At 39.5% G+C, this 72,089-nt stretch overlaps 1 protein-coding gene and 1 non-coding gene across 5 annotated transcripts; one reads left to right on the top strand and one right to left on the bottom strand.

Annotated features, from left to right (window-relative positions):
- Positions 1–36,049: 36,049 nt before the first annotated feature.
- LOC130085006 (U1 spliceosomal RNA) lies at positions 36,050–36,214 on the bottom strand. Its single transcript, XR_008807092.1, has one exon. It is a non-coding gene; the product is annotated as a U1 spliceosomal RNA (small nuclear RNA).
- A 9,093-nt stretch (positions 36,215–45,307) lies between these two features.
- LOC130084996 (serine/threonine-protein kinase 19-like) lies at positions 45,308–52,600 on the top strand. Of its 4 annotated transcripts, none has more exons than XM_056250550.1 (6): positions 45,314–45,420; positions 46,526–46,671; positions 48,004–48,239; positions 52,059–52,156; positions 52,232–52,379; positions 52,464–52,594. In XM_056250550.1, the coding sequence occupies exons 1-6, from the start codon at positions 45,333–45,335 to the stop codon at positions 52,516–52,518; spliced, it is 771 nt and encodes a 256-aa protein (XP_056106525.1). In that variant the 5' UTR covers positions 45,314–45,332; the 3' UTR covers positions 52,519–52,594. The 4 variants fall into 4 exon arrangements, with proteins under 4 accessions (XP_056106523.1, XP_056106522.1, XP_056106525.1 ...); XM_056250549.1 differs by having other exon boundaries at positions 46,523–46,671; XM_056250548.1 differs by having other exon boundaries at positions 45,308–45,420; positions 52,059–52,379; positions 52,464–52,600.
- Positions 52,601–72,089: the final 19,489 nt, after the last annotated feature.

Below are 72,089 nucleotides of genomic sequence, written 5' to 3'. Positions count from 1 at the left end.
ACGATTCACTCGCAACCGGTTGAAAATCGATAAAAATGTGTGACGATTCAAGTCGGTTGAAATGTTAAACGAATCGCGATACACATTTTAAACAGCAGGGCGCGTTTACTGTATAGCCTACGGTGAAGTTGTGTGAACCTCGCTCGCAGCCCTCGCTTTACAGGCACAATAACAGCGAGCACACACTGGCGTGAAGCTAGCGAGTGTTTTCACTTCATTCATGAAGTGAGCAAACCGAGCGTTTTCATAGGAATTAACTGAAAACGCTCGGTTTGGTCCGCTCGCGCCGCACCAGTGTGTGCGCGCGCCGTCAAACAGTACATGGCGACGGCAAGCGTAGATGTTGACGTTGACTCGTTCAAATCGGAGGTGTGTGGCGGCATTTTGACTTTCCGTAGACTAATAATAATCACCACCGTGAGAAGCACCAGTCACCTCCGTTATCATGTAAAAGTCATTAATACTACAATTGCGAGATCCACGGAGATCACAAGGTGCATCAGTGTTTCCGTGGCGACAGGTGTTGTATTTATTTTACTATCCCTTTCTCTAAATGTTTTTTTTTTTACTCGTACTAGTGTAATGATACAAATTATAACAAAATTAGAATCTTGCCTTTATTACAATGTAAAAAACCCTGTCAATCTGGTACTAATTTTACAGTCTTTTACATAGTGTGCGAATTACCAGTGTAGCCCTTAATTTTTTTTATGTAGTTTTATTATTTGACAAATATATTTTAAATTAAAAAGAAATGTGCAGCATTTTGTCGGAGAAATAATAAAAGGGACACTTTTGTACACTTTTAAATCTCATTTGTTACAAAAATCGTGAGAAAATCGAATCGTGAATCCAGTATCGTGAATCGTATCGCATCGTGAGATGAGTGAATCGTTACATCCCTAATACACATCCTTCAGGACTCCCAGGGGAACACTGGTTGGCTATCTACATAAATGAGGATGGTGTAGGATGTTTTTTCGACAGCTTCGGTAATAAACCAGATTATCATGGTTTTCCGCCGATTATCAAAAACTTTTTAAAGCTCAACTCTAGTCAAGTACTACATTCAACTGTGCAAGTCCAAGATTTTTCATCAGATACATGTGGACAACATTGTGTGTTCTTTCTCTACCACATGGCAAAGGGATTTGATTATGATTATGTGATGAAATTGTATACCAACGATTTTATTAAAAATGACAAAAAGGTGTCAGCATTTGTGAGAAAACTAAAACAAGCACCATGTAGTGAAAATGTTTTCAAATGTGTTCAGTGTGTACAAATGGGTGAAATGTTCATGTCTCATGCTTAATATTTTAATAAAAACAACTAAAGAACGGAATTTTATTTCTTTATCCCCACTTTTATTACACATACATCACATCATAAGTTCTCAAAAAAAAAAAAGAGAGAAATTGAGAACACAATACATACAAAACTGTTAGTTTAAAAACTTAACCACCGACTCGGGTCTTTCTGTTTCTTACTCCTCTTAGATGATCCTGTTATAGACGTGGTCGATTTGGTTTTGAAAGAGTTAATTGCATGTCTGACATTGTGGTTTGGTACCACAGAGTATGGCAAATTTAAACTAGCAAAAGCCTCCAGAAATTCACGCCACCCGCCAGGTCTCCGCTCGTCAACAATCTTTTGTGGAGCCGTGACGCTTTTAACTAAGTCAAGCATGTGTGAACCAGGGATTGTTCTGCCTTTAAACACAAACTCTCCCGACTCAGTCCATGAAGTAACATCTTTAGTTTTAGACATTTTATCTAAAATGTAACGAACATTTTTCACACTCCTCTGTGGAATATTTTTTAAAATCTCATCTGCAAAATCACCTAAATCGTCATGGGCATGCGCATGGCCTGGTGCGGGTGGGTCTTCTTTTTCAACATTACTAGGCTGTGGTAGCCTTAATGTTAATGTACCGGATTCTCTATCCCCTTGTCTAGTGAGTGTTAAAAACCGCTGCAAAACACCTGTGTACATCTTAGCTTTTTCATGGTGATCCAGATCAGACCTGTGCAAAATATTTCTTATAGTCATGTCCAGGTCATTCTCCACAACCTGTTGTATAGACTCACGGGTGTTAGAGGATTTCAGCTTATCCAACTGGTGTTGCGGTACTAAAAACATCTTCTCGGCATACTCCATCACCAAACTTATTTAGATGTAACCAAACTGGTTATAAACGGGATTGCCGCACTTAGCAAAGGTAGTAGAAATCCTCCTTGTTGGTTGATTAACCGTCTTTTACGTCTAACTCCAACCTTTTTATCTGCAACAATTTTGATCTCATTTCTTCTTCTCTTCAGTTTCTGATATTGCTGTGGTGTTAGCGGAATATTACCGTGGACTAAGTTAAGAGCTACTTCACACAATGTCACAATGAGTTCGTCTGCAGCCGCCTCTAAAATAACGCGTCTTTGTTTAGGCGTGGCTTTTAATAACAATTTTAAAAGAGGTAGGTTTCTTAAAAGTCTTGCAGACATTTTCAAATCTCTCTGTCAATGTTTTCTTTTCTGAATGTACACAACTGGATGTTGTGACAGAATATCTGTTCTGAGACGGTACTGTTCTGGTGTTTTCGCTTTAAAGTCAATCAATAGATACCCGAAAGGGGTGCTGGTAGCATTTTCATAACACTCCATAAAGTATTTTGTGTTCCTGGGGTACATCTGCCGCGCTAAGACATTAATTTGGGTATTGTCTCTAGGGTTTTTAAACAATACCAAATAATTAGTGTTCAAACTGATAGTCCTACTGGATTTACCTTGAAAAAATAAGTTTTGTACGATATATATTGCACTCAAGCTTCTATGGTGCACATAGTTGGTAAACAAACGTTCAACTTCTGAATTGCTGCTAGCATCTTTCATAACATCATCCAATATCACAAAATTGGTCTTGTTGGTGGGAAACAAGCGATCATCATTCAGAGTCTGCGGTATACCTTCAATAAATTTAATATCATACAGTTTCAACAATTCATCATACATAGGTTGCCAGCAGTCATAAATGTACACAATGTTTTCAATTTTTTTAGAAATTACACTTTTAGCATTTTCCAACAACTTTTTTACAAAAAATGTTTTTCCTGAGCTAGAAGGACCGCTTAACACACATGAAAAAGGATGTTGTAATCTAAAATCAAAACCATCCGGGTCTACCACACCCCGGTGCCCAAAAACGTTGTCAGTAGCCATATGGTAGCGTAGTTAGGTCGGGTAGCAGTACACGCTTGTTGTATACAACTTTAAATTTTTTCACAACTGACTTGTTGTGCAATGTGAACTGCTTTTTGTTCCTCACTATACTGTCGGTGTACGCGAGAATGTAATTACTGTCACCCCGCCCCCTCACATATTGATCGACAAGCCCAATTAATGTGTCTAACCTAATGGTCTCGGAGTTTACAGCATTCAGTGTGATGCCTTTGGCCTTCATACAGACCTTACCCTTAGCAGTTCTGTACCCGTAACTTTTCGGACCACTTGCCGAGAATTCCACTATATGGTCTCCATCCCCAACTTCATCAGTAAGGTCACCAAGATATGGCCCCAGTGGGGGCTCATATTCACCCTCTTTAGACGTGAACACAACACTATCTGTGTCGCAATAAAGCAGTCTATCACCCAACCTGTCCATAAGATCATAAAGTTCTAACCGCGCGTGGGCCGTTGTAAAAGCCCCGAGAAAGACGTTAATGTCACGAGTCTGGGTCCCTTTCCCATTAGCGTAAGCCCACTGAACGATTGCAACAGTGTCTGACACAAATGAGAAATGCTTGAGGTCATACTCAGTGCCAAAAATGTATCGGGCAAACTGTTCAGGGTCTGTTAGTATTTCGGTTGTCGGTAACTCCTCGCGCATACTAAACCTCCCCCTCAAAGAGTTAAGCAGTAGCTTCATGATGGATCTACGTGCGGCATTAAACTCAATCTTGTCCAGATTCAGCTTAACCCCTTCTTTCTCAAAGTAATCTCTAACATACGATTCTTTGTCGGCGTCGGTCACAACGTCTTTTGGAAAGCCTGAACTTTCCTGTTTGAACTGTAAAAATGTTTTAACATAATCACAAAACAATGTTTCAGAGCGTTGGGGAAAATGCCAGACCTCATCGATTTTTGTCACTACATAACCCTTCTCAACGGCTTTTAACAGTTCAATGCTAACCCAGCACCCATGAATTGATCTTTCCTCATTAGTATGCACACACGGGTGTGTCTGGTTCTGCTGTTCAGCACACGTGCGGCAAAGCGGGAACATTAACTTACCCCCGGTCCTATAAGGCAGTACGGGGTGAAGCAACTTCCGTGGCGGAAGGACTGTTGCCTTGACGAGTCCGTAATAATCTTCAAGTTTTTGAAAATCCTTGTGTATTATTTCCGGATGCCCAATTGGGTAACATTTTCGAGCCTGACAGTAGGGATATAGTGATGTAAAGTCAACATACCTAATCCGCTCGCCCTCCGCAACTTTGTGATACAGTTTTAATGCGTTCGTTCGGCCGCCGAATAGAGCTTCACGGGGTTTCAATCTTTCAGTGTGTTTGTAAGTGGACATGAAATCCATAACTGCAACATCACTCTGTTTAGCGCGCATCCATGCACATTCCCAAATCACCTCGACCTGAAGACCGTACGCACGCTCCAAAATTTCAATCTTGTCGTCGCATTGTCTTCTCAAAACGCCATAAGGCACTTTTGATAAAGGGTTTAGGTCGTTGGGGTTATAACATCGTTCACAACCATGAAAGAAACACCCGAGAAATTCGAATGCTTTTTTCACGTAGCCATCGTCGTAGAAACCATCCACATAGTATTTCCCAAATGACGCCTCACCGGTGTTTAAAGCATGTTGAATTTCTATGCCCCGTGATTTTCGGATGAATTCGAGCCATTCAATTGAAATGTTCGAATATGTTTTGTTCTGGTTGGTGTACGCATTGATACGTGTCAGAGCTATTGTGTCTTTTGGGATGTAGTGTGTTTTATATGTGGCCATACATGTTGCTGCCAAAGTGGTGTAATTAAATGGATCAAGGCCTGTACACAAAATGAATTCGTCGCGGTACTTCATGCATGCCTCCCTCAGCAAAACGACATCGTTTTTACCATAAAGCGCGAGTTCTTTTTTAAAATCGAACACTTTGTCAGATATGGTATTGTACCAATCATCAAACGCAGCCCTGTCTTGGTTCGACATTGTTGCATACCCGTAAAATTTCTTGTCAGGGTACGGGCCTATGTAGTTGTCATTTTCAACGCGGTTAAAGTGGTGCGGAAAATACCCCTTCTCTGCATTAGTCAGATTAAACGCAACGGGTGTCTTGGCCAGACGCATGGGTATGAAGGAATATGTATCAATAAAACGTTGCTTGAAAGCTGTGTCATACATTAAGATTAGCCTGCAACCTTGCATTGTGATCTTAGGAGCAATCCCCATCTTAGTAAAGAATTCCAAAATTATGAAATTGTCAAATCCTGCTGCATTGTGGGATAGCCATGTGTAATTAAGGTAACGTGGTTGTCTGAATTTTTTAACGAGACAATCCACACAATCGGTCCCTTCAGCCACGAATTCCTCGCCATTAAACGTGATAGCACATACAAAATTGGCAACGTGTTTACCATTTTCATAACGGGTCTCAAAATCGTAGAAAATGTAACGATCGTTCGGCATCTCCGGCTTAACTGGTTGGATAAAACACTGATGCATACCATCGGTGACCAAACTCTCACCACAGTGCACACAACGATCTGCAGGGCATTTATGGGGTTTGGGTTTAGTACCGCTGACATGGTAACGTCTATTACATTTACCGCAATATTTAGTCACGTCGCACTGCGCGTATTGCATACCCCGAGGTGGTTTTTTATGCATCTCGAAACAATAGTTAGACTTACAGTAGCGCAGGCAGTCGCCGCAATGTTTTGGCTTTTTGGGGTGTTTATGACATTCCGGGTCATTACAGACATCGCAGATGTACCGACATCTGTGATCTCTCCTACAGGTGAATCCTCGGTGGCAGAACTCACACACGTATGGGGTGCCAATAAATGCACGTAGATTTTTAATCATGAAATAATGATTGTCATGCAGGTACAAAAATACTGTTTTAGGATGCGGATCGTCTGTGTTTGTATACTTCTCCAAAACACCCGTATCAGACCGATAGAAGACAACTATTTTAATGCTCAGCATCTGTTCAAAACGTCTGATGTCATTAAACGCTATCTTGTATTGATCACCATAGCCAGCTGACTTCTGTATTGAAGATGCTACAGACTCAAGCTCTACGTGTGGTTTCTGTGGATTTAGGAAATGTGCCAGACAGATTGCAAAACAAAGATTGTTTGAAATGTTCGTGGGACAGAACAGATTAAGTCTGTTTTTGGTAATCACTTCATTGTGGGCAAGATCACGGATCTTTCGATAAACACCGCCGTGTTTACTTCTCGCTATCGACAGTCTTAAATTCAATCTCTCATCAAACTGTACGTCAGAGTTGCTCTGCATTATTTTTTCAAGGTCGTTTATAAATAGATCTACACTATAACCATTGCTACCCGTCAAAAGTGTACTAACATCCGATGTCAAACTCGATCTTCTCAACGTGATGCTGATTAAACATCCGTCTCCGCCTAACAGTTTGGAAAACTCCACAATTTCAGAAAGTGTGTCATGTAAAAACACTGTGTAGGCTGCTAAATCTGTCGAAGATATCTCTCGCAAATTTATAACCCTGTGGACTTCCAGACCATTGAACCGTGCTCGTGGCAGTACCGTGTACCCACTAACATCACCACCTACTGTTACAAGTGATTCTATATCTCTATCTGTGAGACCCATATTGGGCGCTTCAGGGTTGAGTGTGCGATGTGTCTGTGTACCTGGGCCCTCGCCTGACTGGTGAAAAGACACAAGATGATCAAATGCAGAATTTGGTTCTGGACGAGGTTCTAACACCTCTCCTGCTTGTTGGGTATTTATAACATGTTCAAAATCATTATTTGGGTCAGGATCCTCATCGGACATTGATCTCACGATGTTTAATAATTCTACCAACGTATTAGTTGAAGACTCAGACCTATTCATATCCTCCACAGTCTGTATTAAATAGAGCAATGTTTCTGTGTTACTGCACTGTTCGAGGGGCACCACGCTACCATCGTTTCGTCTAAACCTAGCTACCGGACCCTGATCAAAACCATCAGGCTCCCGACAACGTTTAGGCATTTTTAAACCAGATCTTTTTTATTTTATTTATTTAAATCACATGTAGCAACACGTTAAAAACTATGGATAATAAACCCTGTGTCCATACAGTAAAAAAAGATAGAATGAAAAACTGACAAATGTTGAAGAAAAAAAAAAAGAAAAAAAGAAAAAAAACATAGTATGCAAAATATATATATGTATAAAATGTTGTCAACTCACCCAAGTTTCTTTTTAAGCATGAGCACCAGTTGCTTTAACAATTCTGTAGTCAGGCATTGTTCTCTGGCTACTTTTTGAACAGTACCACTATGCAACCGTTGCGCTGCTATGCATTGTTTAAGCCAAATTCCCTGTTGTTGTTGTGTTGACTCATAAGCATCTAAACGTCTCTCAATGGCATTAAGGCGTTTGTCAAAACGTACCTCGAAGGCATTCAATGCGGTCTTGACAGAGTCCTGTATCAGTCCGGCTATGTGCTGATTGTCTATAAAGGGTTGTGATTCCTGTTTGTAAGCCTCCTGATTTGAAGGCAGCTGTTCCGGGTCGGATTCTTCCACGACCACGACCCGTTCGCTGGTTGGAACAGACTGCAGTGTTTCTTTAGGATCGTTTGTAAATACACAGCCGTCCCACGATTCTATCAGACCCTCACTCCAGCTCTGAACATCATTTAAATCGGGAACTACGACCACCTCTGTTAAGAAGTAGAAAAGGGTGCAAACAAAAAAAAGTTAGTACAAATGTGTGTTAATATTATAATGATAACAGTAATATTAATATTAACTATATTTTCTAAGACTAAAAATAAAATAAAAATCAGTCTGGTACTAATGTAGCATTAAAAAACAATACGTAGTGTCAAATTCTCTCTCTCTCTCTATCTATATATATATATATATATACTAAACTAGCGTATTGGCACATTATACATCCACAAACACATTCGACCTCTCACTATCACATTCAAATAAACAATATTTATCTTTCTGATTTAGTGTGAACAGAAAACAATCCATCAGCTTTTGTTCATTACTTACTTTTATCAGCTGATCGTCTTGGCTTTTTTGGGGCAGATGTCTGTGGTACGTCTCTCGATGACCCATCAGCAGAAGCTTTTGCGTCCACATGGGACACCACTGCAGCTTTACGTTTCAACTTATTTTTTGGTTTCGCCACTATGCCCTTCAAACTAGCATTATCCGGATCATTCACACATTCAGACACCCCGACATTGCTCACAACGTTTGATAAACCATCTGTAAATACATGTGTTAAAGTTTTAAAACAAAATCAACAAACCATAGCAGCATAACATTGTTTGATAAAGCCAAATTACAATGCACTTACCCAAGGGAATAACTCCAACGTTAGCAGACTCGCTGCCTCGCGGTGGTCCATGTACTATGGCCTCGATAGTTACGCGTTTCGGCCCTGGTAAAAACAAAAAAAACCCAGAGAAGATAAGATATTTTACACACAGCCACAACACTGTTTAAACACGGGTGTAACAACATTTAACAATACCTGGCACAAGTGCTTCCGTGATCGCTCGTGAAGAGGCAACGGCGTTGTGCGTAGCAGCAGCTGTGTTAGGTCTAGCCACGCCTCCTGGCGAAAACAAAACAAAACATCATCCGTCACACACACGCACACAAACACACACACACACACACAACGTATGCAACATTTAAACATAATTATACGTACCACTCGCTTGATTCAGGAAGTTAAGCTCATCTACTAGATCGAAGAGACTCAAACTGTCACCATCTGAAGTGTGCAGATAAAGCCTTAAGTAAGCAATAGAACAGCGACGCTCGTAAACAAAAATAATCATCCTTAACAATGTTACTAAATAATAAAAAATACTTACTGTTAAGACCGGATTCCATCTTCTTGCACTCACGTATCCAACAACACAATATGGCTTGGAAAATAGTTTGAGAACGAGGATAAAACTGCAGAGGAGCGTGACACGAAACACAGCGCGCAGTGACTGTGCTCGCGTTCAACACACATTTATACACGCAGCTTTTGGCGAAGTGTGAAAACGGGCCTCCCCAGCAGACAGAATACACAACGACATAACACCTATCTCGCGCAGGTAGACGGCCAATAAACCCGGAAGGCCAAGGGCCACACACCTTTCTTTTACACTTCTGGCCAGGATGTCAACGCAGGAGGATGTCACATGGCGTCGCGCAGCCTAGACACGCAGACGCCACCGGCTGCCCCATCATAAATCAGAGACAGGGGAACCTCAGAACCATAAATCAAAGTCATAAAACACCTTTTTTGACACATGGTTTATGTTAATACTACTCGCCTAGCATAGTGAACCATTTACATGATTCGGTTCTGGCTGAGTTATTGCCTGTGCAGCAGGGCAGATGGGTGACTGTCAGGGATCGCTCTAGTCGCGGATCAAAAAACTACTCTTCCGTTCCGATTACCATAACAAATCGATTTGCTCCACTCAGTAAAACATCCACTGAGAATTCTGTTGATTGTGCCCTGGTAATTGGCGATTCTATTACACGGAACGTGAAAATAGAGACACCAGCCACAACAGTCACATGTTTGCCGGGAGCCAGAGCGCCTGACATCAAAGCAAATTTAAAAGTGCTGGCTAATGCTAATTGTAAATTCTCTAAGATTGTTATTCACGTCGACACTAATGATGTTCGACTTCGCCAGTCGGAGATCACCAAAATTTATATTAAAGAGGTGTTTGAACTCGCAAGTATGATGTCAGGCACTGTAATTTGCTCTGGCCCTCTTCCTGTTCGCAGGAGTGATGAGATAGTTAGTAGATTTACTCTCACTGAATCGCTGGCTGTCTGAGTGGTGTCCGCAAAATAATATAGAATTCATAGACATTTGGAAAAGTTTTTGGGCCACCTGACCTGTTGAAAAGAGATGGTATTCATCCCTCCTGGGCTGGTGCTGCTCTTCTCTCTAGTAATATGGCACATAGTCTTAGAGCTAAAACATGACAATCTGGGGCTCAGGTCAGGAAGCAGACAGACTGGCTAAACCGACTGTCTGCCAGCGGCCTTGCGTCACCAATGTCAGATAAATCCCATCACATAGAGACTCTTTCACGATATCATCATATAGAGACTGTGTCTGCTCCCTGAATTTGGAAATCCAAAAAACTGCCAAACCTTTCTAAGGTTAAAAAAGTAATTGATGTTCAACAAATAAAAAACAGATATAATACAGATGAGCAAACGATAAAGCTTGGGTTGTTGAATATTCGATCCCTTAATTCAAAAGCGCTCATAGTTACTGATACGATTACAGACTATAACCTAGATGTGCTGTGTTTGACAGAAACCTGGCTAAAACCAAACGATTACATTACTTTAAATGAGTGCTGTTATAAACATGAACCTCGTATGAAAGGCAAAGGGGGAGGTGTTGCTGTAATTTATAGTTATATTTTTAAAAACAACAAAGAAATCTAGTTTTAAATATACTTTTTTTTTGAAGTGTTGGTGCTTAATGTAAAAATATATAGTGTAAACAATAAATCACGTTTGAGAATTCGGCTGGCTACTGTATACAGGCCACCAGGGCAGCATAAAGATTTTATCAAATAATTTGCTGACTTCCTATCAGAATTAGTATTGGCTGCAGATAAAGTCCTAATTGTTGGTGATTTTAATATACATGTAGATAATGAAAAATATGCATTGGGATTGGCATTTAAAGACATTGTAAACTCAATTGGAGTTAGACAACACGTGTCAGGATACTCATTGTCGTAATCATACTCTAGATCTAATATTATCACATGGAATAGATGTTGATGCCGTTGAAATTCTGCAGCAGAGCGATAACATCTCAGATCATTATCTAGTCTCATGTAAATTACATTTAGCCAAGGCTGCCCACATAGCAACATTGTGTCGGCCCAGAGCCGGCCCAAGTCTGGCACTTGTGGAATGCGGATCTGGCCCACATACAGCGTGGAATGACGGCCCTTGGGTGGCCCACTCCTGTTTGCCAGATCTGGGCCACAAGCAGGCCATAGCAATGCCACATGTCAGCCAAGAGCAAAGAAATAAACCAGAACTGGACCTTATCTGAGCCACAAAATCTGTGTGTATTAAACATGACCTGGGCTGCATTTCCCATAAACATCTTAAGTCTAACTTGATCGTAGAACCATTGGAATAAATGGTCTGTATGATCAAAATAGGCTTACGATGCATTCGGGAAATGCAGCCCAGCTCAGTTTCTCTTGCCACAACAAATGTGCTTTATAAACACAGAGTTGGAGCAGCTAGAGAAAAACTAATATTAAAAAGTAACGGGTCAAGAGCCTAACTAAACCTGGTTAAAACCAAACGATTATATTATTTTAAATGAGTCAACCCCACAAGATTACAGTTATAAACATGAACCTCGTCTGAAAGGCAAAGGGGGAGGTGTTGCTGTAATTTATAGTAATATTTTCAAAACCACTAAGAAATCTAGTTTTAAATATACTTCTTTTGAAGTGTTGGTTCTTAATGTAAAAATATATAATGTAAACGATAAATCACATTTGAGAATTATGCTAGCTACTGTATACATGCCACCAGGGCACCATAAAGATTTTATCAAAGAATTTGCGGACTTTCTATCAGAATTAGTATTGGCTGCAGATAAAGTACTAATTGTTGGTGATTTTAATATACTTGACGTCACAGCTCAGCTGTGTTTTAAAAATATGATCTTGACAGAAATGGCTATAGCTTACTGCAGGGCAATTACAGTAATAATTTTTAATGATAATTACATTTTCACTCAGACATCTAACCCTTATTTAATATATCTAAAAAAAAAAAAAAAAAACCTGACATACACACTTTAATCGATAAGACATCTCTTCGTTTACTGCTACAAGCTGATAACGGTCAGATAAGTATGATTTGAACCATGCTAATGCAATTCCATTAATGCCAACATAATTCTCAAGTCTACACAGCAAAATTCCCAGTGTTAAATTAACACTCTCGGTGTTCATATAGGTCCAACTACAGGGTGTTAAAAATGAACACTGAAGTAGTGTTGAAGTTAATGAGATAATTAAGTGATTAATTAACTGATGATTGGCCATTAGTGGTGACACCCGATGTTAATAAGCAGAATCATTGAAGGAAAGAGAAACAACAAGAACGAAAAAAAGAGAAACACAAGAACTACTGACTTCGAGCCTTTTCACATCATTGCACTTATTATTACCAGTGTGAATTTATTTCTGTCATACAAAAGTTATTGAGATTCAACAGAAGTTTAGACGGCAATGTTTTATGGAATTTTTCATTTCAAGCCACCATTATGGTGGTCAGTGTTTGCTTTAGTTGGGTTCTTGACCCTTTTCATTTTTTATTGTTAGTTTTTCTCTGGCTGCTCCAACATTGTGTTTATAAAGCACATTTGATATTGCACGAGAGAACATGCCAACAGTATGTTGTGATGATGACATTATCATCACGTAGTGACCTGATTCACTGATGTCATTCAGAGTCTAGATCTTTGACTATATGATTGATGTTGTGTTTTAGTATGGGTGATTGGATTGTAGCCCTGAGATTCTGCAGTTTGAGACCCAACAGCAATAATAACAATTTTGAAACTTTTTTGTGCACTGGAGCTCTTGTGTTTAGACACACAAACATCAAGAATCAGCATATGAATCACAACAATGGTGACAATAAACAAACTAGTGACACACAGATCAACTCTGAACATCACAAAACAAGCTATTAAAGTCATAACAAAACAATAGCAAAATAAAAACAAACAGGAAAAACAATGAAAATTACAGGACAATTCAGCTGCATAATTTATTCATACTGCAATGCATGATGGGAGCCATGGATGCATTTCGATTGGTGGCTCCCAGCATGCACTGCAACATGAATATTTTATGTGATTGTCACCATTGTTGAGATTCATATGTAGATTCTTGATATCTATGTGGTATTTTAAAACCTTCAGATTATTAAAGCACTGCTGGAATTAGTTACTTTAATGAATATGAATAGAAGCTTTGTATAATCAGTTTATAATGCTGGTTGAGTGAATCAGGACACTACAGGATGGTAATCTCATCATTTAAACATAAACATCATGACCTGGGCTGTGTTTCCCAAAAGCATTTTAAACCTAACTTGATCGTAGAATAATTGCAACAAAATGTCTGTACAATCAAATTAGGCTTACGATGCTTTCGGAAACACAGCCCATGTCATGGTTTCTCCTGCAATAACACATGTGCTTTATAAACACAGAGTTGGAGCAACTAGAGAAAAACTAATGTTAAAAAGCAAAGGGTCAAGAGCCCAACTAAAGCAAACACTGATCGCCATAATGGTGACATGAAATGAAACATTCCATAAAACATTACCATCTAAACTTCTGTTCAATATAAATAAGAATGTGTGTAGATTTATGACAGAAATACACTGGTAATAATAAGTACAATAATGTGTAATGGCTCGAAGTCAGTAGTTCTTGTTGTTTCTCTTTCCTTCAATGATTCTTCTTATTAACATTAGCTGTCACCACTAATGGCCAATCATCACTTAATTATCTCATTAACTTCAACACTGCTTCAGTGTTCATTTTTAACACCCTGTAGTTGGACCTATATGAACACCGAGAGTGTTAATTTAACACTGGGAATTTTGCTGTGTATGTAAAAGAATATTGTGGTCAATGGTATCAAATGTTTGTCAGTGTTTGGTTTAGTTAGGCTTTTGACCCTTGACTTTCAATATGCTCTTTCAGCAAATGCAATCATGTTTTCAAAGAAAATTAATACATGCACTGACAAATGTTGTCATCTGTATACAAAAAAAAGAGCAAATTAAAACCTTTTCAGTTTTTAGTACAATGTTGCCGTGTAAACATAGCCATCTTCATTCTACTCTTCTGTTCTTATTTTAATTATAGGTTTCCTCTAATGAAATGAGTTAGCTTAACTTGTTGGGTTTTATATATATATATATATATATATATATATATATATATATATATATATATATATATATATATATATATATAATAATTTAATTCTTTTTATTTATTTGTGAATTATCTCAATGATATTAAATTTACAATAATAAAATCTCCAAACAGCTATCTCTCATCCTGTAGCAATATGTTTTGTACACAGTCTTTGTTATGTTACCTATGAGTCATGCAGTGATGGGGTGTGGTGGTACAGGGAAGATAAATAGGATTTTGCCCTTGAGCAAAACATTTGCATTGCTTCAGGGAGATCAACACTGTAATACATTCATGATTCTGTCACGATAATGGCATTTTGTGAATGTTATACAAACAAATTCCTCTAGCCCTGTTCGTGCGGTGATACATAGGCTTCTAAATAACTGAAGATAAGTTCCAACCACAAGGCAAAATAGCAAAATATTTGTTGTTCACAGCAAGTACAGCACTGTAAAAAATTGCTGTAAATAAACAGCCAAATTTTACAGTAACATGCTGTTTTCCATTAAAACAGTAATATACCGTAGAAAAAATGCATTCGGGGTGATATTTGTCGTTTTCGAGAAAGTAGCCTACAGTAATATACTGTCAATTAACAGCGCTCAAAGTCGACACTCAGAGGCTGTGTTCCAAATCAAACCCTCATTCACTATTCCCTACATTAGTTCACTAATATAGTCCACTTGACTGAGTGAATAATTAATAAGTTAATTACCGTAAGTTAATTGAGACCCTGATGAACACCTGGTGTTAACAATCAGAATCACTAAAGGAGAGAGGAACAAGAAGAACAGAAAAAAAGATGAAATCAAGATAAAAGACATTAAATCTTAGCAAAAGATCTCAGCAGAAAAGGATTAAACAACTCCACAAACAGCTTTACCAGCTTCACTTATTACTAACCAGACTGACTTTATTTCTGTCAGACGTCTACAGAAGTTCTTATTAAAAGGTGACAGAGGTTTAGATGTCATTTTATTTTCATTTGATGTCACCATAATGGTGATCAGTGATTGCTTTAGTTGAGGTCTTGACCCTTGACTTTTGAACATTAGTTTATTTTCGGCTGGTGTAGCTGAGATGTTTAAAATACATTAGCTATGGCGCAAAGCTGAAGAAAACAGGATGACAGTGGCTGTTTGTTAATAGTCAAAATCGTCACATAATGTCCTGATTTACTGATCTAATTTATTGCGTAACATTGTTAAATGGTTTATGTTTTGTATTTTTGATTTTGATATCATTGTGATTTTACAGATTGAAATTTATCAGGGATTTAACGTCCCAAAATATCAGCCAGGATCAGCCAGACACACACAGGCATCAAGAATCGGCGTATGAATCTCAACAATGGTGACAAACATAAGTTGTATGCTGCAATGCATGTTGGGTACCAAAAAAAAGCCATGACTCCCAGCATGCATTGCAACATGAATAAATTATGCAGCTGAATTGTCTGGTTATTTGCTTTAATTTTTACTTTTATTTTTGCTGTTGGTTTTGTGTTGACTTTTAGTTGCGTATTTTGTGATGTTCAGATTTTATGTTATCTTTTTTGTTGATTGTCACCATTGTTGAGATTCATTGGCTGATACCATTGTTGAGATTCATTGGCTGATTCTTTATGTTTGTGTGTGTCAAAGAATAGCCATAGTTCAAAATTTTGTGAATGTTGAGTTTAAATATCCTTTATAGCTGATTACGCAGCACTGCTTGTTCTTTTGCTGTAGATTCACCGTCCAGTAAAATAGTCTACATGTTATTGATAAGGGATAGACACAGGCTGAGATCGAAATATTATTTAATGACTGCATAATCATCAACACCTGATCTAATTTTTGTTGGCTTTGTTTTTGCCACAACAAATGTGTCTTAAAAACACACAGTTAGAGCAGGCATTGAAAAGTTAATGTTAAAGTCAATGGTCAAGAGCCCAACTAAAGCAAACACTGATCTTCAAATGAAACAAAAAATCTAAACCTCTGTTAATTCTCAATAGGAATTTATGTAGACGTATGAAAAAATAAAGTCAGTCTGGTTAGTAATAAATGAAGCTGGTAATGCTGTTTGTGGAGTTGTTTAATCCTCTGCTGAGATCTTCAGAGATTTAATGTATTCTGTGGCTGAAGCCAGTTGTAGTTCTTGTGTTTCGCTTTTTTATCTTCTTGTTGTTTCTCTGTCCTTCAGTGATTCTGCTTGTTAACATCAGGTGTGCCTCACTAATGCTCAATCATCAGTTGATTAATCACTGAATTATATCATTAACTTCAACACTGCTTCAGTATTACTCCAACACTCTGTAGTGTGGACTTTGCAGTGGGGTTGAAAGGGTTAAATGTGTCAAATAAAAAACAAAACAGAGTGAAACGTATTTTAACAGTAATCAACTGTAAATTAAATTTATGGCATAAAACTGTAGAAAAACAGCAATATACTGGCAACCCAGCTGCCAGTAGATTACTGTAAAATCAAGGAAAAACAGTAAATTACTGTAAAATGTAACAGTCAGATGTATTAAACAAAATAAGTTAATTTCACTGAAATATTAGTGAAAGTTCATAGAAAAAAGTAATGTGAAGTCAATAACTGATAAGGAGAGTAAATATTAAACTGAAGTATTTTATGTGTTTTACACAGGATGATATAGGAGAGATCTGTTTGTTTAATTAATGAGTTTTGTGGGTCACCATTGTGCTGGAGAGTAGAGCCTGTGCTTCACTCAAAGATGAGCAGAGCAACACTGATGTTATGCTGCCTGTAGCTTTATCTAAAAGCAGTAACTGTGTAGTTGCTGATGCAGTGACAATCTTCTTGTTAAGTACTTTAACACATACATTTATGCTATTGTTCGCTATACGAACTGCAAAGACTTCAGTTAAAAACATGTTTTTAATTAATTCACTATTACACATTAGGTGTTTGCAGTTTTATATAAAGAGATATTCATTTTCAGTGAACTCTAATGAAGAAATTTTATGGTACTGTAAGAATCGAAAGGAGAAGGTTAAATAAAGTTAGATGGTACGCGAGATATCGCGAGCGTAAGGGAAAGAAGAAAGGTGAAAAGAGGAGTCGTCGAGAGAGAGGAAGTGAGGAGATGAGTGGGTTGAAGAAATGGTCAATGTAATCGGTGGAACGATGTTTAAGAGAAATGTTGAAATAAACACTGAGTTCTGAGCACAGAAGTTTTAGTCTGCCTCTTCTATCAAGCGACCGCGACAGAAGCAGAAAATAGTCAAGAATCCACGCATAATACTCGGTAAGCACGGATTTCTCAAGACAGAGTATTACACTGGTGGCAGCGCTGGTTGGCTATTTTTTTATCTTTCTGTTTTCGGTATGGACATTTGAACTGCTTGACTCTGAACAACGTGGAATAGCCACATCAACCTGCAGGCACGTTAATATTGCCGATAATATTTTACGTGCTATATTTTTGCAAGTTCGGATTACGTGACATATTTTTTTTTTTTTTTTTTTTCTTCTCCCCCCTCTCGCCGTTGCTCGCACGCACAAAATGTCTGATGGTGAGCATGATATCGTGGAGCAGCCGCAACCACATAACGTGACGGCTGGTACAAATTCACATGTGCCCTTCAGAATTGATCTTCCTGCTCCCTTTTCGGGCGATAACGCTGAACCATTCGGCTCCTGGATACAAAGATTTGAAGTTGCACTTAATGTCTCTGCCACACCACCAGATAAAGCTAAACTTCTCCCTGCTAAGCTCACGGGACCCGCATTTGCATATTGGCAGTCTCTCTCCCCTACTGTTAAAGCGGACTATGATCTGACTAAGGCCAGTTTAGGTGCTGTTTTTGGACGTGCCACGTTTTTGGCCACATTTCAAACATATTTGAATGCTCGTCCCCGCAAGCCTCAAGAGCCTCTCGAAGTTTATGCAGCTGAGCTCACCAGCTTAGTGACAGAAGCTTTTCCTCAGTATGATGTCACGGCTCGAAATTGTGAAATTTTTCGTAGATTTGTTACTGGCTTAGACCCTGCACTTCAATTGAAAATACATGAGCATGGAGCAGTGACCTTGGACAATGCTTTAAAAATAGCCAGTCAATGTGAACGTGCACAGTTGGCCATCAGCATAGCTAATCCAACAGCTATCATGCCAGTTACTGTGCATCAGCAGCCTTTATCTGCCACAGCGACGCCAACGCCCGTCGCAGATTTGGCGTCGGCCATCGCTGACCTCCGGATGGACCTGCATACTTTACGCCAGTCTCACGAGCGTCGGACTGACGACCGCCTTGATGTACTCTCACAACAGATCGCCAACCTCCAGCACAAGATGACAGAAACTACACACGCCTGCGCAGCTGTTGACTACAACATAACACCACGGACTCGCCAGTCTGAGTGGGATGACCATCACCATCGTCGTCAGGATGGCCGCTACCCGTCACAGCACCCACAGAGAGAACGACGACAACGACCTTATGATGACTACAGCTCCTCGCACCGCTGCCGCTCTTCTCACGATCACGCTACATCTTATGAAGACCCCCGTCATCAGAGCCATCGCAGCTATTCTCCCCCTCCCCTGTGTTGTGAGTCACACACCCCATATCATTCACATCCCGATCAACATAGCCCCCATAGACACAATTATACACACCCTAGGCCAGACCGCTCCCCCTCGAGAGAGCGCCGACCCCATTTGGTCTATGATGACAGATCACATGCCACTCGCTCACCCTCACCAACCTCACATTACAGGCATTCTACTTATCGCACCCACCGCTCACCATCACCAGCTCCGCATTACAAACAGCCACCACACTTTCACACATCCCCTACCCGCCATGTTCATTTCTCTTCAGTAAAAAGAGATACTGCCCCTCCTTCGCCACATCAGGGAAACGAGTAGAAGCTGTCATTAGGAACCAAATGTCAGCTCCAGCACACTCAATGGTCCACTCTGATGATATGTGCTATACATCCACCCCACCTACACCATTTATTCAAGTTACGCTGGCTGGTACCGAAATCTATGCTCTTGTCGATACCGGTTCGGGTTTATCCCTCATTACTGACGACTGTCGTAGATCGATCCCAGCCTTGGCATCTTAACCTGTTAATAAGTCATTTGTGTTGGCCTCCTCAGTCACAGGACAACCATTAGACATACTGGGCTCTGTAACCGCCCTTGTGCATATTGGGGATGCCACATTTTCTCATATTTTTCACATAACACGAACAGCAACCCATCCGGTGCTTATCGGATGGGATTTCATGGTCAAACACGCAGTTACGGTCGATATACCACACAAACAGCTACGATTGTATGACACTACAGTATGTCTTTCACCGCCACAGTCATTCATTCCAGTACAGGGCGCAGCGTTCTCTATCGCACAGGTAACTGTGCCGCCAATGTCAGAAATGACGATCTCCATTTCTATTAAAGACGGTGTTGTCGCAAACCCCTTCACAGACTCATATGTAGGTATTGTAGAGCCTCAGTCTCCCCAGGCTGTGTCTTTAGGCATCGTTAGAGTCGTTAATCCGACCAGCCAACCGGTCTCTTTAGAGGCGGGATGCCCCGTGGGCCAGTTTTTCTCTATAACGGGAAATACACAGGATGAATATGTACTAGTTTCATCTGTTACCACCTCCACTGACAAAACATGCACTGTTCAGGACACGCTTTTAGCAGATACCTGCTTAGATGCAGACCAGCAGTCTTTGCTTAAGGATTTGCTGACAGAATTTGCAGACATTTTTAGTTCACATCCACACGATTACGGACGGACCGATTTAGTCACACACACCATTAACACTGGAGATGCAGTGCCAATCAAACTACGCCCATATCGCACATCACCAGCGACGCAGAATATTCTACAAGAAGAGGTGTCTAGGCTTTTGGAGTGTGACATCATTGAGGAGTCACAGAGCCCATGGTCAGCCCCGGTTGTACTCGTTCGAAAGAAAGACGGTACATACCGGTTCTGTGTGGACTACAGACGACTCAATGCAGTCACAATCAAGGACTCACACCCTCTTCCTCGGGTCGACGACACTCTTGATAGGCTGTCTGGGGCACAAATGTTCAGCACGATTGATTTGACGGCGGGTTATTGGCAAATACCCCTTAACCCGGCAGACAAAGAAAAAACTGCGTTCTCGACGGGAGCAGGGCTTTATCAATTCCGTATGATGCCCATGGGTATGTCAAACGCGCCGCCTAGCTTCCAGCGTTTAATGGAGTTGGTGCTCCGTGGTCTTCATTGGAGCATTTGCTTGATCTATTTAGATGACATAATCGTTTACAGCGCAGATTTCGCACAACATCTGAAACACTTGCGCGACGTATTTGGACGTTTCCGTTCGGCCGGACTTAAACTCAAGCCGTCTAAATGTCATCTGGCATGCTCCTCGGTTACGTTTCTGGGCCATCGTGTCTCCAGTGCCGGAGTTGAGCCTGACCCATCAAACATTGAGAAAGTTAAGACGTGGCCAATTCCAAAGTCCGCCACGCAGGTCAGGGCTTTCTTAGGTTTATGTTCGTATTACCGAAGGTTTATAAAAAACTTCGCTCATACAGCAGAGCCCTTACACCGGCTAACACACAAGGGTGTTGCGTTCACTTGGTCAGTTCAGGCGGATGAATCGTTTCACGTCTTAAAGGAAGCATTGACGTCTCCGCCTATTATGGCGTTTCCGAACCTTTCGATACCCTTCCTACTTTACACAGACGCGTCCTTGTATTCAGTCGGCTCTGTCCTCTCACAGCACTTGGATGGCAAGGAGCATGTTATCGCATACGCCAGCCATGTGCTGTCTGCGTCGGAAAGGAAATGGTCCACTTTCGATCGAGAACTATTCGCCATTGTGTGGTCAGTTCGCCATTTCCGCCACTACCTTGCGTGCCACCCATTTACTATCATCACGGACCACAAGCCGTTGGTCGGACTAAAAAAGCTCCCTCTGGATCACGATCCGACAGGTAGATGCGCGCGCTGGGCAGTTGAACTAGACCTTTATGATTGGTGCGTGCGCCACCGCGAAGGTGCCAAACACTTGAACGCAGACGCTATGTCTCGACGGCCTCAGGGTGAGGTTGTTCAACAAGATAATGGCAACGAACGGAAGTCCGCAAAGTTTTCGGTCGCCACACAGACCACATTGTTCAAGCCTCAGTCAAACCCTGCGTCAACACCTTTGCAAACACCAAAAATGGATGTTAATTCTCTAGTAGTCACGCCTGTTCCAAGTTATGTCACAGCGAACCTTATTCAAATTCAAAGCGACTGGAAAGTAGCAGAACAACAACGATCTGACTCTGACTTGGCCGCTGTCCTCTCATGGGTAGAAACGGGTCATAAGCCCCCTTTGTGGAGGCTCCGGAACGCGTCACCATACGTTAGGAAATTGTGGTCACAATTCAGTCGGTTAACAATACATGAAAATGTCTTGTGTAGACTGTCGCGTGAATCTCCGGCGGATGACGTCCTCCAAATTATCATTCCGACGTCCTTGGTTCCAGATGTATTGACCCCTGTGCACGGCGATCCTTCAGTTGGCCACTACGGACATGCTAAAACCCTGAATAGGGCTAGGCGGCTCTTTTATTGGCCCTACATGTCTGCAGACATTTCTAAACATTGTTCTCGATGCGCGGCCTGTCAGTCACGACGTTCGCCTGTGCCTCGACCACAAGCTCCGCTCATTTCCATTTCTCCTGATCGACCATTCGAAATCGTCGCCGCGGACATAACCGAGCTGCCTCCGTCAACTAAAGGAAACCGTTATGTTTTAGTGATGATGGACCTGTACACTAAATTTGTAAATCTGTATCCTTTGAAGGATCAGACAGCTATCTCTGTGGCAGGTTGCATTTTTGATCATTACATACCGCAACATGGGGTTCCGGATGCCTTGCACTCCGACCAAGGCAGACAATTCGAATCTGACCTCATTCAAAATCTCTGTAAGTTATTGGGCATTAAAAAGCTCCGCACATCACCCTACCACGCCCAATGCGACGGCGCTGTGGAGCGCTTCAATCGTACCCTAAAAGATTATCCTCTGCTTATCGATCAGCAACTGCCTTCCGGGACAAAGCGCAAGAACAACAACGACATTACTATGATCGTCATGTGAAGTACACTCCATACAAGGCGGGCGACTTGGTACTCCTTGATGACCCAGCCAACAAGCATAATAAACTACGTCCTCGCTGGGTGGGTCCTTATGAGGTTTTACAGTCAATAGCACCTCTTGGTAGTCTTACTCCCGTGGATTTTGCTGTTCGTGATACTTCCAAACCACACGCCAAGACCAAAGTCATTCACTATAACCGCATGAAGCCATACATCACTGACCACTCACAAACACATGCACCCCCCTCACCTCAGGTAACCGCCAAACCAAACACTCTGAACACACTATCAGGTCTCCTTCCACCTCATGTTACGCCAATGGCCCCAGGGCCTTCCGCTGGACCCCGCAGGCCACGTTTGCCGCCAGCACACCAACCTTTGCCGCAGCACGGCCCTTTACCTGCTGTTTTAAAGGACAATGCTAGAGACATTTGCCCCGCACCTCCCTTGGTACAGCCCTCCCAAACGCCAACTTCGATGGTAGTGGGAGTACCCGCTGGTTCCCCAGTGGCCCCGGTCACGCAGTCCTCCACACTACACGGACGACCAAGGTTGCGTCGAATGCCGGCTTATTTGAAGGACTTTCAATTGTACTAAATGGTGTACCTTGAATGGTGTACCTTGCGGTTTTGATGTGAGTTGGTTATATCATTATACAGTAGGAATAGTATAATGAGTATTTTGTGTTATTTTTTTATTTTATTTTATTTTTTTGATACCACTGTAAGTTGTTTAACAGTATAACAAGTTCATTGTTCTCATGGTTATACAGCAGTGAAAAACAAAAGTGTATAATAATGTGTACGTTTCATGACATGCACTGTTATATCACGTTCTCTTGCGTTTTGTGTCAACATACATAAAAATGAGGACATTTCTTATAGGAAGGGGAGTATTATGTAAGAATCGAAAGGAGAAGGTTACATAAAGTTAGATGGTACGCGAGATATCGCGAGCGTAAGGGAAAGAAGAAAGGTGAAAAGAGGAGGAGTCGAGAGAGAGGAAGTGAGGAGATGAGTGGGTTGAAGAAATGGTCAATGTAATCGGTGGAACGATGTTTAAGAGAAATGTTGAAATAAACACTGAGTTCTGAGCACAGAAGTTTTAGTCTGCCTCTTCTATCAAGCGACCGCGACAGAAGCAGAAAATAGTCAAGAATCCACGCATAATACTCGGTAAGCACGGATTTCTCAAGACCCGCGAATCTGAGTATTACAGTACTATCAGTATAAATACTAGTTTTTGAACTCGAACTGTTTAAAGCAATCGGTTTCCCAAATGATATGAGTTACCTGTCATGGTATTTTTACGGTAACATACTGTAAAAAAGTAGAGCTGTAAATTAACGGTAAAGGGCTGTAAATGAACAGTACATTGCTGGCAACACAGCTGCCAGAAGATTACTGTAATTTTACAGGACAATTTTTTACAGTGCTGGCCCTGAATTGGACCAAAACAGGTTTTATTATTGGTACCAAGTCTCAGCCATAAGTTAACCATATCAACACCAGAAACCCCAAAACTGAGCCATAAACCAGCCTAATCTTACCCAAACCATATGAACAAATAAGTCACAGGAAAATTCAATTCTCAAAATTGTTTTATTTAACAATAATGTACAAGCCAAAAATACATTTTTAAATTACATCTAGAATTGTGTAACTGTGTGAAGGCTATTTTAGTACATTCAAAGCATAACATCTTATTAGCACCTCAAAAAAGTGCATTTAATTTCAAAATGTTCTTGTCTGTCTTTAACAGTTACTTATTGTAGTAATGCACAGACCCGGAGCCAGACACAAATTCACGGACGGGCATTCATTTTTTTCAGGGGGGCACAAATGAAAACAACCTCATTGCATCATAACAGAATCGATTATGATACTATGCAATGATCGATAGAGCATAATAATTATATAATAGGCTACTGACGCTAAAGGTACACTGTAAAAAATTTACTGTAAAATTTACAGCAACTTACTGGCAATTTTGGTTGCCAGTAAGCCTGTAGATTTTACAAGATTACCGTAAATCATAAACTACAATTAACTGTAAAAAATACAGCACACCTGTAAAAGCAGAAAAACAAGAGCAGCTGTGAATTTACAGTTCTTTATTGTATTATTTACAGTATGATTATTTGATAATTTGAGGAAACCGATTATCTTAAATTGGTCAATTGACATTTCATATTTATACTGTGATTTTATTTCATTTGAGTCCACTAAAAAATAATATTAATTTAAATGAGTTAACAAACCATCTATTTAACTCAATCCTCTTGCAGATAATTGTTAGTTAACAACAGCATACACCTGAATTGACAAACTTAAAGGGTCACTCCACCCATTTCAACATTAATCTTTATTGAAAGTGGGTTATATATGTAGTCGAAATGTAAAAGAAATTTTGAATTTGGTGCCCTCTTGACCGAGAAAAGACAGAAAATAACTTTGGGGCGCATTTGTATGTAAGACAACAACTCCCACAATGCACCACGTTGCACAGCTCCGCAAGCCACTCCCACTAATCCAGAACAGCGCAAACATCAGAGAAATCACTATTCCGTCTACAAGAAGGATAGCTGCCAAATGAGTTTGAAATTCATTTCACAAAAAATGTCTAGTTAGTTGGCTGTGGCGAGCAGGACGAGGGCGAGGGACGTGAGAGGACGACGCGAGTGATAATGAATGACACCTGTGCAGCGGTCTCATATCTCTCACGGAGGAGCGGAAGCACAAAAGGAACAGGCCTGATTTTATGTTTTGTTTCTGTTGTGTGTGGCCAGCTGGCTTATACTTTTGTTTTGTATTTGTTTATTTTACTATTAAAACGTTTAAATGATCGCCGGTTCCGACCTCCTTCTTCCCACAACAACGAACCCCGTTACATTGGCAAACTCATTAGTGAATTACTCGTTTGTATTTCTTTCTATATGGTGAATTATTGATACCTGTATGTTCAGTCAGGCGAAACTAGGATGGTTCACATCACAACACAAACGTCCGTGTGGTCGTCTGATTCAGAGATTTCGTCCAGGAGAAATTGCGATCGTTGAAATTCTCTGCAGCAGACGGACTCTATCTGTGTCCGTAGCGCACAGCGAGAGCACAGGCACCAGCAGCCCGCCTCAGCTCGACCCAGTCCGGGCTCCTCTTCCGCGACAGGCAGCCGCCTCCTGATCCTGCATCAGCCTCAGCTGCTCTTCACTATATTGCGGCTCGTAAAGATAGCCACGAACATCGGATTCGAGCAGCAGAATTTCAAAATCCTCTACTTCCATATCATGTTTAGTTTCTTCCGTCATTGTCGTAACTTCCTATATCCACAGCGCTTGTTAGCTTAGCTTATAAACAAGATGGCTGATATTGATTACAGTATCTGCAAGTGAAGTCCCACCCACTGATCTGTGATAGCTCTGTTAGCGCATTAGGCACAACCCCCTATGGGCGGGTTTGAAAGGGTGGGAATTTGTGCTTGTAGTCTATACAGAAATCCCCCCTTTTTACACTTCCTCCTACAATGACGTCAAATGACGATTTTTGCGTCATTGTAGGAGGAAGTGAAAAAGGTAAATAGTAGATTTCTCTCGTCTCAGGGGAAAATGAAAGAATGTTGCACGACCATTCAATAGTATGACTGGTTGTCTAACAATGGACCTCTTAATGCAAATGGGTGGAGTGACCCTTTAACAAAAAGATCATCAATACATCAGCAACTACAGTCACTGCCTTTAAATAAAGCAACACACAGCATAACATCAGTGTTTCTCTGCTCCTCCTGACCTGAAGCACAGGCTCTACTCTTCAACACAATGGTGACACACAAAACACAACAAAAACACTTTAAATCCCAACAGATTAAACACTAACAGATCTCCACTATATCATTATGTGCAAAAACACATAACATCACACTTCATTTCAGCATTTACTCTCCTGAGCAGTCATTCATATAAATATATATTCACATTTCACATTTATTGTCACATAATTACATGCACAGAAAAGAACTTATTTTGTTTAGTAAATTTGACTTAGATTGTATAGTAAACTACTGACTTCCAGCCACAGCCATATATTTAATCAACTGAAAAGAAAAGAAGACAGAACATATCTAAAGATCTCAGCAGAGGAGGAGTAAATAACTCATTACCAGCGTCACTTGTCAATGTCTTTTTGAGAATTAACTGAGGTTTAGATGTTGATGATTTATGGTTTAGTTTGTAGTCACCATGATGGTGATAAGTGTTGGCTTTAGTTGGGCTGTTACCCTTGACATTACAACATTAGCTTTTCTCTGGCTGCTTTACCTATGTGTTTATGATGCACAATAGTTATAGCAATAAAGTCAAGAGAAAAGAATTTTGGTGACTATTACTCTGTATTGATATGTCATCAAAACAGCTTACAGATCAGTAGCACCTCCTTTCACCCAGAGTTTAATGTCTTCTCAATCATATGATTCTTTTCATATAATTGAGTAATATAGCGATTTTCCATAAGGCAATTTAACAACGTTTAGAATGATTTTAAAAACAAAATGGCATGTTATTAAGTCACACACAGACATCAACAATCAGCGTATGAATCTCAACAATGGCGACACTCCAATGAAACGCTTCATGTTGCATGCTGCAATGCATGCTGGGAGTTCTGTATAAAGTTGATACCCAGCATGCATTGCAGCATGCATAAATTATGCAGCTGAATTGTCTTATTTTCTTTTCTTCTTACCATGTGCTTTTATTTTTGTTGTTGTTTTTTGATGTGACTTTTTAGTAGCTTGATTTGTGATGTTCAGAGTTGATCAATCTATATTATGTTTGTCACCATAGTTGAGGTTCATATACTGATTCTTGATACACGTGTGTTACAGTTGATTGAAATGTTTTGTGAATCTTATATATGTCAAAACAAATTACCTGATATAATCACAACTGAACATCAACATGCTGTAGAATCACTCGACTATAACAATCAGTTAAGTGAAATCTATTACAACCTCAATTTTATAATCAAACAATTATTCTGATCAAGATCAGCCACTAGATGTTGTCAAGACTGTTATCAACAGACATCTATCAACACCTGAATATCATTTAACTTGACTTTGATTGCCATAACAAATTTGTTTTATAAAGACATGGTTATAGTAGCCAAAGTAAAACTAATGTTCAACTTATCAAGAGTCAAGAGCCCAACTAAAGTAAACACTAATCACGATCATGGTAACTTCAAATGAAATATTTTCAATAAATCATCAACATCTAACCCTCAGCTATTTCTCAGTAAGTCTGATTATGACAGAAATAAAGTGAGTCTGGTTAGTAATAAGTGAAGCTGGTAATGCTGTTTGTGGAGTTGTTTAATCCTCCTCTGCTGAGATCTTCACAGATTTAATGTCTTCTTTTCTCCTCAGTGGATTTCCTCTAAGGCTGTGGCTGAAGTCAGTTGTTTCCTGAAAAATCTCACAGTCAAATGTACTAAACAAAAAAGTAAAATTATGTGAATTACTTTATGTGATTTTATGTGTTTTTGCACATAATGATATAGTGGAGATCTGTTAGTGTTTAATCTGTTGTGATTTAAAGTGTTTCTGTTGAGTTTTGTCTGTCACCATTGTGTTGAAGAGTAGAGCCTGTGCTTCAGTTCAGGAGGAGCAGAGAAACACTGAGGTTAAGCTGAATGTTGCTTTATTTAAAGGCAGTGACTGTGTATTTGCTGATGCATTAAAGTTATTCAACTCATTCATGTGTGCTGTTATTGTCTAGTAGGATTTAGTTAAATGTATGTTTGTAGTTAACTCATAAAGTCTTTTTCTTAGTAGACTCAAATGGAATTAGCACACGGTAGCTATTTAATGGCAAATTTCCTCAAATGAAATGGGTTGTCTCAGGTTTTAATTCAATGCATTACTAGCAGTTTAATAGCAGTAACATACTGTAAATAATACAGTAAAGAACTGTAAATTCACAGCTGGTCTTGTTTTGCTGTTTTTACAGGTGTGCTGTATTTTTTTACAGTATAATTGTAGTTTATGATTTACAGTACTCTTGTAAAATGTACAGGCTTACTGGCAACCAAAATTGCCAGTAAGTTGCTGTAATTTTTACAGCAATTTGTTACAGTGTAGACAAAATTACAAAAATAAGGATGAATGAAGTTTGAGAGGTAACGCGTCTTTTTCTTAGCAATATTAATAAAATAATTGTACATACAATTTAATAATATGAATATAATTGTTTTGATGCACCTTTGGATATTACAGAGAAACGGTGCTTTAACAGTAAGACGAACGTAGACACTTTAGTGTCATGTGACACCAGATTTATTTGCGCTAAAAAATTTTAACTATTTTTTTGCGACATTTGAAGTATCGACAATTTAAGCGCTAAAGTTAAACGGAAAAAGATTGTGTCGACATTTCCCAATAATTATCGACAATTGGCAAAAAAAATTATTGGATGGAAAGTTGGAAACCTTATAAACTGTAAAAAAAAATAAAAAAATAAAAGTCAGTAAAAATAGAATATCAAGGAATTTTCCGTATTTTTTTCAACAGGTGTTTTACCTGTATTTTGAATTTGCATTGCATTAGGTTGTGTTTTAAGGGTTACCGGAAATTTCCGTAAAATTACTGGATAATGTCCTGGCAGAAAATTACCTGCCAGGACATTATTAGAAATTATTTTTATTTTTTACAGTGTTAGTGTGGACAGTCAATCATTTAAATCAGATTACAATCAGATGAACAAATGATGGGAATTGGACTGACAGCCAAACTCCAGTCAGATTTTCCTGCTTAGATGGAACAACAAAACTTGGACTTTCAAAATACTAAGACATTCTCCAGGGAAAATTAAAGTCAAATTTCCAATTATTTCACTCCAAAACTTATTCTGATAAAAACATCCGTACTGAAAAAAAATGCATTTTCACTAGTGGTCTCAGACTTCCCTCTGTATTCATCTATTAAAATCAAGCTCATCGTTTTGAGAAGGCTTATTTATCACATGAATAATAAATATAAGCACGGGGTATTTAAATCCCAAAGTGTTTTAAATGGAGAGTTTACCAAGTGGAGATGAACAGAGGAGCATTAGCAAAGAGATGCTGCGCTGAAGAACCATTTCAGCTCCTACAAACAACAACAAAAATGAGCAATTACACATTATTTTAGCTTTTGATAAGAATGTAAAACTGATAACATTTACCTTTGGTGGAAAACGCTGAAAGATTAGCAAACTTGGATCCGATTCCGACAAACTTCACCCGTGACTTTTTATAGTTTCTGAGGGAAACGAGGACATTTGGCTCTTTTAAAGGGTCACGGCTCTTTGAATATGACACGAATGTTGTTACGCAAGGCAAACAAAATATCTGAGCCTGAAATGTCTTATTAAATTTGATCCTATATTTTGTGTGAGCTTGTCTTGTTATAGGACTATAGATAATGAGATTTTTAAAGATCTCAGCATTCATTTCATTGTTAAACATCACAACAGAGCAGTAATTACTTGCAGGGCTTTGACCCGTCGCACAGGCAAACAGGAGGCCGATCTAAAGTGCTTCACAAAGGCACAGGACAAGGCCATACATGAGGACAATCACGGCACATCAGCAGACAATGTGGGGTTTAATTACGTTTGATGGCATAGAGGGAGACAACGAGATTATTAAAAGAATAGCCTCACTTTTCATTGTCCTAAAGGCTAATGTTTTCATGATGAAAGCTCCACATAGAGACCTAGTGGGTTTTGCTTTACTATTTTTTTTTTAACCAAAGTAACTCAATATAATTTTTCATATCTATCTGAAATAACAAAAAGTTGGGTTTTCCTTTAGCCCGTTTTTTGTTTATGTATATGGTATTTCCCCATAATCAAACAAAGATTAACAATAAAGGCCACATTTGGTGGTAGTCTTTGTCTATTCAAGTACAAAAAGTAAACTTTTAAACATTCCAAATCTATTGCAATTGAAAAATAAGTGGACAACATTTTCTTAGTCAGTCCCACAGAAATCATATTTAACATCTGCATCAGTGCGAAACCTAAGAAAAGGAGTTTTAACAGGGTACGTCTACAGTGACCGTAGACAATTAAGCGTTCTGATTGGCCGAGAGTCTCCAGTCACTGACCGTAGACTACCAATCAGATCACAGAATTTCGAGTGTAGACAACCAATCGCAGAAGAGAGAGACCCTGCATATATTAGTTTATCCATACGTCGATAGCGAAGGCAAGGTTTTGTATTGGACGTCACACGATCTGCATAAAACCCCAAAAAACGAGTGATTCGGAAGTAGATTAACATCTATTATGATTGTGCCCCTTGAATGACACGTGATTAGCTCGATTAGCCTAGCTCACCTTGTTGAATTGATCGCTGCAGAAAGTTACAGTCTGTACACTCAAAAAAATGATATGTTGGCTTTACTTAACTTTTTTTTGTAAACAGGTTCCACCGGTTCCACATAACTATGTTTCGTTAAACAAACATAATATGTTCATGTAACTTCAACATCATGGAATTTGGTCATTTTAAGCGACCCAATTAAACTCTGAGCTAATGAGTTAATTAAGTGAATAATTGAGTGATGATTGAGCATTATTGAAGACACCTGATGTTAACAAGCAGAATCTCTGAAGGAGAAAACCGGAATGTTTAAGTCACCATTATGGAGATAAGTGTGTGTTTTAGTTGGGCTCTTGACCATTAACTTATTAACTTTAGATTTTGTTTGGTTGCTGTACATGAGTTATAACAGCCGGATGAACAACAAACAAAGGTCATCTGATGGTATTGGTTGTGTTTTAACATAATAATTATTTCACAATCATTTGACCTGAGTCACTGAACTTATATTAAACTGAATTTCTGAGTTAAGTTTACCTTATGGATAATAACAGCACTGTCATTGTAGAGCATACTATTTTTAGATTTTTCAATGAAATTCAAATGACCAAATCAAGAAATAAAAAAGAAACTTCCTAAAAAATATTTAAAATAGGCACACACAGACATCAAGAATCAGCATATGAATCTCAGCAATGGTGACAAACAGATCATAAGCTCATTATTTATTCATGCAGCAATGCATGATGGGAGCCATGAATGAGTTTTGATTGGTGGCACCCAGAATGCACTACAACATGCTTTATAATTGTCACCATTGTTGAGATTCACAGGCTGATTCTTGATGTCTGTGTGTGTCTACTGAAAATATTTTTTAGGAAGCTTCTTTGTTATTTATTGATTTGATCATTTGAATTTCATTGAAAAGTAAAAAAAAAATAGTATGATCTACAATGACAGTGCTGTTATTATCCATAAGGTAAACTTAACTCAGAAATTTGGTTTAATATAAGTTCAGTGACTCAGGTCAAATGATTATGAAATAATGATTATGTTAAAACACAACCACTACCATCAGATGACCTTTGTTTACTGTTCATCCGGCTGTTATAACTCATGTACAGCAACCAAACAAATTCTAAAGTTAATAAGTTAATGGTCAAGAGCCCAACTAAAACGAATACTTATCTCCATAATGGTGACTTAAACATTCCGGTTTTCTCCTTCAGAGATTCTGCTTGTTAACATCAGGTGTCTTCAATAATGCTCAATCATCACTCAATTATTCACTTAATTAACTCATTAGCTCAGAGTTTAATTGGGTCGCTTAAAATGACCAAATTCCATGATGTTGAAGTTACATGAACATATTATGTTTGTTTAACGAAACATAGTTATGTGGAACCGGTGGAACCTGTTTACAAAAAAAAGTTAAGTAAAGCCAACATATCATTTTTTTGAGTGTACAGTATATAACCTAATATATCATATCTGACTCATACTACTCTAAATTACATTGTACCCCTTATTAAAACTTAATTTATGCATTTAATCTGACATACCACATTATTAAACAATAGCATATTCCTCAACTTATGAACAAAAACATACAATGCATATTTTCAGAAGTTAAAGGGATACTCCACTTTTTTTGGAAATAGGCTCATTTTACAACTCCCCCAGAGTTAAACTGTTCACTCAAAAAAATGATATGTTGGCTTTACTTAACTTTTTTTTGTAAACAGGTTCCACCGGTTCCACATAACTATGTTTCGTTAAACAAACATAATATGTTCATGTAACTTCAACATCATGGAATTTGGTCATTTTAAGCGATCCAATTAAACTCTGAGCTAATGAGTTAATTAAGTGAATAATTGAGTGATGATTGAGCATTATTGAAGACACCTGATGTTAACAAGCAGAATCTCTGAAGGAGAAAACCGGAATGTTTAAGTCACCATTATGGAGATAAGTATTCGTTTTAGTTGGGCTCTTGACCATTAACTTATTAACTTTAGATTTTGTTTGGTTGCTGTACATGAGTTATAACAGCCGGATGAACAATAAACAAAGGTCATCTGATGGTATTTGTTGTGTTTTAACATAATAATTATTTCACAATCATTTGACCTGAGTCACTGAACTTATATTAAACCGAATTTCTGAGTTAAGTTTACCTTATGGATAATAACAGCACTGTCATTGTAGAGAATACTATTTTTAGATTTTTCAATGTAATTCAAATGACCAAATCAAGAAATAAAAAAGAAACTTCCTAAAAAATATTTAGAGTAGGCACACACAGACATCAAGAATCAGCATATGAATCTCAGCAATAATAATTGTCTTCAATAATGCTCAATCATCACTCAATTATTCACTTAATTAACTCATTAGCTCAGAGTTTAATTGGGTCGCTTAAAATGACCAAATTCCATGATGTTGAAGGTACATGAACATATTATGTTTGTTTAACGAAACATAGTTATGTGGAACCGGTGGAACCTGTTTACAAAAAAAAGTTAAGTAAAGACAACATATCATTTTTTTGAGTGTTGAGTTTTACCGTTTTTGAATCCATTCAGCCGATCTCCGGTTCTGGCGGTACCACTTTTAGCATAGCTTAGCATACATCATTGGAGTGGACAAGACCATTAGCATTTCTCAAAAAAAAATGACCAAAGAGTTTCGATATTTTTCCTATTTAAAACTTGACTCTTCTGTAGTTACATCGTGAACTAAGACCGACGGAAAATGTAAAGTTGCGATTTTCTAGGCTGATATGGCTAGGAACTATTCTCTCATTCCTGCGTAATAATCAAGAAACGTCACTGCCGTACCATGAGAGCAGCAGGCGTAATGATATGACGCAGCGCCTGAAAATAGTTCCGTTGTGTTGACGGAAGGTGGCCTATTTTCAGGCGCTGCGTCATATCATTACGCCTGCTGCTCTCATGGTACGGCAGTGACGTTTCTTGATTATTACGCAGGAATGAGAGAATAGTTCCTAGCCATATCAGCCTAGAAAATCGCAACTTTACATTTTCCGTCGGTCTTAGTGCACGATGTAACCACAGAAGAGTCAAGTTTTAAATAGGAAAAATATCGAAACTCTTTGGTCATTTTTCTTTTAGAAATGCTAATGGTCTTGTCCACTTCGATGATGTATGCTAAGCTATGCTAAAAGTGGTACCGCCAGAACCGGAGATCGGCTGAATGGATTCAAAAACGGTAAAACTCAACAGTTTAACTCTGGGGGAGTTGTAAAATGAGCCTATTTCCAAAAAAAGTGGAGTATCCCTTTAAATATGATGATATGTGTAAAAAAGCCCATGTTCAGTTTGTGTTCATTTAGTATAAAGGCTGTGCAGCTATTATGTTGGTCATTGATTTGAATGTGAGGAGGCGTGGCTTAATCTGAGTTCGCGCGAAAGCGGATCATATTTTTTCCGTTCGGATCCTGAGGGAAAGCTGAGGTCCTGTAATCTTACCTGTAAAGCAGTGAAATCAGATGGATTAAAATCTCTTTCTGCAGCGCCTTCACTTTGTGAACTGCAGAATCGAATATTTGTGCTCTTGATTGGCAGCGGATGGTATTAAACTTCGTGCTGAAGTTTCCATAGTGACGATTCTTGAATGTGCGTCATTGAAGATTGTGAGTTACATTTCAGTATTCATTATATTATTATTATTGTGTCACTTATTCACTGTTAAGCTTGATGTATGGCTGCTACATTCTATTTTATGTTATATGAGAGTACGGTTACCTGATTGTGTGAAATATTATGTTGATAGTGGCAAACGTGATCAGTCATTATAGAGTTGTAATGTCTCAGCATTTCTGCCATGTTAATTGTACATCTATACAGTTTTATGTTACTGATTACATTATTTGTTTATTGTAGAACCACATTTGGGAATCATATATTAGCGAGATAAATATTCAGTAGGACACATCCAAGATTATACACTTGCATTTATCATCGCGGAGGATTCACCATAACGTTACATCAGAGCCTGAGACTGCAGCTCGACGACCAACGTCACAAAGCTGGACATCTGAACATCTTAAAGAACTGTAGAGACTACACGGACTGTTGCAATCTTTGTTTCAATGCCTAATCACAAGACCAGCTAACATCTGTATCCTTGAAATTCAAATCTGTTGAAACAATTCATTGTTTATTTTGTTTATTGTTTTGCGTAGGCCTACGTTCTTCATATGTACATTTTCTTTGCATTTGTGTAATCCTTTGATGGTGAACATGTACACAGTGTATTTGATTATTGTCGTTCAACAATATTAAGAGTAAATAGTACAATTTAGTACAATTGCTTGCCTTTCATTACTCTCGTGGTCATTGGACATCAAAATGTGGTAATCGACCCTCTGAAACGGTTGGCATCGTAATAGTAATTAGTGCAGTACAGTTCCTTTTGTACAATATGAATTAACTTTAATCAACTAATCATGGCTTTCATAAATTTATTGTTGATGGTGATCTGTTTTAAAGCAGTGTAATAAAGTTATTAGTTATATTGTGTAATTCTCACAACTTCTATGAACAGCACAGAATTGTTACAACTGTAGTCTGTCGAGACTTTTGTCAATTCATAAATCACGTTACTTACACTCACCCATATTAGGCCATGCATCGTCTAATGTACAATGATGTATTTTACATAATGAACTACATAGTAAAGATACATTGGTCCTTTATTAATCTATGCAACTGGGATGCTTTAAAAACACTGAACAATACATAGAAAAATGTAAAACATAAAAGTATTTTGTATATAAACTCAGTAACCCGCTGTAACAAAATAAAGTCACTACAAGAATATTGATTTCAAGACAATAACAGACTGAAAGACATTTCAAGCATTAAGAAAACTAAGCAGTGTTTACAGTTCAGAGCTGTATTCCTGTTATTGGGGAACAAACTAATATATACACTTGACAGCATTTTATAATCATAAATGCATGGGATAAACCGCTGTTTTTCAATTATGTATTACATTTGCGTGACGAGTGGAACGAGTGATTATTATAGTGACGTTTTATTAACAATTTCTGTTAGTATCACTGAACCCATAGAAATGTCCATATCCATTCAAATAATCAAATAGCTATTCATAACTACATATTCATTTTTGCAACAGAAACATTTAATAAAAATAATGACAAAACTGAAACCCAGCAAATGTAACATCATTATAATTCGATTATTTTGCAGAAAATAAGACAGTAAACCAATCACACATCAAATGTAAATAAAAGTAATTCTATTACTTAAAATCATGCCATTTCATTGTTGACCAGTATATCAGGGGAGAGAGCGAGCGCAGTCCCCCACTATCATAATTTTTGCAGTTGAGATTCCCACATTTGGGGAATTTGCAAGGGTCAACAGAGCCGAGAGTGCAATGGCTGAGTCACGCCTTGGGAGAACCACCGTCATGATCATGGTGTCACCCCTGCCAGGTAAGTATGCGTTACTCAGCGAGTAAGGGAGAGTGACTTCAGCAAACACGAGTCTCGGTGACGGTGAGGGACACGTCACTCCATACGAGTCAACGGCAACTGGATGAAGATTCATGTTAAAGTTTCGCTGTTAATCAAGCTTTTAATAGCAGCAGCAACAGAAACAAAAAAGTATTATTTTGTGTTAGTTTATTTTTATTTTTATTTTGTGGCGAACAATTTCCCGTGATGCAACACAAGCGTCCACCAGCCAATGGAACAACAGATGTTTAAAATCATATTTTAAGAACTCAATAATAAGAGTTTTGAAACCTAATTCGAAAGAAAGGGTTAAACAATTCACCTTTTTGGGGTACACTATTTGAAATATATTGTTTTTCATCGGTTTTATTATTAAAAAGCATCCATGACGTAAACCACGCATCATCGTCTACATCACTTCCGGGAAATTTAAACAAGGGGTGCGCAAACCATAGACATCATATAGGTAGACGCCCTATCGACCGCTACTGCCTATTGGCACGGACGAGAATTGGAGCCGCCATCTTAAACCGGTCATCCGCTCCGCTCAGGCAGGTGAAATGAGCTGTCAGCGCATTAAATTAATCATATCTCACTGAATACTGAACTGATTTTCACGCGTTTTTTTTTTGCTGCAAAGGTCATTCATGTAGCTATGATACAGGACACATGGTTCGGCGTATTTTAATATCCATAGTAGGCTTAACAGTAATATAATATTCTGATATAAGATATAAAGTGACCAGACACAATATGTGTGATGAAGGATATAATGTATTTTATAAATCACACACTATAAATATAATAAAGAAGCAGAAACAGATAGTTGCAGTAAAGTAAGATATTTTAATAAGTTGAAGAAACAATTTATGATTTGTGACACGCACTTACACACGAACAGACACACAAACAAACACGAAGAGAAACACACACACACACACACTTTCACACACATAACGCAGCCACCGAATCCACCGAACGCAGCCACCTGTAATAAAAATTGAGAAGAAGCTTTTCAACGTGTTTGCATCAGTAATTTCTAAAAAATTAAATTCGGACAACATTAAGCCTATACCTTTTTTATTGTATGTGGATGTGGGAGGGGAAAATGTCGAGACTAAAGCCCTATTCGGATTAACTTTACAAGGGTAGATGGAGTAAGTTAATAATGTAATTTTACCACAGGACTTCTGTAATATCAATAGCCAAATCGCATGTGATAAGATATAGGTTATCAATAAAACTAGAAGTTGGAGGGGTAACTCAATTTGCGCATCGCTGTAATGCTTGTATTTACATTGCTTCCTGATATCATGTGCGTGTAACTGGTCTCCTGTTACATGCGCAAACACAAATAACCTAGCTATACAACAGGGCAGTTGAATGCTAATCTGATAACCTAGAAGCTCTTGTAATAACTACTTTAACAGTTACCCCACCTCTCCATGCCGGGTGAACACCGGCTGATGTAAACAGCATTTCACAACGATTTCAGTACAGTAATAGCAAATATCCTTGCTCCTTCTTGATTATCTGGTAATATTCTATTCACAAAATATAACCAATAGTACGGTAATGTTAAGACTTACTTGTGAAAAGCCCTATTTTCGATGGTCCGACAATTAGAACAGGAAAATGCTCCACAATGCTCTGGCATCTTATCTGCTGCCACGCAACGAAACGTCTCGGTTACGGATGTAACCCTCGTTCCCTGAGTAGGGAACGGAGACGTTACGTCGGATGACGGAGAATGGGGGTTTCGCCAGAAAGCCAATCCTCTTCGAGTATTAAAAAACGAGCCAATGGCAAAGAAATGCCATGGGTCTGCGGAATTTGCATAATGTATCTCCGCCTCACTGCGTGAGTATTTAAGGAGAAACACCTGCAACAGCAGATCATGTCTTCGCTGAGGAGCCGAGACTGAACTCAGGCGTCTACCCAGCGGTACAGCGGAAGTGGCAGGGAGACGTAACGTCTCCGTTCCCTACTCAGGGAACGAGGGTTACATCCGTAACCGAGACGTTCCCTTTCGTAGTCACTCCGAATTACGTCGGATGACGGAGAATGGGGGTCCCCGTGTAATCACGCCACCTTCACAGCTGTCTTCCAGTGCCCTGCGAAGTCTGACCTCCCTGTCGTGATATAGGCACGGACGAAGGAGTCCTACTAACACAGGAATACCAAGGTACACTGGGAAGCATATCTCAGGGGAGATATGCCGCAGCATGCCTACCCGTAGGGAGGACTTAAGAATACACATATGGCCCGAGGGGGCTTCATATGGAGGAACACTGGAGTGACCAGCCCGTAGGGTGGCATCTACTTTCAACTCCAGGAGTGGCAGGTGACTTGCCGAGGGAAAGACACATGCTCAAAGAGGCTTACAGTGGAAAATACACATGTGGGGGTTACTCAGAGGAGGAACCAAGCACACGGAGGCACCTAGCCGACGCACAGGCAATACACACTGGCGCCAGCGTCAACAGTGCTGGAGGAACTCAGGGCTTCAGAGAGGAAGGCTACCTGAGGAAATATCGCACGTATCCAGTCCGTGGAGTGGAATGGCGAGCAAGCGAAGACACCTGAGCGGGTCCGGTACTAGCTGGTTGAAGCGAGTACATGAGAGGACACAGGCTCCACTCGGAGATTATAAAATCTGGCGAATGTGTTGGGTGTCGCCCAGCCTGCAGCTCTACAGATGTCTGCCAGCGAGGCGCCATGCGCTAGAGCCCAAGAGGAAGCCACACTCCGGGTGGAGTGGGCTGTCACACCAAGGGGGCACGGTCGGCCTTGCTGTTGGTAAGCCAAAGCAATGGCGTCCACTATCCAGTGAGACAACCTCTGCTTTGAGAGAGCCTTTCCCTTCAGTCTCCCACCATAACAGACAAAGAGCTGGTCTGAGGTCCTGAAACAGTGCGTCCTGTCTACGTAAGCACGGAGAGCGCGTACTGGACAGAGCAGTGCCAAGGCTGGGTCTGCCTCCTCCCGGGGCAGCGCTTGCAGGTTCACCACCTGGTCCCGGAAGGGAGTGGTGGGAACCTTGGGCACATATCCAGGCCGGGGTCTCAGGATCACGTGAGAGTAAGCCGGCCCGAATTCCAGGCACGCTTCGTCAACGGAGAATGCGTGCAGGTCCCCTACCCTCTTGATGGAGGCCAGTGCAACCAGGAGCGCTGTCTTCATTGACAGGATCTTAAGCTCAGCTGATTGCAGAGGCTCAAAGGGAGCCCTCTGCAGGGCACTTAAGACCACTGAGAGGTCCCAAGAGGGAACGAGAGGAGGGCGAGGAGGATTCAGTCTCCTCGCTCCTCTCAGGAACCTGATGATCAGGTCGTGCTTTCCCAGAGACTTACCTTCAACTGCTTCGTGATATGCGGCGATAGCAGCCACATACACCTTCAGGGTGGAGGGAGACAGCCTTCGCTCCAACCCGTCTTGCAGGAAAGAAAGCACAACGCTGATCGAGCATCTCCTGGGGTCTTCTCGGCGAGAAGAGCACCAGTTGACGAAGAGGTTCCACTTCAACGCATAGACATGTCTCGTGGACGATGCTCTAGCGGAAGTGATGGTAGCCGCCACCGCTGGTGGCAGGGTACTCAAACCTGCCTCGTCCCGTCCAGGAGCCACACGTGGAGTCTCCAAAGATCGGGACGAGGGTGCCATAGGGTGCCCCGTCTCTGAGAAAGGAGGTCCTTCCTCAGAGGAATTGGCCAAGGAGGTGCTGTCGCGAGGAGTACCAGTTCGGAGAACCAGGTCTTGGTGGGCCAGTATGGGGCGACCAATATGACCTGCTCCTCGTCCTCCTTGATCTTGCACAGAGTACGTGCGAGAAGGCTCACTGGGGGAAACGCATACTTGTGTAGGCCCTGCGGCCAGCTGTGCGCCAGTGCATCCGTGCCGAGCGTGCCCTCGGTCAGGGAGTAAAACAGGGCGCAATGGGATGAGTCGTGGGAGGCAAACAGATCTATCTGTGCGTCCCCGAACTGGTCCCAAATCAGCTGGACCGACTGGGGATGGAGTCGCCATTCGCCAGAGGTAGGCCGGAGCCGTGACAGCTCGTCGGCTGCAAGGTTCCGTACTCCTGGAATGTAAATAGCACGAAGGGACCTCAGGTGCTTCTGACTCCATAAGAGGAGGTGGCGTGCGAGTTGCGACATACGGCGAGAGCGTAGACCACCCTGACGGTTGATGTACGCTACAGTCGCGGTATTGTCCGAGCGGACGAGTACGTGTTGACCCTGGAGCAGCGCGTGGAAGCGGTGCAGGGCAAGGCGTACTGCCAGCAACTCGAGGCAATTGACATGCATGAGGCGCTGGGGTCCTGTCCAGGAGCCCGCGGCTGCATGTCCATTGCACATGGCGCCCCAGCCCGTGGCAGAGGCATCTGTGGAGACGACAACATGCCTGGAAACTCGTTCTAGGGGGACTCCGGCCCGTAGAAAGCTGAGGTTCCGCCACGGGGTGAAGGTCTGACGGCAGGTCGGAGTTATTGGAACTCTGAGCGTACCGCGATGCCATGCCCACCTCGGGACTCGATCGCGAAGCCACAGCTGAAGCGGTCTCATATGAAGCAATCCGAGTGGCGTTGCCGCGGCTGCGGATGCCATATGCCCCAGGAGCCTCTAAAAAAGTTTCAGTGGGACCGCACTCTTGCCCTCGAATTGTCGAAGACAAGTCAGCAGTGAGTGTGCGCGCTCGCTCGTAAGCTGCGCGGACATGGCGACCGAGTCTATCTCCATACCGAGAAAAGAGATCCTCTGCACGGGGCAAAGTTTGCTCTTCTCCCAGTTGACCCGAAGGCCCAGACGGGCTAGGTGCCGGAGCACTAGGTCTCTGTGTTCGCAAACCTGGTCTCGAGAGTGAGCTAATATTAGCCAGTCGTCGAGATAATTCAGGATGCGAACCCCGTGTTCGCGTAGGGGAACAAGGGCTGCCTCGACGACCTTCGTAAAGACGCGAGGAGACAGAGCCAACCCGAATGGGAGAACCGCGTACTGGTATGCCTGCCCCTCGAAAGCAAACCGAAGAAACGGTCTGTGTCGAGGTAAAATGGAGACATGAAAGTAGGCGTCCTTCAGGTCTATCGCTGCAAACCAATCCTGTGGCCGCACGCATTCGAAAATGCGTTTGGCCGTGAGCATCTTGAACGGCAGCCTGTGAAGGGAGCGGTTCAGGACGCGCAAGTCCAGGATTGGCCGTAACCCACCGGTTTTCTTGGGGACAATGAAGTAGGGGCTGTAGAACCCTGACCTCATCTCGGCTGGAGGGACAGCCTCGATTGCACCCTTCGCCAGCAGGGTAGCAACCTCCGCTCTCATGACCGGGGCATTGCCACCGACCATAGTAAAGCGGACTCCCCTGAAGCGGGGAGGAGACCGTGCGAACTGAATCGCATAGCCGAGCCTGATAGTTCGGGCGACCCAACGGGACAGATTGGGGAGCTCTAACCAAGCCCCCAAAAACTGATCCAGCGGAATCATCCGAGCCACAGGCGTCCCCCCGGAGGGGCAGCGGAGCGGAGTGACCGGCACAGGCAAGGGTGGCATAGCGGCCCTGAGCGTGTGCACAGCCAAGCTCTGCAGCTCCCCTGACAGAGGAGACCAGGGAAGGACCAGCGTTCCACGGGGGTCTGCTCTGCCAGGGGTCTGGCGATAGAGGGGGATGAGAGTGGTGTGGTCCGGGGACGGCACGCACTGTCATCCTCGCCCTCAGAGACAGAGGAGGACGAGAGTGGCGAGGCACGGGGGCGTCGCGCACTGTCATCCAGCTCTGTGTGCTCAGTGATGGACATTTCGGTTCTTTCTTTAAAACAACAAAAGATTCTCCCCCGGCCCTCCACCGGGGGAAGGAGGGGGCCTGCAACCGCCTCCTGGGAAAAAACCGACACCATCACTGAGCAGCCCGTCTCAGGAGCGCCGCTTGGCCTGGCGTTTAGCGGGGCGCGGGGCCTGAGGGGGCTGGGGCGCCTTCCTGCGGCTTCCTCCACGACGCGGCCCGGTGAAGGCTGCTGCTGGGGCCGTGCGGGAGGGGCGGGAGCCGCGGGAGGGCGCCCTCGGCGGCGAGCAGGCTGAGGCGTCTGTGCCGACGGCTGGGTGGCAGCAGCTGGCCGTCGGGGCAGAAAGTGTTTTATCGCCTCAGACTGCTTCTGTGCGGCTGAAAACTGCTGGGCGAAGTCTTCAACCGCTCCGCCGAAGAGGCCGGCCTGGGATATGGGAGCATCGAGCAGACGAGTCCGCTCAACGTCCCGCACATCGGCCAGGTTCAGCCATAGGTGACGCTCCTGGACCACATTAGTGGCCATCACCTGACCCAGGGAGCGTGAGGCCACTTTCGTCGCCCGGAGAGCGAGGTCAGTGGCGGCACGCAGTTCGTCGAACGTCCCTGGGTCAGTCCTGCCCTCGTGCATGTTTCTGAGCAGCTGGGCCTGGTAGACCTGCAAGGTGCTCATCGCATGCAGGGCAGCAGCCGCCTGTCCTGCAGCTCTGTGAGACCTCGCCACCATAGATGACGAGAATCTACAGGCCTTGGACGGGTGCTTAGGATTGCCACGAGAGGAGGCGCCCTGAGGACACAGTTGCACCGCAACAGAGCGCTCCACCGGGGGAATCCCAGTGTACCCATGGGCAGCTGCGCCATCGAGGGGAGGAAAGGCGGAGAAAGCTGACGAGCGTTCACGGGAGGTCAAAGGAGCCTTCCATGATCTCGACAGCTCCTCATGCAGCTCCGGGAAGAAAGGAATTGGGGTTGGCTGAGGCCGTGAGGCGGCAGCCGCACCCAAAAACCAATCGTCCAACCGCGAGCGCTCGGGGCAGGGCGGAGGGTTCCACTCTAGCCCGATGCTCACGGCTGCCCGGGACAGCATGGCTGTCATCTCAGGATCCGATACGGGCAACGCTGGGACTCCCGAAGGAGGCCGCATCCTCACTTCCTGAAGACTCAAGCCCACCTTGTGATGCCGCGATCGACATCGCGTCATCCTCTGGAGCGCCGAATGAAACACGCGGGGCTTCCGAAGAAGAGCCCGCCTGAATCACCGCGGCACTCGCGGGTTGCAACACAGCGGAGGGGGGCGTGGTCCGAGGACGCATCGTCGGATTGCTCCACACCGTCACCCTCAGATCACCCTGTCCCCCAGCCGAACTACCACCTCTCGTGGAGGAAGCAGAACGGGTGGTGGACGCGGGGACTCTCACTGAAAGATCATTGAGTCTTAATCTTAGTGTTGCGATGGCCATGTTCCCACAGAAGGAACATGAGTCATCCACGAGCGCTGCTTTAGCGTGATCAAAGCCCAGACACACAAAGCAGCGCTCGTGCCCATCAGAAGATGACAAATATCGACCGCAACCAGAAGAACACGGGCGAGACATCTTTAAAAAGACGTGCCACGTGCAGCTCTTTTAGGAGAGGAAAAACTCTGCAATGCTGAGGCGACCAGGGAGAAAACACAAAGTCAGGCAGACCACTGCACAGATCGCAGGCAATGTGAAGACTCGCTGGGTACCGCCGTCACACCAACACTGGAGAGTTCGCTCGTCTCGAAGAGGTGAGTCACTTGTAAACTCAGATGTGGCTGTGGAGTGAAGAGGTTCTCTTGGCTCCGAAGCGAAAACATGATCTGCTGTTGCAGGTGTTTCTCCTTAAATACTCACGCAGTGAGGCGGAGATACATTATGCAAATTCCGCAGACCCATGGCATTTCTTTGCCATTGGCTCGTTTTTTAATACTCGAAGAGGATTGGCTTTCTGGCGAAACCCCCATTCTCCGTCATCCGACGTAACTCGGAGTGACTACGAAAGGGAACTAGGAATACGACCGGTTCAAGATGGCGGCCGGATTTCTCGGTTTCCAGCGGCCAATAGGGCATCTAGTCTCTATATGATATCTATGGCGCAAACCGCTAACAAACTCGCAGTAGCAATATAACTGGAGAAAGATTTACAGCCTATGATCGAAACAGGTTTCTTCTCAAAAATATATATTTAAACAGTCCGCCAGAGGGCAGCAGATGCTCTCATTCATCCTAAAACCAACGAGGAAGAGTCTCAGTCAGCTGTTGTGTTTGATGAACTGTCTGTGGAACACACATACGAACTCGAGTTACAACAGTAGAGTTTCTTAAAATATATTCTTGAGAACAAACCCGTGTTTCGATCTGAGTCAATTCAGGAGGGAAATGTGACATGTAAAGACAGTTTAGCGCTTTTCTAAGAGAGTATATAGCAGCAACATGAGAGTAAACAGATAAATGAAGAGTTTGGTTCCAAAACGCGATAAACGCCATTTTGAAAAAAATTAGTTACTGCAAAAATCAGTATTGTATCTGGTTGGTATTAAAAGTCAATGTTTAATTTTAAGTAAAATGCGATATCCGCCGTGTTATTCTGTCATGTTTTCTCCCTTTCTTTCCAAACCGCGACAAACGTCAGTCTCCCTTCTCTGCAGAATGCGATATATCCGCTCTCAACCAATCACAACGCACCATTCCACGCAATGTAAACAGTAACGGAAGCGCTTTAAATACACCCGACTTCCTAGTTTTCTTATCGATTTTGTACTTTTCGATCAACAAACAAACAAAAAAATGAATAGTTTTGAGGCATTGATGAACCTGTGGTTGTTTCTGCGGTGGGTAAGAAACGTAAGGCATCGAAATCGAATCATTTACGTGAGGAGATTAAGAAGATGAGGCAGTCGGGAGGAGGAAAAATGTTTTCAATCTTCTTTACAGTTCTTAATAAAAATATTATACTAATAAACTTACGTTGTTGTGTATTTTCAACAGTTTCAATATGAAAAAAAAAACTTTTATATTGATTAAATGGATTAATTGCATTTTGATTTTTTTTTTAAATGGATTTATTGCATTTTGGGGAAAAAAATAATCCGTTTTTATAATAAATCTTTGAAAATCAAAACCTGGATTTTAATTTTTTTTGTTATTATGACCTACAAATGCTATGTGCAAGTTTGAAACAGACAATAGTGGTTTTCATCTTTCCACTTTCTTGGTAAAGAAAACACATTTTTACTCAAATTAATCTAAATGGATTTATTGCGTTTTGGAACCAAACTCTTCAAATGTTCTCTGTAAATAGTGAGAAATGAGCAGAAAGCGAGCGCTGATCGCAGACACTTTCTGCTTAAAGAGACGCAGATCCGCAGCTGACGCTGTTGCCGGAGGCAGTCACGGTAAGATCTGTCATTTACCCTCATGCAGATCAAAAACACTTATCATTAAATAGACATTATTAGTAATAATGTGTCAGTTAACGTCTGTCCTCCTTAAAATATTACTTCTGTTAGGCTCCAGATATAAATATGGATTCATGCAATTAATGTCACTGATTTCGTACACCATTACTCGGCCAATGTTGTTTAAAGGTTCTCTAAGCGATCCTGGGTGACATCACTTCTTGTTGACGTTCGAACTATTGTCAAACAAAACGGAGGCTAGCTAGACCCTCCCTCCTCCTCATCCGCACACTAACCCCCCAAACCCCGCCCCCAAACCCTTCTTGTCGGTCATTGGCTGGAACAGTTTGTTATGTTTCGGGGAGCGGGTCGCCGCAGTTTGCTTTTGTTGCTGTTTGTGGAGCCTGGGCTGTCTACAGAGATCGCGTTTCTTTACAGTGTGTTCAGGGGACAGGCAGCCAGTGGATAGTGAGGAGATGTTTGCTGTATGTGACAAAAAATGTTTTGGCCTAAAAAACGCGTGACATCGCTTAGAGCACCTTTAATCTCCAACTGCTTTAGTGAAAATGTGAGTGTGACGGGGAATACAGCACCTGTCACTCACACGAGATCCACCAATAGCAAACCACACCCATCCAATCAAAAATCAAGCCCCGCCCTACTTTAAGTAAAATTGTAATCTAATGTAAGAACGCATATGACTTTCTGAACAGTAATTATTTGAATGACTTTTCAAGCATCTTAAAGTATGTAAATATATTAATATGGTGCGATACACGTGCTATTACAGGCTTAAAATACTACTCTCCGCTCCGGTTTCACAGACAGGGTTTAGATTAAGCCAGGATTAGGCTTTAGTTCAATTAGGGCATTTAAGTAGCTTTTATAAACGTGCCTTAGAAAAAACAACATATCTGGTGTGCATCTTCTTGAGACAAGACAATGGTATATCAGTTAAACCAGTTCATTTTAGTCTGGGACTATCTTAATCCTTTGTCTGTGAAACCGGGGGTCCGTTTTATACAACCTATTTCTGAGTTAAAACAAGTCATACACAAATGTGTGAATCTGATGTAATGAAATAAGGGTGTGTGTTCAGCAGAAGGAGCAGCTGATATCCGCTCAAGCTTGCAGAACCTCATGACACTGTTCTCACGCAAACTCTTCAACGACAGCCTCCCTCCGGTGGTGCTGAAACACCAGCTGTACAGTTTACACAGCGACAGAACCTCCGTGGACAAGCAGCTGGTGAGATCCGCTTGTGCTAAAGTAGACGCTGTGCTAGATGATTTAATAATGACCTTAGCACAGTCATGAGTTATGTGGCCAGTAGCACATTTTTCTTTAAAAACTGGTCATAACTTCAACCTTCATCCTTCCCTCGCACTTTGTAACACATCTTTCTCTCGCGGATCAAATGACCCGAAAGCCCTAAAATTATGTGTTGTTGTTTGTTTTTTCCAGAAAGCTTATTTAATTTAATTTTGGTAATATTTTTTTTTGTATTTTTTAATCCAATTTTTTGGGGAGATTTATTTTTTATTTGTATTTACCTTTAAATTACTAGATTTGATAGTAGGTGTGTAACGGTTCACAAAATTCACGGTTCGGTTCGACATGATACAGCAAAAAGAAAGAAATGCCAGAGAAATATCCTTGATTTAAAAAATAAATTATTTATTAAAACTAACATCATAAAGTCTGATCTGTTTTTACTTTGAACAATGATAGAGCTACTTGACCCATCTCCTGGGGTGTCTTCTTAGCATATAAAACAAAAACAGCTCCTTATCATTTTTTAAACATATATTGTAGTAGGCTAGTTATAAACAAAGGTTTATTTTATATCAGTATTATTTTAAGTTTGCAAGGCTCCGGATTAACATTTGAGGGCAGCAATTTTATTAATAATGTCGATCGAAATAATAATTCAAAAGTAAAACGATTAAAAATAAATATTTGGGAGTGGAAATGGCAGCCACCTACCGGTTACAATCATAATTTAAATAAAAAATATATATATTTATGAGCAAATTCCTCACATTCTTTCGACTTAAATCCAAAATAACACAATTTCATGCATAACCCTTTTAATTCAGCTCAAAATATCTTACATTGGGTGTCTTTGCCGACCTCTTGTGGAAAATAAATAAATAAATAATATTTTAGTAACATTTTTAGTTTGAATTTTGAGCATTTTTAGGGTTGTCTGTGTGTACTGAAGCATTCCTTGCATCCCATTTATTCCTAAGGGGGTCAAATTGACCCGAGAGTCAATGATTTGTTACTTTTTTACATTTCAACCACAAAACTCCTCGAATCCATTTAATTTGTTTTGTGTGTATTCGTGGTTTAAGTGCAACAAAAGTCCAAGGGTCTTGGACCCCTCTAATGAACAATTTTTAAAAGCTTTTTAAAAAAATTGTTCGGGTCAAAAGGACCCAATGATGAGGTTTGAGTAAGTTACTCTTTGATTTGTCAAATTTGAATCCGAAAAGTAACCAGATTACCCCTTGGCTAACCGCTAGCTGGTCATGCTAGCTCTTAACAGTGTTTCTGCAACTGGTTTCTCCTGCTCAGAATGAGTTGCGGGTGAGCGGCGAGCTGTTGATGTTCCAGCTGGGCTTCGACTCAGAGGCTTTCGCTCTGGTGTTTGCTGAAGACTACAGAGCCAAAGTCCTGCAGGGCGAAGCCGGAAGAGAAACACTGGAAACTGTGGAGAAATTCCTGGATAAACTAATTCCCGGCTGCTCCGATCTGAGCTTCAACAAAGAAAAGATGCTGAAGGAGTTCCTCTTCACGGACTCTGAGATCACGTAAGGACACAAATTCTGGTTTGTTGTTCATTAGCCGTGTTTCCACTGTCGGGCCAGTGCGAGCCGGGGCTGTAAACGGGCCGGGCGGGGCTAATAGCCTCGGACCTGGAGCACCGGGCCCAAAACCTGCTGCGTTTCCACCGTCGGGCCAGAAGCTCCTCAGCGCTTCACTAAAACCCACCCGTAACACACCTCTCTGGAACAACGACACACAAACCCTTCATTTCACCAACAAATGGAAGTTTTATCAGAAAACTAATCAGAAAGAAATCACTGGAAACAGAGAGATCGCAAGACTGGACTGGACTTTCACAAAACCGTAGCTACTTATTCAGTCTGTTTCTGTTTATTTAGTCACAGGACAGTGTGTTTATATCACATTTAGAAAGAATGATCATTTCTACAAATATGCCACCAAAAATACGACCTGAGGAGCTTTAGCACTCTCTCCCAATATAGTTATATTTTCAATCAGAGAAACAGAGGAAGCTCTCGAAAAACCGGAGTTGGTTTATTTTATGACATGTGGAGCTAAATGTGGATATCAGACAGTCCGGTATAAAGAGACGAGACGTTCTCACAGATAAAATAAATACACCATTGTGATAGCCTATATGATTTGTCTGATTTCTTCACATGTTTACTAATGGTTATTGCCCATAGTCTTTTACATCACACATAAATATTTATGCGGTGATCAGAATCCACATCGGGTATACACAGAAGGTATTCAAACATGAAAGTTTTGAGCTAAAAAGATTTTAAAAGTCTTTAAAGCTGATGTTAGCTGGTATAATGTGTGTCCTAGTGGAGAGGGTTCAAAACTTTAAATTCCTGGTAAACCCTCATCTCGGACCGACTCACATGGACGGACAATATCACAGCAGTGGTAAAGAAGGCACAACAACATCTGTATTTCCTCAGACTCCTTAAAAAAAACAATCTATCTGAGAAGCTGTTGGTGCTTTTCTACCGTTCCTCCATAGAGAGCATCCTGGTGTACTGTGTAACTGTGTGGTACGCTGGATGCTCTGCAGCAGACAAGAAAAGAATACAGAGAGTGATCAACACAGCACAGAAGATCGTTGGCTGTCCCCTACCCTCACTACAGGAAATTGCTAATTCAAGACTGCTGTCTAAAGCCACCAAAATTGCACCTGACTGTTCTCACCCTGGTTACCCGCTGTTCGAACTGTTACCCTCAGGGAGACGCTACAGATGTCAAAAAACAAGGACTAGTAGATTTAGGAATAGCTTTTCTCCTGAAGCAATAACAGTCCTAAATGAAGCCAAACTTTTTTTTTAATTTTAATGATGCAGTTTGCACAGCTACTCAGCACTTTGTTACATTAGAATATTTATTAGCCCCTTAGTAGGAAGTGTAGCCTGACTTTGTCATACTCATATTCTAGTCAGAATGTGAGTCTGATACTGCTCCATAGGGCTTTGATTATGAGGCGTGTCTTAACCAAACCAGGAAAAAAAAAACTCTGCACTCAATTGGATAGACCTACAACCAATGAGAGCAACGCAGTAAGTCCACTACTTTGCGTAGCACAGTTGTCAACTACAGAACTCAAATGCACGCACGCTGGAAGAAGTAAAATAATGAGTGTTGCTTCTTTTACTTGGTCCTCTATGAGTGCGACCAAAGGAGAAACCACACCGACCACAGGGTTTTCATTGCGTCCCATCTTCTTAGTGACCATCGGAGCCAGCTGATAAAATAAACTTTTGCCGAATCCCGTAGGAAGGACGGCAAACCCATCTTTCCGATTGACAAATGCCTTGATTGCAGTTCTATGTTCGTCTTTTAAAATGAATGCGCTGTCGATTTCTTTTACAACAGACGCGATAGCAGAATCTCTACATCTCAGTTCTCCAGCAGTCATCTCTGAGGGAAACCAGTTAAGCGCTCTTTGATAACGTGATGATTACGTCCCTGCAGATCATCTGTCCATCATCGTATAAAGCCCGCCCTGGCAATTTGATTGGCCCGAACATTTTTTGACTGATCATAATTACTCCTCAATGGAGCGAGTCCAGACCGAACTTCCCGACCAAAAAATGTTGTGGGCGGGGTTCGGGCTGGCATCCAGGCTATAGGAAGTGGGTAAATTGGGTTTTAAAATTAATATGTTGTGTGATATGTTTTATATATTGTATGTGTTTTAATGATGCACCCTACTAGAGTGGCTCTATAATTTCATTGTATTTAAATGCAATGACAATAAAGGCATTCATTCATATATGGGATCATCCGTCACTGCCGTCTCCTGACTCAGGTAAACTCCGCCTCTGTTTGCAACCACTCCTCAAGCCCGCTTTGGACCAAGGTATTTGGCAGGCCAAAACCCCCTGGCCGTTGGCCCCGAGGAGCCCTGACAAGGCTAGGGCTGGGTACGAGTTCGGTACTTTTTAGGTACCGACCGAAATGCCTCGATACTACCGAGTATCGAAACATGTCTTGTTTTTCGGTACCAAATTTCAGTACCTAAATGTTGTTAATCTCGTCAACGTCAGTGGAACAATAAGCATGCAGTATGATTGGCTGTGGCGGAAAAACACTAGTTTACGCGGCTGCCCAGAGACGTGGCTCGTCGCAAGTGAGGCTGTAGTGTGTGTGTGTGTGTGTGTGTGTGTAAGCGTCCCAACCTAGATAGAAAATATGTGGAAATGACCCAAAGTGTACCTATGTGCCAGACTCGATGCCAGAAGCACGCGATGCAATATTTACGACAAGATAATTGCCGCCAAGAACGGTAACATGGTAAATCTGATTAGGCACTTAGAAGCGCACAGAATACACTTGAGAGTAATGGTGTGTTCACACGGAAGGCGAATAGAGCGTCTATCGCGTCTAGTTAGACGCTTGAATCTTCCGCTCGAGTTCAAATTTTTCAACTTGCACCGAAGACGTTCGCGGCAAACGCGTCGCCCAAATTCGCGTCATTCGCGACGCCCGGCGCGAATGATGCGTCTAATCGCGTCTTTGCATTGACTTTGTATGTAATCTACTCGCACAAATAATTAAATTCGCGTTCGGTGTGAACACACCATTAGTAAACACTTGTTCATTAATAAACAATTAAAATCTCCTTGTTATTGTTTCCACATCCATAATCATTAGGCTACTTTTGCCAGTGCTTTGCGGCAAGCTTCACGTGCTGAGCGCGAGGCATATATCCCGCCCAGTAGCCTATATTTAATTTAATTCACATTTATTTGTATAGCATTTTTCACAATACATATCGTTTCAAAGCAGCTTTACAGAAAATGCATGTGTCTAAATTACAATTTAGAGTGATCTGTTATCAGAGGTGACAGTGTAATGCATTTCAATTAATTTCCATTCAGTTTCATTGTTAAACAATGCATTAGGTTAAGGCAGAAACAATGAGCTCATTGAAGTAAAGAATACATGTTGTTAAATGATTAGGAAACATAGAAAACTTTAGCATTGATGCTTTTTTACATACTCAAAATATGAGTGTAAAAAAGTCAACAAACTGAAAAAAAAAAAAAAAAATTAGGTAATGTTATATTGTTAAAACTGGTTACATAAATTTGGTATCAAAAAAAGTATCGTCAAGGTATCGGTATCGAACATTTTGTTACGATACCCAGCCCTAGACAAGGCCCGATCAAGCCCCGGAAGTTAAAGTGCAAACTCGACAGAGTTGTGAGCTTGGGTTCGCGAATGCCCCTGGCATCCCTGCCCCTGGCACCCCTGCCCCTAGAACGCCCGTTTTTGGCCCGACAGTGGAAACGCAGCCATTGTCTCAGGCACTTTATCTAAAGATGGTTTATGGCTTGCAGGCAGCTGGTGAAGTCGGGCGTCCTCACGGTGAGGGACGCGGGCAGCTGGTGGCTCTCAATCCCAAACTCTGGCAAATTCATTAAGTACTTCATCAGGGGTAGGTGTGTTTACCACAAGACTCACGATCAGCGCTTTAACTATTGCTACTGCATTATATCCGATTTTATAACAGGGCGCAAAGCTGTTCTTGGCATGGTGAAGAAATCCAGATACGGTGAAATCCTGAAGACTGAACTTGAGGGACGCCGCACAACTTCACATGTTAAATTTCAGATGAAGTATCACATTCATGATATAGTTGGAGCAGAGTTAGTAGAATGGTAAGAGCGCTGTATAAAACAGTAGATTTGAGTTGTAATGTGATGACTAATTATTGTTTTGTGTGTGTGTGTGTTTGTTTGTAGCATACAGACAACATCAGGGACATTATTACGATACGTGGACGGAAACATCAACTAACAGCTTCACCCGCTTGCCTTGGATTGTACAGAATTGAATAAACTGTATAATGTATTTATTGCCATATTATTTTGGTTACAAAATAATGAACAGCAGAATGAATGGTGCACAATATATTTAATAAAAGTTTGCCGAACCGCAATTGTCAAATGGACTTATTTTTTCTCTGTTTGCTGTCTTTGGCAAAATCAAAGTTAAATTAACTCTGTTTAGAGCACATATGGTCCCACTCTAAAGAGTGTTAAAGTAACTCTGAATCAGGGTACGTTTACACGACAACGAAATGCTTAAAACTAATGCTTAGTTTTTCCTTTGAGTTTGCCGCGTACAGGCGACACCATTGTTAAAACGATCCCCATTCACACGGATCCACGAAAACAGCTAAAAAGGCTGTATTCTGATGCCAAGCCAGTAGATGGCGATGAAACACTGTAGACTGAACACGTAATACGCATGTGCATGACGTCTTGTTTACACGGAGACCGTTCTCAAAAAACTTGCACTTTGAAACCCGTTTTCAAAAGTTTCCGTTTCCAGGCGCCCAAAACGCCTAAGCGCATAAAATGTTTTAAATTTTTAGTTGAAAACGGTGTCGTGTAAACAGGCCCTCAGAGTTAAAGTTAATGAGATAATTAAGTGATGATTGTACATTAGTGATGAACACCTGCTGTTAAAGGGATAGTTCACCCAAAAAAATGTATTAGCCCATGATTTACTCACCCTCAAGTCATCCTAGGTGTATATGACATTCTTCTTTCAGACGAATACAATCGGAGTTATATAAAAAATTTCCTGGCTCTTCCAAGCTTTATAATGGCAGTGAATGGCCGTTTCTGTTTTGAAGTCGATCAAATTGCATCCATCCATCATTAAAGTGCTCCTGCTTGATCGATTGCTCCTGTCTACCTCGCTGCCTGCTGTGTGAGTGTGTTTGCTCCGAGGCTGTAAGCGCCGTCTAAGCCTCGTATTTCTTTCTGTTTTGAACCATAATTTAATATCATTTCTAGTTGTTTATACTACTAATTACAGTTTACCTAACATCTCAGACTTACCTAACATCGCTAGCTTCCGTTATTGTTAGCACAACACGCTAGTATCTCGCTAGCCTGTTAACACGCCGCCCTGAATTTAGAAATCCAAAAAACTGCCAAACCTTTCTAAGGTTAAAAAAGTAATTGATGTTCAACAAATAAAAAACAGATATAATACAGATGAGCAAACAATAAAGCTTGGGTTGTTGAATATTCGATCCCTTAATTCAAAAGCGCTCATAGTTACTGATACGATTACAGACTATAACCTAGATGTGCTGTGTTTGACAGAAACCTGGCTAAAACCAAACGATTACATTACTTTAAATGAGTGCTGTTATAAACATGAACCTCGTATGAAAGGCAAAGGGGGAGGTGTTGCTGTAATTTACACTGTAAAAAATAAAATCGTAAAAAAAGGTCAATGACTGGCAGCTACTGCTGCCAAACAAAAACCGTAAAAATAAAGTAAAATATCCTAATTTAAATTGAGTGCAAAAAACTTTTCCAAACTTTGTCCTTAAATGATTTACAGAAAAACAGTGTTATTTTACAGTTATTTCCTGAATTATTATGATCAAATACCTTCACTGTGAAAAAAAGGTAAAATGACTGTCAGCAATGGCTGCCATACAAAAACCATAAAATGAATGTAAAATATCCTAATTTAAATAATAAATACTATTGCAGAAATCTTCATTAAGCTTTTGAACAGAAACACTGTTCTTTCACATATATATATATATTTACTGAATTTTTACTAAAAAACATATTCACTGTAAAAAGTAAATATCTTGCTATAAACTACACACATGATTTACTGAGTATATGTCATCAGCAACTACACAGTTACTGTCTGTTAAATAAAGCAACACACAACATTTCATCAGTGTTTCTCTGCTCATCCTGGACTGAAGCTCAGGCTCTACTCTTCAACACAATGGTGACACACAAAACACACCATACAGAAACACTTTACATCCCAGCAGAACATTAAACACTAACAGATCTCTCAAGATCTCAGCATCTCCACTTATTACAATCCAGACTTCTTTCATACTAACATTCCTATTGAGAAATAACAGAGGTTTAGAAGTTGATATTTTATTGAAAATAATAAAGTTTGATGTCACCATGATAGAGGTCAGTGTTTGCTTTAGTTGGGCTCTTGACCCTTCATATATTAACATTAGTTTTTCTCTTAACTGTGCATGTCTTTGGTGCATATTTGTTATTGTAGGAAATCGAGAGAAACTCAGATCAGATGATGTTGGTCACTTAATAGTGATAATATTCATCAAGCAGTTGTCTGCTGTATTGAAACCACCTGATTGTTATGACTTTTTAATGACTGAAGAAGTTGTAAAATGTTAATTGTTAATTTAGAATGCCAGTATTGCTATAGAAGGTCCTACAATGCTTTGATATAAGATTTTATGAAGTCATTATGCAAAAAATGTTTTGACAGGATCATACAGACTCACTCAGGCATCAAGAATTAGCGTATGAATCTCAACAATGGTGACAATAAAAAAAATGAAAGAAAAAGTCACAAAAAGGCTTTGTTGATTGTCACCATTGTTGAGATTCATATGTTGATTTTTGATGTCTCCATACTCCTAACAAAATAAGCCAACTCAAAAAAAAATATGTAGAATATATAATTTTTTTTATTTGAGATTGCATTAATACTGATCCCACAATATTTCAACAAATCATGTGAAAAAAAGTATAACTTAGTATAACACTAAAGTCCATCTATATATATTGTATTTACAGCCAATAGAGATTTGACTGTCATATCAATGAATCAGATCATCATATGATGACTATAAAATCATCAATAAATGACCAAGATCATCTTATATTTTCTCTTGCAATTATTGCCATAATAAATGTGCATCAAAACACAATTAAAGCAACCAGAGAAAAAGTAATGTTGAAACTCAAGAGTCATGAGCCCAACTAAAGCAAACACTGATCTCAATCATGGTGACATCACATTTCTATTAAAGTTTTTTACACTTTATTTAAATTAGGATATTTTACTTTAATTATATGGTTTTTGTTTGGCAGCCGTAGCTGCCAGTCATTTGACCATTTTTTTACGATTTTTTTACAATGAAGGTATATGATCATAATAATGCAGGAAATACCTGTGAAATAACAGTGTTTTTTGTTTTATTTGAATTAGAAGATTTTACTTTAATTTTATGGTTTTTGTTTGGCAGCCGTAGCTGCCAGTCATTTGACCCTTTTTTTACGATTTTTTTAAAATGAAGGTATATGATCATAATAATGCAGGAAATACCTGTGAAATAACAGTGTTTTTTTGTTTTATTTGAATTAGAAGATTTTACTTTAATTTTATGGTTTTTGTTTGGCAGCCGTACACTGTCAGAAATAGGGGTACAGTAGGAGTCCATTTCTGTCCCCCAAGGTACATATATGTACCTTTTTGAGGGTCAAAAAGGTACATATATGTCCCCAAGCATTAAAAGGTACATATATATATCGTTTCTTTTAAAGGTTAAGGTACCATATCAAAAGACAGCCTCTGCTAAGTAAATTTTCTTTTGTAAAAATTTTATTTTATTTTTTTAAGGTTTTAAGGATACCTTAATCATTTAAGGTAGATTTTAACTTATCACTATATTTAAGTAGCCTTGAAATAAAGGAAATAAAAGTTTTGTAAGTCAATTTACTGATATTAAATCATTATAACACAGCAAAAACTCCAGTGTTGAATTAACTCTCCTGGGAGTTTATTTGGCTCCAGACTCAAGAGTGTTAAAGTGTTAAAATATGAATGTTAAATTAACAATCAAGATTGTTAAAGTTAATGAGCTCATTAAGTGATTCACTGAGTGATGATTGACCATTATTGAAGACACCTGATGTTAACAAGTAGAATCACTGAAGGATGAAAACAAAATCACCGTTATTGTGATCAGTGTTTGCTTTAGTTGGGCTCTTGACCCTTAAATTGTTAATATTATATTTTTTTCTCTGTTGTATCTGAGTTATAACTGCCAGATGAACCAAGGAGAAACGTTGGTCAGGTGGTGTTGGTTATGTTTTGACAATCATAATTTGACCTGAATCACTGAACTCATTTAAAGTCTAATCTCTGACTTAAATGTACATTGTTGATTACAGCAGCCTGTGATTCTACAGAATGAGATCCAGAATTTTCTAATCGTAAGGATTTCTTAAGTTTTTCTAATAAAACAAATCTTTATTTTAGGCACACACAGACATCAAGAATCAGTGTATGAATCTCAACAATGGTGACAAAAATAATATACAATTAGGGAAAGAAAATTAGTAAAACAATTCGGATCATAATTTATTCATACCGCAATGCATGATGAGAGCCATGAATGAGTTTTGATTGGTAGCACCCAGAATGCCCTGCAACATGCTTTATTATTGTCACCATTGTTGAGATTCATAGGCTGATTATTGATGTCAGTGTGTCTACATAAAAAAAAAATTTAAAGTCTTTTGATCAGAACAAATTTTAAGAAATATTTTGGATTATATTGAAAATGCTGGAAATCATTTGCTGTGGAATCACAGGCTGCTGTAATCAACAATATACATTTAAGTCTGAGATTAGATTCTAAATGAGTTCAGTGGTTCAGGCAAATTATGATTATGTCAAAACATGATCAACACGACCTGATCACCTTTTCTCTTTGTTCATCTGGCAGTTATAGCTCAGATACAACAGCCAAACAAAATCTAAAATTAATGATTTAGGGGTCAAGAGCCCAACTAGAGCAAACACTGATCACCATAACGGTGTCTTAAAAAACGATATTTTCTCCTTCAGTGATTCTGCTTGTTAACATCAGGTGTCTTCAATAATGGTCAATCATCCCTCAATGAATCACTTAATTAGGTCATTAATTTTAACACTCTTGAGTGTTAATTGAACACTCATATTTTAACACTTTAACACTCTTGAGTCTGGAGTCATATAAACTCCCAGGAGAGTTAAATTAACACTGGAGGTTGGATCTCAAGGTACATATATGTACCTTTTTGAGGGTCAACAAGCATTAAAAGGTACATATATGTACCGTGTCTTTTAAAGGTTAAGGTACAATATTGTACCCTTGAGGGTACAGCCCCAGTGACAAGCCATTGTACCCCTAAAGGTACAATTATGTACTTTATTTTCTGAGACTGTATGTAGAGCCAGCCCTGATTGGCTGCTTGAATCTCAATTTAAAAGAACGTCCAGCTTTCGGTCTTTACTTCTTTTGGCCATCGGTGGAGAAGAAGTCAGAACACGGTTACTCATGGTTCTTACAGGGCTTTCAACCGAGGAGGTCCTTCAGAAAATATCAGAAGCAGGCATAGAAGTAACCGACGTCGAGATGAAAGGAGAAGAAATGGACTTTCAGGCAAATGACTCTTACTCAGATGATAATCGTTTATATGTCACAGTTAGACATTGAGTTTAAAATGAAATGTTGGAAAATGTGAAGATTAAAAGGATTGAATAATTTCTGATTTTAATTCAGCGTGTGTGTAATATATATATATATATATATATATATATATAAAAATCTCATTATAGTCAACAATTGTACCCTGTCAAAGCCAATTTTGTACCATTTTTGAAGGGTCCATTTTTGTACTGTTAAATAAAGGTACAAAATTGTCACCACAGGTACAAGACTGGTCTCTTAAGGTACAAATCACAAGGGTACAAATATGTACCCTATGCCAAGGGCACAATATTGTACCCTTGAGGGTACAGCCCCAGTGACAAGCCATTGTACCCTTAAAGGTACAATTATGTACTTTATTTTCTGAGAGTGTAGCTGCCAGTCATTTGACCCTTTTTTTACGATTTTTTTTTCCACTGAAGGTATATGATTGTTATTTTACAGGTATATCCTGAATTATCACAGTGTTTTTCAGTATATTTAATTTAGGACTTTTTACTTTAATGTTACAGTTTTTTGGGGGCTGCCAGTCATTTGACCGTTTTATCATTTAACTGTTTTGTTACTGTTTAATTACAGATTATATTTGTAATTTTACATACATTTTTATGTAATTTAAGAAAACAGAAAAAATACTGTATGAAAAATACAATCAATTTCCTATATAAAAAATGTGAATTACTGCAATTTGTCATTAATGTCACAATACCTAAAATAACAGCTGAATTTTATTTTACAGATATTATTTGTAATTTTACAGTGTTTTGAGTACAATTTAAAATGAAAGAAAATGATCGTCAAAAAATCACAGTTATTTTCTGTAAAATTAGGATTTTTTTTTACAGTGTATAGTTATATTTTTAAAAACAACAAAGAAATCTAGTTTTAAATATATATGTAAAAATATATAGTGTAAACAATAAATCACGTTTGAGAATTCTGCTGGCTACTGTATACAGGCCACCAGGGCACCATAAAGATTTTATCAAATAATTTGCTGACTTCCTATCAGAATTAGTATTGGCTGCAGATAAAGTCCTAATTGTTGGTGATTTTAATATACATGTAGATAATGAAAAAGATGCATTGGGATTGGCATTTAAAGACATTGTAAACTCAATTGGAGTTAGACAACACGTGTCAGGATACTCATTGTCGTAATCATACTCTAGATCTAATATTATCACATGGAATAGATGTTGATGCCGTTGAAATTCTGCAGCAGAGCGATAACATCTCAGATCATTATCTAGTCTCATGTAAATTACATTTAGCCAAGGCTGCCCACATAGCAACATTGTGTCGGCCCAGAGCCGGCCCAAGTCTGGCACTTGTGGAATGCGGATCTGGCCCACATACAGCGTGGAATGACGGCCCTTGGATGGCCCACTCCTGTTTGCCAGATCTGGGCCACAAGCAGGCCATAGCAATGCCACATGTCAGCCAAGAGCAAAGAAATAAACCAGAACTGGACCTTATCTGAGCCACAAAATCTGTGTGTATTAAACATGACCTGGGCTGCATTTCCCATAAACATCTTAAGCCTAACTTGATCGTAGAACCATTGCAATAAATGGTCTGTATGATCAAAATAGGCTTACGATGCATTCGGGAAATGCAGCCCAGCTCATCTTGCCATAACAAATGTGCTTTATAAACACAGAGTTGGAGCAGCTAGAGAAAAACTAATATTAAAAAGTAACGGGTCAAGAGCCCAACTAAACCTGGTTAAAACCAAACGATTATATTATTTTAAATGAGTCAACCCCACAAGATTACAGTCATAAACATGAACCTCGTCTGAAAGGCAAAGGGGGAGGTGTTGCTGTAATTTATAGTAATATTTTCAAAACCACTAAGAAATCTAGTTTTAAATATACTTCTTTTGAAGTGTTGGTTCTTAATGTAAAAATATATAGTGTAAACGATAAATCACATTTGAGAATTATGCTAGCTACTGTATACATGCCACCAGGGCACCATAAAGATTTTATCAAAGAATTTGCGGACTTTCTATCAGAATTAGTATTGGCTGCAGATAAAGTACTAATTGTTGGTGATTTTAATATACATGACGTCACAGCTCAGCTGTGTTTTAAAAATATGATCTTGACAGAAATGGCTATAAAGCTTACTGCAGGGCAATTACAGTAATAATTTTTAATGATAATTACATTTTCACTCAGACATCTAACCCTTATTTAATATATCTAAAAAAAATAAAAAAACCTGACATACACACTTTAATCGATAAGACATCTCTTCGTTTACTGCTACAAACTGATAACGGTCAGATAAGTATGATTTGAACCATGCTAATGCAATTCCACTAATGCCAACATAATTCTCAAGTCTATGTAAAAGAATATTGTGGTCAATGGTATCAAATGTTTGTCAGTGTTTGGTTTAGTTAGGCTATTGACCCTTGAGTTTCAATATGCTCTTTCAGCAAATGCAATCATGTTTTCAAAGAAAATTAATACATGCACTGACAAATGTTGTCATCTGTATACAAAAAATAGAGCAAATTAAAACCTTTTCAGTTTTTAGTACAATGTTGCCGTGTAAACATAGCCATCTTCATTCTACTCTTCTGTTCTTATTTTAATTATAGGTTTCCTCTAATGAAATGAGTTAGCTTAACTTGTTGGGTTTATATATATATATATATATATATATATATATATATATATATATATATATATATAATTTAATTCTTTTTATTTATTTGTGAATTATCTCAATGATATTAAATTTACAATAATAAAATCTCCAAACAGCTATCTCCCATCTTGTAGCAATATGTTTTGTACACAGTCTTTGTTATGTTACCTATGAGTCATGCAGTGATGGGGTGTGGTGGTACAGGGAAGATAAATAGGATTTTGTCCTTGAGCAAAACATTTGCATTGCTTCAGGGAGATCAACACTGTAATACATTCATGATTCTGTCACGATAATGGCATTTTGTGAATGTTATACAAACAAATTCCTCTAGCCCTGTTCGTGCGGTGATACATAGGCTTCTAAATAACTGAAGATAAGTTCCAACCACAAGGCAAAATAGCAAAAGATTTGTTGTTCACAGCAAGTACAGCACTGTAAAAAATTGCTGTAAAAAAACAGCCAAATTTTACAGTAACATGCTGTTTTCCATTAAAACAGTAATATACCGTAGAAAAAATGCATTCGGGGTGATATTTGTCGTTTTCGAGAAAGTAGCCTACAGTAATATACTGTCAATTAACAGCGCTCAAAGTCGACACTCAGAGGCTGTGTTCCAAATCAAACCCTCATTCACTATTCCCTACATTAGTTCACTAATATAGTCCACTTGACTGAGTGAATAATTAATAAGTTAATTACCGTAAGTTAATTGAGACCCTGATGAACACCTGGTGTTAACAATCAGAATCACTAAAGGAGAGAGGAACAAGAAGAACAGAAAAAAAGATGAAATCAAGATAAAAGACATTAAATCTTAGCAAAAGATCTCAGCAGAAAAGGATTAAACAACTCCACAAACAGCTTTACCAGCTTCACTTATTACTAACCAGACTGACTTTATTTCTGTCAGACGTCTACAGAAGTTCTTATTAAAAGGTGACAGAGGTTTAGATGTCATTTTATTTTCATTTGATGTCACCATAATGGTGATCAGTGATTGCTTTAGTTGAGGTCTTGACCCTTGACTTTTGAACATTAGTTTATTTTCGGCTGGTGTAGCTGAGATGTTTAAAATACATTAGCTATGGCGCAAAGCTGAAGAAAACAGGATGACAGTGGCTGTTTGTTAATAGTCAAAATCGTCACATAATGTCCTGATTTACTGATCTAATTTATTGCGTAACATTGTTAAATGGTTTATGTTTTGTATTTTTGATTTTGATATCATTGTGATTTTACAGATTGAAATTTATCAGGGATTTAACGTCCCAAAATATCAGCCAGGATCAGCCAGACACACACAGGCATCAAGAATCGGCGTATGAATCTCAACAATGGTGACAATCATAAGTTGTATGCTGCAATGCATGTTGGGTACCAAAAAAAAGCCATGACTCCCAGCATGCATTGCAACATGAATAAATTATGCAGCTGAATTGTCTGGTTATTTGCTTTAATTTTTACTTTTATTTTTGCTGTTGGTTTTGTGTTGACTTTTAGTTGCGTATTTTGTGATGTTCAGATTTTATGTTATCTTTTTTGTTGATTGTCACCATTGTTGAGATTCATTGGCTGATACCATTGTTGAGATTCATTGGCTGATTCTTTATGTTTGTGTGTGTCAAAGAATAGCCATAGTTCAAAATTTTGTGAATGTTGAGTTTAAATATCCTTTATAGCTGATTACGCAGCACTGCTTGTTCTTTTGCTGTAGATTCACCGTCCAGTAAAATAGTCTACATGTTATTGATAAGGGATAGACACAGGCTGAGATCGAAATATTATTTAATGACTGCATAATCATCAACACCTGATCTAATTTTTGTTGGCTTTGTTTTTGCCACAACAAATGTGTCTTAAAAACACACAGTTAGAGCAGGCATTGAAAAGTTAATGTTAAAGTCAATGGTCAAGAGCCCAACTAAAGCAAACACTGATCTTCAAATGAAACAAAAAATCTAAACCTCTGTTAATTCTCAATAGGAATTTATGTAGACGTATGAAAAAATAAAGTCAGTCTGGTTAGTAATAAATGAAGCTGGTAATGCTGTTTGTGGAGTTGTTTAATCCTCTGCTGAGATCTTCAGAGATTTAATGTATTCTGTGGCTGAAGCCAGTTGTAGTTCTTGTGTTTCGCTTTTTTATCTTCTTGTTGTTTCTCTGTCCTTCAGTGATTCTGCTTGTTAACATCAGGTGTGCCTCACTAATGCTCAATCATCAGTTGATTAATCACTGAATTATATCATTAACTTCAACACTGCTTCAGTATTACTCCAACACTCTGTAGTGTGGACTTTGCAGTGGGGTTGAAAGGGTTAAATGTGTCAAATAAAAAACAAAACAGAGTGAAACGTATTTTAACAGTAATCAACTGTAAATTAAATTTATGGCATAAAACTGTAGAAAAACAGCAATATACTGGCAACCCAGCTGCCAGTAGATTACTGTAAAATCAAGGAAAAACAGTAAATTACTGTAAAATGTAACAGTCAGTTCATAGAAAAAAGTAATGTGAAGTCAATAACTGATAAGGAGAGTAAATATTAAACTGAAGTATTTTATGTGTTTTACACAGGATGATATAGGAGAGATCTGTTTGTTTAATTAATGAGTTTTGTGGGTCACCATTGTGCTGGAGAGTAGAGCCTGTGCTTCACTCAAAGATGAGCAGAACTAGCCTCGTGAGACCATCCTGATCTCGCGAGCTTTCAAGGTTTCACTCGCAGATCAGTCTGGATACTTTCCGTTAAAGAAAATTTGGGAGCAGTTCACCAAACGAACGTCCAATCAGCGTTGGCTTTGAGGCGGGTTGAGGTGTGACGCAACGAGAAGCGCGACAGTTCAGTCTAAAGAACATGTCGGCTTCAGCGGATGAAACTAGCATCAGCGTGGCTATCGAGCAAGTTTTATCGGGATTACAGAGTATTTCTTCACTGAAAGAAGAGCAAAACACTGCTCTGGAGGCTTTTCTCAGAGGAAAAGATACGCTCTGTTAGTACGTCATATGCTTCGTTGATCTGATTGGTTGATTTGGCCCGTCTATCACCAACATAGGCCAATCAGCTAACCAGTATTTTCGCCCCTTACCAAAACTACTTCAACGGAAGGTTTCCAGATGGATATGCGGAGCAAATCCATCTGGCGGAGTCAGGTTAGAGCAGAACAACACTGATGTTATGCTGCCTGTTGCTTTATCTAAAAACAGTAACTGTGTAGTTGCTGATGCAGTGACAATCTCCTTGTTAAGTACTTTAACACATACATTTATGCTATTGTTCGCTATACGAACTGCAAAGACTTCAGTTAAAAACATGTTTTTAATTAATTCACTATTACACATTAGGTGTTTGCAGTTTTATATAAAGAGATATTCATTTTCAGTGAACTCTAATGAAGAAATTTTATGGTACTATCAGTATAAATACTAGTTTTTGAACTCGAACTGTTTAAAGCAATCGGTTTCCCAAATGATATGAGTTACCTGTCATGGTATTTTTACGGTAACATACTGTAAAAAAGGAGAGCTGTAAATTAACGGTAAAGGGCTGTAAATGAACAGTACATTGCTGGCAACACAGCTGCCAGAAGATTACTGTAATTTTACAGGACAATTTTTTACAGTGCTGGCCCTGAATTGGACCAAAACAGGTTTTATTACTGGTACCAAGTCTCAGCCATAAGTTAACCATATCAACACCAGAAACCCCAAAACTGAGCCATAAACTAGCCTAATCTTACCCAAACCATATGAACAAATAAGTCACAGGAAAATTCAATTCTCAAAATTGTTTTATTTAACAATAATGTACAAGCCAAAAATACATTTTTAAATTACATCTAGAATTGTGTAACTGTGTGAAGGCTATTTTAGTACATTCAAAGCATAACATCTTATTAGCACCTCAAAAAAGTGCATTTAATTTCAAAATGTTCTTGTCTGTCTTTAACAGTTACTTATTGTAGTAATGCACAAGCCAAAACATTTAATAATAATGAAAATTCACATCTAGAATTGTGTAACTGTGTGAAGGCTATTTTTTTTTTGTACATTCAAAGTGCAACATCTTATTAGCTCAAAGTGCATTTAATTTCAAAATGTTCTGGTCTGTCTTAAAGGAACACTCCACTGTTTTTTTCATATTAAACTATGTTATTCCCTTAACTAAGACAAGTTGATACATACCTCTCTCGTCTCAGTGTGGCACTCAATCGCTCTGGCGCGCAGCAACACTTTGATAGCGCTTAGCCCAGTTCATTCATTAGGATCCAAACAGAGATGAAGTTAGAAGCGACCAAACACCTCCACGGTTTCCCTATTTAAATACAGTTACACGAGTATAGTTACACGACCAAGTATGGTGAAACAAAAAATAAAACATGGCGCTTTTCTAAAAGGGTAAAATAGATAACTATAATGTATGGCACTTGGACCAGGCGCAGTAATATAACTACATACTGGTAGTAGGATTATCTATTGATTATGTTTAAACACAACCAACACCTTTTCTCTTTGTTCATCTGGCAAGTACAACAGCCAAACAAAATCTAAAGTTAATGACTCAAGGGTCAACAGCCCAACTAAAGCAAACACTGATCTCCATAATGGTAACATACCAATTACGATTTTCTCCGTCAGTGATTCTGCGTTAACATCAGGTGTCTTCAATAATGCTCCATTATCACTCAACTAATCACTTAATTATCTCATTAACTTTAGCACTGCTTCAGTGTTCATTTAACACTCTCTGAGTGTGGACTCATATAAACACTGAGCAGTGTTAATTTAACACTGGGGATTTGCTGTGAATTAATGGATCAACACAATTGTTAGATTCCAAAGACATCAGTGAATCAAGTTATTTCATGATGATTATAAAACCATCAACAGGTAACCATTATAACCTGATCTCATTTCACTTTAGCTTTCTTTGCTGCTGCAAAGGTGTTTGACTAAACACACTGTCACAACAGCCAAAAAAAGACAGAAGTTATATTAAGAGTTAAGAGCCCAACTAATGGAAACACTAATCACTGTTATGGTGACTTCAAATGAAACAGAGTTAAACCTCTGTTAGTTCTCAATAAAAACTTCTGTAGAAGTCTGACAGAAATAAAGTCAGTCTGGTTAGTAGTAATTGAAGCTGGTAATGCTGTTTGTGGAGTTGTTTAATCCTCCTCTGCTGAGATCTTCACAGATTTAATGTCTTCTTTTATCTTCAGGTGATTTCATCTAAGACTGTGTCTGAAGTCAGTTGTAGGTCTTGTGTTTCTGCTCATCTCTTTTTCTATTCTCTTCTTTCCTTCAGTGATTCTGCTTGTTAACAGGCTTATTAAGGTTGAGATGACTCCATATTTAATATACACAGATTTTGTGACTCAGATAAAGTCCAGTTCTGGTTTATTTCTTTGCTCTTGGCTGACATGTGGCATTGCTATGGCCTGCTTGTGGCCCAGATCTGGCAAACAGGAGTGGGCCACCCAAGGGCCGTCATTCCAAGCTGCATGTGGGCCAGATCCGCATCCCACAAGTGCCAGATGTGGGCCGGATCTGGGCCGAAACAATGTTGCTATCTGGGTGGTCAGTCGGTTGTGGTCTAGCGGGGAAAGACATACAGTCTGCTGGGTTCTTCTCTGATCGGTACATTCTGTCATGAGGTTGAAGGAGAGAACCCAAACGCAGACGATATGCAGACACAGGGATTTATTGAGGCACAAAACAGTAAACCAATAACCCACGAGGGGGCAAAACAGGACAGAAGGGCAGTACACCTAGACTAAGACAGGAAATAAACTAGGACTAGATACTGACTGATAATGACAAGATGAAGAAAACAAACAGCTACACAAACTCACAATTCCTAATACAATATTCAGACAAAGTACTCACAGGACTCTCACAAAGAGTAACACGCAAAGGTTGACAATGTACCGACACAGGACAGCAAACACAAGGGGATTAAATAGGGAGAATCTAATGAGGGGAACAGGTGACACAGACTAGGTAATAATGACAAGACAAGGGCTGGGTATCTAACGAGTCAACACAAGCACATGGCCCAAACAACAGGCCATGCGCTTGTACACAAAACATGGTTCTGCCATGATCCTGCCACAAGACTAGGAAAATCAAGAACATGATGGCAGAATCATGACAGTTTTTTCATTTGAATTTGAATTTGAATTAAAAACAAAAACAGGAAGTGATTGACCAGAATAGCCATGGATTTAATTCATGATATGAATGTACAGTTAATTGTTTTTATGAGTACAATGCTTTCTCTACTTACCGTCCCTAAACAGTGAGTGTGATGTTTAAAGAGAAATTGAAACCTCCTCTAAATAATATAGTTTGAATAATGATAGATGGTGGAAGAACGTCTGTGGTGTAGTGAAATGCCCATTGTTTGCTTCTCATTTTCTTTACATAATTTGTATTACTTCCTTCTGCTTTAACATTTATGTAATTCATGGTGGCTTTATTTACATATTTCTTTTTTTTTCTTTTTTTTTGTCGTGAAAAAAAGCGATCATCTAATTTCAAAAGTTTAACCACAAAACTTAAACAATACACATAAGCATGAGCCTGTTGTGAAATGATTAACAACTCTGTCTGTGCAAAGCTATATGTAACCCCACATGAAAAAATACTAGTATTTTATAAATATATAAATGTATTTTATAAGTATATTATAAATACTAGTATAGTAGAGTAAAATTACTCTAGTTAATACGATAGTGTTTTTGAACCATGCAGCAACATCCTCAGTGTTAAATTTACACTGCTCAGTGTTTATAAGTCCACACTCAGAGTGTAACACTGAAGCAGTGCTATAATGCAATAATTAAGTGCTTGAGTGATGATAGACCATTATTGAAGACACCTGATGTTAACAAGCAGAATCACTGAAGGAGAAAAGCACAAATTTTAAGTCACAGTTATGATGATCAATGTTTGTTTTAGTTGGGCTCTTGACCTTTACATTTTTAACTTTAGATTTTGTTTGGTTGCTGTGACAGAGTTATAGTATGGAGGATGAAACATGCAAACAATAAATAAATTAATACATAAATAAATTAAATAAATAAAACCAATGTTGGGGGAGATTAAAAAATGTTGAAGGAAGTGTTAAACTGAAAGTTGTCCCTTTTACTTCAAACTATTTATTCATTTTTTAATGTAGCTCCGTATTTATTTTTCCTTGGCGCAACATGCAAATGAGAGGGTGTCAATCAAACATCAGAAGGCGGACTGTGTGCCACCATTGGCTGACACTTTTAAAATAGAGGTAGGCTACACGTATCCACTCCGAAGAGAATATAGTCAGCAGATAATTTATACATGCTTTAGGTTAGTTAGCAGCTAGATTTGATGTGGGTGCAGTTCCGTTTGTCTTCTAAAATAGGGCAGTAAAGTTAGTTTTAGGTTTGATATTCCTACATATTCAACCAGGCTGCTAAAGGGACCGTCTGCAAATTCCAGTTTGAGAAACATGAAAAAAAAATTTTTTTTCATTAATTACTTTGTTTACACAGCAAAAAATTCCAGTGTTAAATAAACTCACACTTTGACACCCTTCGATTTAAACACACACAAACATTAACAATCAGCATATGAATCTCAACAATGATGACAATCAAAAGTTTTATGTCACAATGCATGCTGGTTACCAGCATAGTACATAACTACCAGCATGCACTCCAGCATGAATAAATTATGCAGCCGTATGGTCTTTTTTTATTGCCTGTTTTTATAGCCCTGTTTTATATATGATTTATATTATGTTTTTTAGTAGGCTCAAGTGAAATAAATACACAATAATAATATGCTCATATTACTAGCAAATTATAAATATTAGGCAGGGGGTTTCTGCTAAAGAAATTAGTTATCTCAAGTTTTGATTTAGTGCTTGGTATTTTTACAGTAACATACTGTAGATTACCCTTAATTTATGGGACAGTGTTTTACATTGTGCAGTGTGAGCTAATTTTCTAACGGTGAGGAATTAAACAAACAAAAAAAATCACTCACATTGTAAAACATTAACTGTATAATTGACAGTAACTTACTGGCAATTTTGGTTCCCTGTTAATTAATATTATTTTAGGAAATCGGTTGTCTTAAATTGGTCAATTGCCATTTAATATTTATACTGTGTTTATATAAAGTATATAAATTCTGCAAACTTTTTTTTCTAATGGGCCTCATTTTATATGTTCACTAACTATAAGTCAATGGGGCCTATCAACCCTTAAAGTACAAATTGTTTTCAGTTTTAGGCACTAAAACAGTCCAGAACTTTATAGTAAAATTTATATGTTTAAAAAATGATTATTTCTGGGCCGCCCGAGCTGGTTTACTGGCCCCTGCCTAACCACTCCTATGAAAATATCCTGGTTCTGCCACTGGTTGAGAGTGAGAATGTGTGGCTGACTCACAGTGTATAAATATGACCAAATGACTGACATCTGTTCAAGAGTGAAACCTCATCCTACAGCAGAAGTATCTCAGACACTTGGGATTTTTCTCCACTATTGAACATGAACCTACACTGGCTAATATTTTTTCTTGCACCAATGGGTAAGTAATATTGTTTAATGGTAACACTTTACAATAAAGTTCAATTTGTTAACATGAGTTAATGCATTAGGCATCATAAATGACAACAATTAACATTTTTAAAACATCTGTTAATCTAGATAATGTTTATTTATAAAATGTATCAGTATATGTATAAATAAACAGTAGCCAAGTTAATAAATGCAGCAGAATAGCTGCCCAGATAGACAGAACAAAAATCGTTAACTGTATTAAATCAACATTACTGTCAACATCAAATCAACATCCAAAAATAGCATTACTAGCTTCACTTATTACTTACCCATTTGACTTTATTTTTTTTATTGTGTACAAAAGCTCTTATTGAGAATTAACAGAGGTTTAACACTATTAATTCATGTTGATGTTTTATGGAATGTAAGTTAGTTATGTAAGTAAGTTTGTTTGATGTCACCATTATGGTGATTAGTGTTTCCTTTAGTTGGGCTCTTGACCATTGACTTTCATTGAATTAATTATTTTTCAACACCTGTTGAAGTGTTTCATTTTAATGTATGTGTGTCAGTGAAGAAAGAGTTTGATAAAAAAGATCAGCTGAAAATATCTGTCTTTCATGATGATCAAATGTCAGTTATAAAATCAAGGATATTAAGTCAGTATGATTCATGGATATCTTCTGTTAAACAAATGCAGTTGTTCTCTTAGAAAATTGTTGTAAAGTATTAGCACTAGGACAAAGTGAACAGATGATTATAATAATTATAGATTTTTTTAGGAATTGAGAAGTACATATAAATAAACACTCATCATACAAACCTCAACAATGATGATATACAGGGCTTGCATTTAACATTTTTGTTCTACCAGAAAGACTCGGGAGATAAAATGATTTAACGAAGCATTCATTTATTGGCAGCCCAGCCAGCAATTATTTGTAAAGTTCTTTGGCGTAGGCCCCGTCCATAGATCGTAATCCGAGGGTAGCGGATCAGCATCTCCTGCCTGAAGACGAAGGCAGGGGCGCAGCCGACCCCCCAAAAGTAGGTGGATTGTAGATCCATCGGGACGGGGCCAGCCTTCCCCCAAAATTGATGAACGAAAGTATAGCCACCGGTCGTGAATCCTGTGGTTCCTGAAATAAGAACTATTTAACTATATAACTAAGCTATAAAAACAGGCAATAAAAAAAAGACCATACGGCTGCATAATTTATTCATGCTGGAGTGCATGCTGGTAGTTATGTACTATGCTGGTAACCAGCATGCATTGTGACATAAAACTTTTGATTGTCATCATTGTTGAGATTCATATGCTGATTGTTAATGTTTGTGTGTGTTTAAATCGAAGGGTGTCAATTGTACATAATTGTACCTTTAGGGGTACAATGGCTTGTCACTGGGGCTGTACCCTCAAGGGTACAATATTGTACCCTTGGCATAGGGTAGATATTTGTACCCTTGTGATTTGTACATTAACCCTTAAAGACCTATACAGCCGCCGGCGGCTAAAAATAACTGTTGTTCTTAAATGTTAAATAACTTTTGAACCGCTACTCCAATCCGTATGCTTTAAAAAGTCCCATAAAGAGGAGATTCACGGCTTTTCTGTGATATCGGGTTAATCGCGTTTGGACATTCAGAAGCTCCGTAGTGAATGTGATTGCGTCATCAAGTTTTGATCAGCATTGATTCGTCAAAGAAACCCGTGCGGTTTGTTCCTCTGAGCCAATCATGAATGACTGTTGATGCTTAGTCCCACCCTTATGCCCAGATTGGTTGAAACTATCATCTACTCAACCAATAAACATAGTTCTTGGTCTTTTGCACGAACAACTAGCATCATTCTTTGGAAATTTGAACTGAGGTAAAGTGAAAGTAGTTCATATAGGCTATGTGTGTGTGTATGTGTGTGTGTGTGTGTGTGTGTGTGTGTGTGTTTTAATACATATAATGTTTCTTTTGCTTCAGTGTTCTATTACAATGTTTCTATTTATTTTACTTCCTAAACTTTTTTGGACACATCTAAATTGTCAGTAAATAAAAAACACCAGCTTTTCACTGAAAATCGCCTATAATAATGTTGTAATAAATGGCTATAACTTGCTTAGGGATTGTTACATGTAGTCAAAATTACATCTGGAAATGTAGAATATCCAAGTACAGCTTTCTAAAGGAAAAAATCCAAACTTCAGGAGGATTTGTTTGAGTGGAGTAAAAAAAATCACAAAAAATATGCTGCCGTTTTTCTTAAATCTGGTAAATTCATCCATTCTAAGACAAAATAAATGTAAAATTGGATTATTTAAATGAGATAGATTGAAACTTCAAGTTCTCCTGTTAAAAATGATATATGACACTTGATGCTGACTGCTATAATGGGTTAGAAAAACAAAGAAAAGGACAGGCGGTGCAGGTGCTCCAAAAATGGTCTAGGTCTTTAAGGGTTAAGAGACCAGTCTTGTACCTGTGGTGACAATTTTGTACCTTTATTTAACAGTACAAAATTGGCTTTGATAGGGTACAATTGATTGAGATTTTTATATATATATATATTACACACACGCTGAATTAAAATCAGAAATTATTAAATCCTTTTCATTTTCACATTTTCCAACATTTCATTTTAAACTGTCAAAAATGTCTAACTGTGACATATAAACGATTATCATCTGAGTAAGAGTCATTTGCCTGAAAGTCCATTTCTTCTCCTTTCATCTCGACGTCGGTTACTTCTATGCCTGCTTCTGATATTTTCTGAAGGACCTCCTTGGTTGAAAGCCCTGTAAGAACCATGAGTAACCATGCTCTGACTTCTTCTCCACCGATGGCCAAAAGAAGTAAAGACCGAAAGCTG

The sequence above is a fragment of the Rhinichthys klamathensis genome, unplaced genomic scaffold, assembly GCF_029890125.1.
Source record: "Rhinichthys klamathensis goyatoka isolate OS25496 unplaced genomic scaffold, OSU_Roscu_1.1 h1tg000070l_1, whole genome shotgun sequence".
NCBI lineage: Eukaryota > Metazoa > Chordata > Actinopteri > Cypriniformes > Leuciscidae > Rhinichthys > Rhinichthys klamathensis.
The sequence above is the reverse complement of the archived record's forward strand: the minus strand, read 5'-3'. Positions and strand labels throughout refer to the sequence as shown.

Excerpts from the sequence above, each read along its gene's own strand:
- LOC130084996 (XM_056250547.1), top strand. The coding sequence starts at position 45,333 with ATGAGCAGAAAGCGAGCGCTGATCGCAGACACTTTCTGCTTAAAGAGA. Across the intron at positions 46,672-48,003 it reads CCTCCGTGGACAAGCAGCTG|AATGAGTTGCGGGTGAGCGG; the intron begins GTGAGATCCGCT and ends TCTCCTGCTCAG. Across the intron at positions 52,380-52,463 it reads GGAGCAGAGTTAGTAGAATG|CATACAGACAACATCAGGGA; the intron begins GTAAGAGCGCTG and ends GTTTGTTTGTAG.